Here is a 66,403-nt window from a genome sequence, read left to right on the forward strand (position 1 = left end):
TGTTTATGGGGGCGCCTGGGTGGCTCAGTTGGTTAAGTGTCTGCCTTCTGCTCAGGTCACGATCCCAGGGTCCTGGGATCAAGTCCCACATCGGGCTCCTGCTCAGCAGGGAGCCTGCTTCTCCCTTTTCCTCTGCTTGCTTCTCCCTCTGCTTGTGCTCTCTCTGACAAATAAATAAAATCTTTAAAAAAAAATTTTAACGGATGAATGGGGTAGCTGATGAATAGAAGAGTAAACAGAAGAGTAAACAGTAAACAGCTAATATAACAATTAGCTTTGAAAGTATAAAGAAATTTTGAGGAGTATGCAGAAAGCTGAGGCGCGTTTCTGGCTAGTTCTAGGGGTGCAGTAGATATATGGTTCTAGGGGCGGCAATATAGCAAAAGGCTGGGTATGGTCCGAGAAATAGGAGCTGGGCACGGGAAAATTCCCCAGTTTGGTTACAAGCCTGCTCCCAGTATCTTTCTGCTTCCAATCTCAACAATGAGGACCAGGATCTGTGACACCCACCCCTCCGCTTGAGAGGAACAATAGAGTAGAAGAGGTTTGCCTCCAGGTGGAAGAAGTGCAAGAAGGAAAGAGACAAAGAACAGTTCTTACAGATTTATTATAATCTATCTGCTGCTTCTTTGGCTTTTGCTCCAGCACATATATACACATGCTCGAATACTCAAGAGAGCCCTGATGACTGGCCCAAACAAACACAAAGATTACAGGCAATTGGTAGAAACTCAGGAGCCCCACCAGTCTACTCCTCTCCTATCCTGCCATCTGATGCAGCCATACTCAGGTGCCTAGGAAGAAGAAATAAAATATGAAGAGGACCCTTAAAAAGAGCTTCAAAAAAAGGGGTGCCTGGGTGGCTCAGTCAGTGAAGCGGCCGACTCTTGATTTCCGCTCAGGTCATGATCTCAGCGTTCTGGGATCGAGCCCCATCTTGGGTTCCATGCTCAGTGGGGAGTCTGCTTGAGATTCCCTCTCCCCCTGGCCCTCCTACTGCTCACGTGCATGCCCCCTCTCAAATAAATTAAAAAAAAAGAGAGAGAGAGCTTCTAGGTTCAGAGATCCCAGAGACCCCATGGCTAAAGAGCTGGCAAAGACCCCGGCCCCAGCTTTTCAGAGCAACTGGAAGACGCCCCAGCTTCCACCCCAGCTTCCTCCCCAGCTCTGTCGTACAGAAGTTAATTACTTGTTGCTTCAGTGCTGTCAGAATCATCCTAGGGAAAGAAAAAAAAGACAAAAGCACCTGTAGAATCTGCAAAGCGTGGACATTTGTGTTCACAAATTCTTCTCACTCCTTCCTGCTCTCCAAGTTTTCTTTTGTGATTTTCTAAGTCACACAACTTCCTGGCAGGCTAACACGGAAGGATTAATACTTTGGGAAATAAAATCAACCCCTGGTGCTCAATAAACAACACTGTGTCAAGCATCATTTGGTTTCAGAATTTCAATTCATGCCACTGCTCCTGACAGCTGTAAAGACAGTCAAGGGGGCCAGGTCGGCTCTAGGATAGAGAAGTAAAGGGGAGATGGGAGGGAGGAGGGTCTTGCTGGAGTTTTCTACAGCCTGGAGAAGAACATTCGACCTCCTGTGTCAAATTCAAATTTAGCTGACAGGCGCTGAGAACTACTGCGTGCTAGGGACCATGAGAAGAGCTTTCTAGTATCTTATATTTTAGGGCTAAAAGGAAACTGAAGGGTTGAAGGGTAGGCTTTACTTACATCCAGGTCATCCATGCCAGGAGGAGGTCTCTTGCTGCTGACCTTCTTCAAAAGCTAGTGGAAAGAGGAAAGTAATTACAAGAGAAAAGAAGGGCAAGGGGAGAGCAACCTGTATATTGATGGGCCATAGGATGATGGTCCCAGCCAGACAATTGCCTCATCTTTACAGCCCCTAACACATCACTGGAATGAATTGGAGAAAAGTAAATCGATCCCCTTTTCATTTATTTTTATTTTTATTTCTTTTAAGATTTTATTTTTAAGTAACACCTGATGTGAGGCTCAAATTCACAGCCCTGAGATCAAGAGTTGACACACGTTCCACCGACTGAGCCAGCCAGGCGCCCCGATCCCCTTTTTAAAAGGAAATAGACATACACAGAGCATCCTCCTTACTAATCCAGGTTAGGGTCTGTCAGTGTTTTTGCAACTTGAATAAATAGTAGCTGAAATTCTAAAACCAAATAATGTATGGCAGGGTGCAACTTAATTGGAACTAGTAATTTGTTTTACAATGTGAATTTTTATACTGCCTAGTTTGGTTTTGTTTTTTTTTTTAAGATTTTATTTATTTATTTGACAGAGAGATAGAGCCAGAGAGCACAGGTGGAGAGGATGGCAGAGGGAGAGGGAGAAGCAGGCTCCCCACTTGAGCAGGGAGCCCGATGCGGGGCTCGATCCCAGGACCCTGGGATCATGACCTGAGCCGAAGGCAGACACCGAAGGCAGACGCTTAACCATCTGAGCCACCCAGGTGCCCCAGTATATTGCCTAGTTTGAGTTTCCTGTGAAGTTGTGTGGCTCAGGAAATACACACACACACACACACACACACACATAAAATAGAAGAAAGAACAAGAGTTACAGAAGAGTTGTGAAAGGGTTTGCCAAACTTTCTCAAAATTCTGTAACTAGTGAGTGAAGGCATGTATACGGTTCCACTAGTATACATTTCTCTCATCCTACTAAATAAACATTGCACAGAACATTTAAAGAATATGAGCACCAATGAGGGGAGCTCATATGTGTCTGTCTAGCCCTGATGACAGTCCTCCAGAGAAATGTGTGCAGGGAGACACAGAGAATGAGCAGGAGGGGCAGAAAATGGCATTACCTCTGCGTAATGTTCCACCTGAGCCAGCTCCACCTCTTCATCCCCTTCCCAGTCCCTCCAGTTATCAAAGTCCACAGACAACCACACTGGCTGCAAGAGGAAAGCACAGAGCGTCACAGGGCAGGAAGCGCAGAAGTGCATGGAAGAGCATGGCCGCGTGCACAGGGGCATGCGCGGGGAAAAGAAGGTCAATGGGGGTGCAGTCTTCCCAAAAGCACCTCTTTGACTAATTCCTCTCTAGATTGCCAATATCATCATCCACAAAGATTTGCCAGGAACCTACTAAGTGCCAAGCACAATGCCAGGCATTTTGGTAGATAGAAAAGCATAGAAATTCCGCCCTCCGGAAGCGGACTGACTAGAGAGGTAATACATCTGGAAAGATAACCGTGTCATAAAGTATCGTGGGAGTCACCAAGCAAGATAGACAAGCTGCATTCCCTGGAGTCGGGAGAAAACCCTTGGAATCCTGTTCCAAGTTCTTACACTTAGATAGGAAGTTATTCACTCATTAATTTAACGGCTATTTATTGAACACAGACTCTGAGCTTGGCATTGGGATTATGAAAATGTTTGATATATAGTCCCAGCTATCACGAAGCAAGTGGGGAAGGGAAATCTATTTATTTAAAATCATTAAAATACAGTGTGAATGGTATGGTGATGGCTTACACGGGGGATATTATGGAAACCCAGACAGAAGCTATAGGAACTCAGGCTTTTTAGAGTAGCAGAGACTTAAAGGATGAGCAAAGGTTAGATGGGCACAAGTAGCAATGATGGAGGCTTTCCAGGAAGAAGGCACAGCTTGAGCAAAGGTAAATCCGTGAGAAATAGCCTGGTGTGTGCCAAAGAGCTGCAGGCCATTTGCTGTGGCTGGAATGTGAAGTTTAAGGCCGAAACTAATGGGATATAATGCTACAGAAGGGAAGAGTAGCCAGGTCATGAGTTTATATGTCATGCTATGGGGCTTGGATTTCAACCCAAAGGGCGGGAAGTGACAAGCTCATATGCCTAAAAGAGTTAGGGAACTAATGAAAAGGATTAAAGTGTGCTGGTACACATGCTCCATTTAAAGCTCCATCTCTAGGCATTTGGGAATTTCTTTCTTTTTTTTTAAGTAACCTCTGCACATGGGGCTTGAACTCACAGCCCTGAGATCAAGAGTCGTATGTTCTACCAACTGAGCCAGCCAGGCACCCCCGGCATTTGGGAATTTAGACCAGTGTGATCAGAGTCTCCATTTTCTAAGAAAAGCTGATAATCTGTAGTTTTATATGAAATCTCCATATTTTTATAGGTCAGCAACTAATGAAAACTAAATGTCAATAACCAATCAAAATAATTTGTAAGTACTGTAAAGACCACAAAAACAAATTCAAGAGCCAGATCAGCCAGGAGCTAGCCAATTTTCAACTTTTAGCAAGGAAGAAGCCACTGGAGGGTCTTTGGTGGAAGAGTAACAGGGTCAGATGGGTGTTTTAGACAGACCATGCTGGGAGCAATGCAAAGGATGGACTGAGGGTCAGTCTAAAAATATGCAATAAACATCACCCAGTGATGGATGAGACCTGAATTAGGAAAAGATGAAGTAACAGATTCAAGAATATTTAGGAAGTCAAATAGGACTTTGTGAATGATTGAATGTTGGTGGGAAAGGAGCCAAGGGTGATTCCCTGACTTATGTCCCCAAGTGCAGAGATAGCACAGGAGAGAGAGCAGGCCATTCCCCCACACACCTACCTTGACATCCTCTTTAGTGAGTCGGGGCCAGGCTACCTTCTCCTTCCATTTCCTCACGAAGCAAGTAATGGAGCGACCAGAGCGCTTATCCTGGGAGTCCTACCGGATAGAGAGCCTCATTCTTAGCATGTGAGGTTTAGAATGAATTTCCAATTTTCCAGGCAGCCTTCCCATCCAGACCTTACTGTCCCACCCCACAGTTACCTTGGAGTTCACCTTAGCATAGAATTCTATCTCATTGTACAACTCCACTCCGTCGGCATTCTTGCAGCTGAGGAGACAACGGAGCTGAGGAAATGCGGGAGGCTGAGCATGGGGGCGTTAGGAGAAGGGAAAGGTTCCAGGAAACCAGGACCTTCAGAGAGGAGGGCCGTTACCTGAACACAATACGGTGGTCCTCGATGAGCACATGGACATCGGTGCTGTCCTCAACACAAAACTCCATGAACACGTACCTGGGCCTGTCGTACCACAGCATCCGGGCATGCTGCCTGCAGAGGAGTTGCGGTGGGGCTTCATAGGGGTGGGAGAGGGAAGACTGAGGGCATTTGGGAAAGGTGGAAGGAAGGGAACATTTGGGGACGTTTTATGCTACGGCCCTGTCAAAGTGGAGCTAAGTGAGACAGAAGGGGGTGAAAGAGGAGTGATGGCAGCGGGGGTGTGTGGTGAGGTGAGGGTGAACCTGGGGAGAATCCAGAGTGCGAGAGTTGAGAGGGAGGGGGTTATGGAGAACATTCCTCATCACCCCAAAGTTACAGAGACCTGGACTCTGGAATTTCCATGGGAACTCGCAGGAGCGCCCAGAAAATGTGGGACAAGGAATCTCCGAGGAAAAGGGCGGCCGGAAACACTCACCTTGCCATGGCGGCTCCCCGCTACCCGGTGGCATTTGGACTCCGAGCCAGCGACTGCTATCTTTAGATCCTGGGGACGCCCCCAGCAGCTGCCTCTCCTTATATGGTCGGGGAAGGCTTTAGAGGAAGGGGGAACGTGGCCCCCACAGCCAAGGGATCCGCACTTCGGAGAGACTCTAGAAGAGCGTAATCCCGACAGCCCTTCACATCTCAGTGTCTCCAGAAATGTACAGATTAGGAATAGACGACCCGGGGCGCCTGGATGGCTCAGTTGGTTAAGCGACTGCCTTCGGCTCAGGTCATGATCCTGGAGTCCCGGGATCGAGTCCCGCATCGGGCTCCCTGCTCGGCAGGGAGTCTGCTTCTCCCTCTGCCCCTCCCCCCTCTCATGTGCTCTCTCTCTCTCTCTCTGTCAAATAATAAATAAAATCTTTATTAAAAAAAAAAAAGGAATAGACGACCCACCCGCGGGGAACCAGGACAAGGGCCACACTAGATGCACAACGAATGACTTGTCCCTGTCTTCATTCATCCGTTTCTCCAACGCTTAGTGCGTTCTGTGCCTGATTCACAGTAGGCGCTCAATAAAAAATTATTGGCCCGAATTAAATCCCCTGGGAAGGCCCGCCCCGCGTGACTGTGAACCGTTTGTCGCATAAGCCCCGCCCACCCGCGCCTTCGGGTTTCCCGGACAGCGCGCCGTTGCCATGGCAGTGAGGGGGCGCGGCTGACGTGCGACGGCGTTTCCGGGAAGATGGCGGCTGTCGAAGCGGCTGCGGAGCCGGTAACGGTGGTGACAGCTGTTGGTCCAAAGGCGAAGGACGAAGAGGAGGAGGAAGAGGAGTCGCTGCCACCGTGCGAGGCGGTGCGCTGGGCCCCGGTGGGGGCAGTGGCGGAGGCCGGGCCTGGGACGGCCGCGTTCTCGGAAGAGGCGGCGGCCGAGGAGCCCGGCGCGGCCCCGGGCTCCCCTCCGGACTCGCCCGGCCGGACACTGCGGCGGCTGCGGGCCGAGCGGCGGCGGCTGGACTCGGCGCTGCTCGCGCTGTCCTCGCACTTCGCGCAAGTGCAGTTCCGCCTGCGCCAGGTGGTGCGCGGAGCGCCCGCGGAGCAGCAGCGCCTCCTGCGCGAGCTCGAGGACTTCGCGTTCCGCGGCTGCCCGCACGTCCTGGGTTACTGGGGGCCCGAGGACCCCGCCAGCGACGATGGCGATGGGCTGCCAGGGGACCGGCCACGATTGCGGGGCGAGAACCAGGTGAGCAGCTGGGGCCGGGTCCCGAAGGACATGGGAATAGGGGGTTGGGTGGGTGGCGATGCTGACCGGGACGGAGGTAGCAGTGGTAAGAAGCCGGCCGGTATGGGTGAGTACTACGCGCGTCCGAGACGAGGAGGTGAGACAGGTGTGCCAGTCCTGCTGAAGGGCAGGAGGACAGAGAGGCCTGGGAACCTGATGGTGAGGGGTGTCTATCTGAAGTGTGGAAAGAGATGCAGGTGTGGTGACGTGCGGGACACAAGAGTGGTGAGCGGAGTATTCAGAGGGGAACAGCAACCAACCAAAGCAATGCTGCTCCCGCTCACCTTGCCGTTGCCTCATAATGTACCTAAGACCCGAGGACATTTGCTGATAAGTCCCCCGACCTGGGGTTGAGAACATTGGCTAATGAAGTGTAAGTGACTTGGAATCCATGGAAACTTAGATGTACTGCCTGTACCTGCCTTCCTGGAATCTAGAAAACGTCTTTAATATTTAGACTTTCGTGTGGGTGGGAGCTTTGGTGAACGGCAGGATCACTTAGTAATTGAAAGAAATACAACTCCTGATTATATGCATTTCCTGAAGCTGATATTTTAAACCTCCTTGCCCATCCTGCCCAATAACTAGATATTATAAATGAAGCCCCTTTACTGTGACAAGATGCATTCAGTTAGCCTCCAGTGAATAATGAGAGTCTGTATGCCATGCCAAGAGAACATTTCCTTGCAGTCGTTGACTCTCTGGAAGTGCACAGTTGCAGATAGCTTGTTGGAGGTGTTGAAGAGACTTGCTGTCTTCTCCACCTTTTCATTCTTCAAGTTACAACCCACTTATGCCTTTCTTCCCACTTAAATTGGTTTTAACCAAGAAGACTTATCAGTAGCAAATTTGACTTGCTTATTTTAATCTGGAATGTTTCCAGCGCAATCCTGTGTTTACTGTACCACCCTTCTCTCCACATACAGTTTTCCCCCATTCTTTCTCCTTGCGCTGGCTAGACAGCTTCTTCTGGTCAGAGCTCATTATTCGGAATGTGTTGTTCTGTACTTGTTTTAGTTCAGTAGCCTACAGCAAATGTGTATTGAGAGCTTACCCTTTACCAGACATGGTGCTAGGCATTGGGGGTACAAAATCAAAGCCTTTGCCCTAAAGGAGTTCATTGACTGAGGGACAGAATCCTCAACAAAGAATTGCAGTGCAGCATGAGCTAGAGAAGTGTGTACACAATACAGATGGAGAAACGGTCAGCTTTGCCTAGGGAGATCTAGGAAGCCTGAAGGATAGTTAGGCCCTCCCACAGTAGGTTTCTTTTTTTTTTTATTTATTTTTTTTTTTTAAAGATTTTATTTATTTATTCGTGACAGACAGAGAGAGAGAGAGAGAGGCAGAGGGAGAAGCAGGCTCCCCGCAGAGCAGGGAGCCCGATGCGGGACTCGATCCCGGGACCCTGGGATCATGACCTGAGCCGAAGGCAGACGCTTAACCATCTGAGCCACCCAGGTGCCCCCCACAGTAGGTTTCTAAGAAACCACAACACTCAGGTTTGGAGAGGAAGTATCCTGAGAAAAGGCTTGCTTTCATGTTGAGTAAAGCTAAAGCAAGAAGATTGCTTTTTAAATAGCTTGAACAAAAAGTTAATGTGTTGTTTTTCATTTATTCTCTCTCGTATCTTCTGGAGGGCTTGGTAAGTACCATTTGAAAGTTAAAGTTAATATTCTATAGATTGCTGGTTTAAAATGCAGCCTTACACCTGCACAGGATGTGCTAGTTTTGCTTTGTTTTGTTTCTGGCACTCAAGAAAGTTAAGGAAGAGCTAGTATTTGAGAATACATTGGCAAGACTTTACCACCCTGAAGGGTTTTTAATCATTTAAATGCAGAAACTACCTGATGGCCAACAGTGGAGAAAGGAGTCACTGGTGGGGGAAACTTACCAGAGGTTGTTTTTTGTTTTTTAAGATTTTATTTATTTATTTGACAGAGAGAGACACAGTGAGAGAGGGAACACAAGTAGGCAGAGTGGGGGAGGGAGAAGCAGGCTTCACACCGAGCAGGGAGCCTGATGTGGGGCTCAATCCCAGGACCCTGGGACCATGACCTGAGCCGAAGGCAGATGCTTAACAACTGAGCCACCCAGGCGCCCTCTTTTTTTTTTTTAAACATGGTTACCTTCCCACTCCTATTATTTGGCTTTTGGGTTGGTTTGTTTTTGTTTTTTTTTTTTCACTGCCCCAGGCATCTGCTTTAATTCTTTTGATTTTGCAGAAGTCTGTAATACATTGGCGGGGTTTTGAACCTTAAGAAAACTGGTTATGAGTTATAAATCCTTTCTCTACACCCTTATCTCTAGATTCTCTTGCAAAATATGGCTGCAGAAAGTATTCAGGAGTTGATCTGTGGTAATTGGCTGTGGAGGATGGCATGTTTAGTTCCTGGGAGGCTGTCTTGGCTAAGATAAGTTGTCTCAATCCTAACTAGACCTTTGTGTGGGGGGAAGCTATCTTAACAAAAGGTTCCATTGTATTCATATCCTATTTCTAATAAGGGACAAATACCTTCTTAAAGAAAACACATTTAATAAATTGCCCTGGATGAAATCTTTATTCTCATTTTTGAACCTAGCCTATGAATTCTGTATTTCATTGGGATTATTTGGAAACATTTTATGTTTCACTAGTCATCATTAGCTTGAGAGGCTTCGTAATGTGCCCTGATTTTTCCTTTTCCTGTGAAATAGACCTAAGTATTTTCTTGTCTTAGAGTGAACAGGAAAAACGGGAACGTCTGGAAGCCCAAAGGGAGAAGCAGAAGGAACTTATACTACAGCTCAAAACCCAGCTAGATGACCTGGAAACGTTTGCTTATCAAGAGGGTAATTACGACTCCCTGCCGCAGTCCGTGGTCTTGGAAAGACAGCGGGTGAGCAGAGACTAGAGGCTCCTCCACCTCTACCTAAGGTTACCTTGTTCCTGCTGGTGATCACAGGACGTTCTTTCTTCGCATGTTCACCCTTGGCCTTACTGAGAATCCCTTTGCTGGCCCATATCAAAGAGAAACGGACACGTCTTTATTCACACATGGAAACACAAGTTCCAAAGCCTTATAATATGATAATTGAGCTCTTTCTTTTGGGTGGTTATTAGTAATAATAATATATAATAGTAATAATAATTTTTCATTTGATCATTAAAACAGTTCTATTTAGACACATCCTACAATGTAAATCAGCTTTTTTCCCCACCACCACTTGATAAATATTCCAGGGATCCAGACTGGTTTTAACGCCGTATTTATTTAAGCAACACCTGGGTAGACAGGTAACCTGCCAGCAAAATACAGCTGCAGTCTCCCCTACTAACATGTTTGTTTCCCACTATGATGTGGGTGTTTCTCTGACTGAGCTGGAGTTACATTATCTGGATTTCACACTGTTCCAGATATTGTCACTAGGGTATTTTGACTGTAACACACTTTGATGTTTAGTAGAGATTTTTGTTTAGTTGCCTAGAATGGGGCAAGAAGGGAGGAAGAGGACTAGACACTAAGGGAAGTCAGTATTTGTTCTCTTGGAGGCCTTGGGGGAGGCTAACTATGAGGCTTTTTGGATCATCAGCCACTTTGGGTTATTCATACTGTTGTTCTCCTGAAAGTTGCCTGGCCTGGTAGAAAGTTTGCAGTTTAAAAAAAAAGAAGAAAAAGAAAAAATTTGCCATTGAGAGGAGCCATTTCTGTCCGAGAGGAACCAAGGGCCCTTGTTACTATAGGAGAAAGTAGCTCTGTACTCTCACCTTGATCAGCAGTTGCATCGTTTTCTCTCACAAATTTGGGAGTTCTGTCTTTGATTTTCATTTAAAGGTACATACTAGCAAATATTCTCCTTCTTCCTAACCCTCTCCCTGAAAATTCCAAAGGCTGTGCTCATTGCTTGTGGTCTTGATAGGTGATCATAGATGAATTAATAAAGAAACTGGACATGAATCTGAATGAGGACATCAGTTCACTGTCCACTGAGGAGCTCCGGCAGCGTGTGGATACAGCTGTGGCTCAGATTGTCAACCCAGCCCGAGTGAAAGAACAGTTGGTTGAACAGTTGAAAACTCAGATCCGAGACCTCGAGATGTTCATCAACTTCATCCAAGGTCAGGGGAAGGGATGGGAAGAGAAGCATGAACAGATGTCATAATAATTATATGTAGGGGCACCTAGGTGGCTCAGTCAGTTAAGAGTCTGCCTTCGGCTCAGGTCATGATCTCAGTCCTGGGATCGAGCCCCGCATCGGGCTCCCTGCTCAGCAGGGAGTCTGCTTCTCCCTCTGCCTCTCCCTCTCCCTTTGTGCATGTGCACGTGCATGCTCTCTCTCTCTCAAATAAATAAAATCTTTAAAAAATAATAATTATATATAATCCAAGTACTGGTACCTAAAGGTACCTAAAGGTACCAGTTCTCAATATGCTGTGTAGGAAGTTTGACCACTCAGTAAAGGAGCCAGCATGGTAGAATGGAAAGAACAGGGATTTTATTTTATTTTTTTAAAGATTTTATTTTTAGGGGCACCTGGGTGGCTCAGTTGGTTAAGCGCCTGCCTTGGGCTCAGGTCATGATCCCAGGGTCCTGGGATCGAGCCCCGCATTGGGCTCCCTGTTCAGTGGGAAGCCTGCTTCTCCCTCTCCCACTCCCCCTGCTTGTGTTCCTGCTCTCACTATCTCTCTGTCAAATAAATAAATAAAATCTTAAAAAAAAAAAGATTTTATTTTTAAGTAATCTCTATACCCAATGTAGGGTTCGAACTCACAACTCCAAGATCAAGAGTCACACACTCCACGGACTGAGCCAGCCAGGCGCCCCAAAAACATGGATTTTTTTTTTTAAGACTTTATTTTAATTTATTTGACAGAGAGAGAACATGAGCAGGGGGAGTGGCAGGCAGAGAGAGAGGGAAAAGCAGGCCCCCTGTGGAGCAGGGGCTCAATCCCAGGATCCCAGGATCATGACCCAAGCCGAAGGCAGACACTTCACTGACTGACCCACCTAGGCACCCCAAAAACATGGATTTCAGAGACAGATAGTTCAGATCCCAGTTCTGCCACTTCCTGGCCTTGGGTCTTTGGGCAGGTTCCTAACTTCTTTAGCCCCACTGTCCTCACCCAAGAAAGGATGATTCATGCTTCCCTCATTGAGCAAATATGTATTGAGCCAGTCACTATTCCACGCAAATAAGATGATATTTGTAAAAGTCTTATCAAAAAAATAAATAAATAAATAAATAAATAAAAGTCTTATCATGTGGGAGGCAATAGGAAGTATTCTTTTTCCTCCGCTTTGTAACTGCTGACCACAGATGAAGTGGGAAGCCCGTTGCAGGCAGACAGCGCGCACTGTGAGTGCAAGGCCAGTGGGAAGACAGGAAGTGGCTCCACGAGAATGGGCAGCAGCCGACTGCCTCCAGGAAACAGCAAGAGTAAGTACGGCTTCCCGAATAGGCCGGTCTAAACAGATAAGAGGTAGATTAGTGGTTGCCTAGGGCGTACGGGGTTGGGGAGAATGGGAATGGGAGATGCTAACAGTACAAGGTTTCTTGTTGGGACGATGGGTGCACAACTCTGTAAATATACTAAAAGTCACTGACTGATACACTTAAATGGGTGATTTACATGGCATGTGATTTATATCTCAATATAGCTATTATTAACCCAAAACAGTTAAGTCCAGCAACCTCCTAGGTGGCTCTTGGCTTCATGTGGGACCCATGCTGTAGCTCAGCAGCAAGACTAGATCTCAGCTAGTGACTAGTTGAATATACCTCTGTGCCATTATGGCCCTCACTGATGAGCCGTTGCATTTTCTAAACAGCAAAGGCAGACGACGTGAAGAAGGTCCAGGAGACGGGGCTGCACCTCGTGCGGCGCGCGCTGGCAGTGCTCCAGATCTTTGCCGCCAGCCAGTTTGGTTGCGCCACGGGCCAGATCCCACAAACCCTGTGGCAGAGGGGCCAGGCTGACAGGGACTACTCCCCCTTACTGAAGAGGCTGGAGATCTCAGTCGAGAGAGTGAAGCAGCTAGCCTTGAGGCACCAGCCGCACAACCACATCATCACCTCTGCCAGCCTCCAGGACCTGTCTCTGGGAGGCAAGGACGAGCTGACCATGGCTGTGCGGAAGGAGCTGACCGTGGCCGTCAGGGACCTGCTGGCCCATGGACTCTACGCCTCCTCACCAGGGATGAGCCTGGTCATGGCCCCCATTGCTTGTTTGCTGCCAGCCTTCTCCTCGGCCCCTGAGGCCATGCACCCGTGGGAGCTCTTTGTAAAGTACTACCATGCTAAGAATGGCCGTGCTTACGTGGAATCCCCCGCCCGGAAGCTCTCCCAGTCCTTTGCCCTGCCAGTTATGGGAGGCACCGTTGTGACCCCCAAGCAGAGCCTTCTGACAGCCATCCATGTGGTGCTGACGGAGCACGACCCCTTTAAACGCAGTGCAGACTCGGAGTTGAAGGCCTTGGTGTGCATGGCCCTGAACGAGCAGCGTCTTGTGTCCTGGGTGAACCTAATCTGCAAGTCGGGGTCACTCATCGAACCCCACTACCAGCCCTGGAGCTACATGGCACACACAGGCTTTGAGAGCGCCCTCAACCTGCTCAGTCGCCTCAGCAGCCTCAAGTTCAGCCTCCCCGTGGACCTGGCCGTGCGCCAGCTCAAGAACATCAAAGATGCCTTTTGATAAGAGTGCCCGGCCCTTCACCAGCACCTCCCTCAGTAGAGTAGGGGTAGATGGTTAGTCTTCTAGGATAGAAACAAAGAGGAGGAGGAGGGGTTAAAGACAGTCTCCCTAGCCAAATGACTGCAAAGTCTGTTTTCCCCGCCAACGTAGCATCTCAGAGATGCTGGAGACCCTCTCGTTCCAAGGTTCTGCCCTGGCGTGTAACACATGGGTACAAATATTTGAGCCGATGTAAAAGAAATCAGCTCTGGCACACAGTTAATGGACCACCTCATCGTGCCACATCTGCTTTCTCCAAAACCCAGATTGCTCTAACCATTCTCCTTATGGTGGTGAGTGACATGAGTGAGTCGTTGGTCCCGGAAGACATTCAGTCAGCTGGGATGCGTATTCCTTCACTTGGAGCAGGTTCAAGAGTCGTTGGGCCAGAATTTGAATTCTTTTACGAATGCTGACACCCCTTTCTTCCTGACCCCAGGTCAGGGGAGGCTGTGTGTGTTCCACAGGTGCTTCTAAAACTAGGAATGGGGATATCGGAAAACAGCATTTCTGAGGGAGTTCACCACAAGTTGGTTTCAATGTGAGCCCTTTTTTGTGGGTAAGAACTGAGATCTGTTCCTGACAAGGTGGCCCACTTCTCACGGCACAGATGGCGGTCTTTTGGATTTAGAGCTGGTTAATTACGAGGAATGGCAACCACTGTCGGTACCACGTCCTCTGGCAAATAACCTTTCCTGGGCACACCTCCCAGCAAGGTGCTGACCCAGTCTTTTTGAAAGTACATACTCCAGAGGTATACTCCTCGGGAGAACCCTTGCCACCCACGTCAAGTGTGAATGGGAATACGCCTTAGTGATCAGCAGCAACTCCTCCCAGGGTTGGGATTCCACTTGTCCTGGAGGCTGGATGATGGAGGGGGTCTGATCACGCAGTGGGGGTTGGGACTACAGTAGATGACCGCTGACAGGGACTGAGCATTTCCTTGTAAAACTGACTCTAGAGTGATCCTGTTTGGCCTTCAGTATTTTAGCCTTTTTAGTTCATATTTATCATTCAGCTTGCATACTGCTCCAGGACTGCCCAAAGATGGGCAAAGTGTATCCTATCACTTTCTGGAAAACCAGATGGGATCTGCATACCGCTGATCGGCATTGTTTCCTGTATTAAATTACCAGCTGCACTCGTGTCTGCGCTATTGCGTAGTCCGCGTTAACTTAATTTTTTTCAGTGACATGTTATTTAAGATGTATTATTGATAATTCATTAGAATTAGTCCTCTTTCTGTGTGAAACAGGGTAAGTGTAAAATGTGGAAAATGATATATCTGTGGTTGCTAATAAAAATCATAGTATTTTATGTAGCTTCTCTACAAAGACCTTAGAGACTCTTGGCTTTGGTTTATAAGTCTGTCTGTGCATTATTAGCCCATCTGATCCAGATCAGTATTTCCTTGAGCAATGTCTGGCTCTTGGCCTTTCTGCCTCTTCTTGGCCCCCCACCCTGGATCAGCTCAGCTTTGGTGGTGGTTTCTTTCCCCCAGACATTACCCTGCCATCTCACCCGGGCCTACGGCCCCATTCCCACAGCACACCTCCCCATACATGCCACTTTGGGAGCTGGCACTTTTATTTTTAAAGATTGATTCATTTATTTAATAGAGAGCACGCAGGGGTGAGGGGCAGTGGGAGAGGGAAAAAGAGTCTCCAGCAGACTCCACGCTGAGCACAGAGTCTGACTGGGTGCGTAGTCTCACAACCCCGAGATCACGACCCAAGCTGAAACCAAGAGTCGGACACCCAACCAACTGAACCACCCAGGTGCCCCTGGAGCTGGCACTTTTAAATCCATTTGTCTAGACATCATTTAGGGTGGATGATAACTGCCATAACTATATGGCACAGCCCTGGATCACCCCAGTATTATCCTTTTCTAATCTTCACAAAGACTAATTTGTATCAAGGTTTTGTGCTTAGCATCAATGGGAAGCATTTTTAAGTCAACCTAATTTTTTTAAAGATTATTTGAGAGAGAGCGCGTGCTAGTGGGGGGGAGGGGCAGAGGGAGAAGGAGAGAAGCAGACTCCCCGACGTGCGGGGAGCCCAACATGGGGCTCGATCTCAAGACCCTGAGATCATGACCCGAGCTGAAACCAAGAGTCGGACGCTTAACCGACTGAGCCACCCAGGCACCCCATAAGTCATTCTAATGTAATTCTCACTATTTGTAAGGCAGGACAATATTCTCCCAATTTTATAGCTGAGTAAACTGAAGTTAAACATCTTGTCCACGTTTATGTAATGGAAGAGCTGAGATTTGAACTCAAGTTGCCTGAATCCAAATCCTATGGTCTTTATATTCTATCATGTTATCTCATTGTATCATGCTGCTTCCAGATCTTTTGTTCCTCTCTCTTCTTTATCCACCACCTCGTTCCACCATCACTTTGGGAAAGAGAAGGTATTTCCCACATACCCACCAGAAATTCATGCTGCCAACGGACTAGGCCACAAGGACATGGGCAGACAGCCGCTGCTCTACCAAGTTCTTCATGAAACGTAAAGGCAATGTGTAGAGACAGAGACAAGCCCGCCAGCATCCCATAGTTAGATACCTGGTAGTCACTGATATGATCTGCATTATTACTTAAGACAGTAAAGCTTGGGGGGAGGCACACAGGACAAGGGAGGAGAGAAGGAAACAGTCAGCCTAGGTCTAAGCATATGCAAGAACAGAATGAAAAAGAGCCATAGATATGTATCCATAAAAGTGCAGCCTCCTTTGTTGTAAAAGTATGATCTGCAAAGCGTTCTTAAAGATTTCTAAGATGGGGGCACCTGGCTGGCTCAGTTGGTAGACCAAGCGATTCTTGGTCTCAGGGTTATAAATTCAAGCCCCACATTGGGTGTAGAGATTATTTAAAATCTTAAAAAAAAAAAAAAGTTTCCTAAGGTGTTCTGCATTCATTCATTCTTGAATGCCTGCCAATTGCCTGGGCCAGGCTAGATACTAAGGAAAGAGATCAATAAAACATACCCCCTGTCCTCAAGGAAGACACAGTCTAACTAAGGAGATACCAAACCAACTGGAGATTTGCGTAGCTTGTTAAAAATTGCTGGGTCCCATCTCAGAGATTTTTATTCAGTAGTTCTGGGGTGAGGCCTGAAAATTTGCAATCCTAACAAGTTCCCAGGTTATGCTGATGCAGCTGGTCTGGAGACCACACTTTGAGAACCACTGATCCAAACCAAATATGTTCTTTTTTTTTTTTTTTTTTAAGATTTTATTTATTTATTTGAGAGAGAGTGCGTGCACAAGCTTAGGGGGGTGGGGAGCAGAGGGAGAGGAAGAAAGAATCCCAAACAGTCTCCACGCTGACGCAGGGCTTGATCTCACAACCCCAAGATTATGACCTGAGCTGAAATCAAGAGTCGGACGCCCAACCGACTGAGCCACCCAGGCGCCTGCAAACCAAATACATTCTATAATAAAGATAAATATGGATTGGATTGCTGAGGGAGCACAGCAGGAAGAGATTGGTTCTGCCCAGTAGAACTCTGGATAGGATTTGGACAGGTTTTTGCCTGGCTGCAGTGGAGGAGAATAAAGACACATGGAACCACCTGAGTAAAGACCCCAGGGCTCAGAAGAGGTTGGATATTTGAGTAGTTGGGGGATGGGGAGGGCAGTATATGAGGGTGTGAAGGAATTTAGGCTGTAGGAAAGGAGAGGTGAGTTCAAACTTTGGTATAGAGAGCCAACGAAGGATTTCAAGCACATAAATGGTGAATTTAAGAGTTGTGTTGAGGGAAGCTTCCCAAAATAAGCTCTATAGATCATATGGCTCCACTCCAGACTGGAATTGTTATCTCCTAGGTTGGAAATCCATCTTTCATAAACATAGCAAGCAATTCTGACCCACACAAAAGTTTGAGGAGGAGAAGAAAAAGATCTGAGGCTGGATAGATTAGGGGGCAAGTGGAAAAGGACAGAAAAGATTTAAAACACAAGGAAAAATTCACAGGATTTAGTACTAATTTGATTTGGAGAGTGTTTGTGAGAAGAGTCTACGGCAATTACGAGATTTGAGGATCTGGTTTATATTTTCCAAGAGAGATACAGCAAAAGAGGCAGCAGCAGATGAGGCTGGGAGCAGAGCACAGAGGTGGAAATGGGCAGGTTGGCATGGTGTAGTGGGAAGAGCACTGGGTTGGGAATGAGAACTTACTCTTCTTCACCATCTTTGTGACTTTGCTGCTCTGGAACTGTCCTCTCAGAGGCCAGAGTAGATATCTCTGAGGTCCCTTCCAACTCTAAAATGTCATATTCCAAATTAAAACAAAAGATTTTTAAGAAGATTTTATTTATTTGACAGAGAGAGACACAGCGAGAGAGGGAACACAAGCAGGGGGAGTGGGAGAAGGAGAAACAGGCTTCCCGCTGAGCAGGGAGCCCGATGCGGGGCTGGATCCCAGGTCCCTGGGATCATGACCTGAGCCGAAGGCAGAAGCTTAACGATTGAGCCACCCAGGTGCCCCAAAACAAAAGATCTTAATTGAAAAGAAATATAAGTACATAATTACTGTGATAAACCATTGGAATGGGGTCGTGAGGGCTGCAGGGAAAATTGGTCCCTGGAGAGCCTTAAGAGAATTGATGAAACCCTGATTGTTCCCACATCTTGCCCAAGGCCAATCCTGTAGATTCTTCAATGTTCAGATAAGCAAAAACTGTAAGATGGTTTCCTTTCTCTTGAACTCAGAAGACAGCTAAAGAGGAGGCGCCTGGGTGGCTCAGTCGTTAAGCGTCTGCCTTCGGCTCAGGTCATGATCCCAGGGTCCTGGGATCAAGCCCCACATCAGGCTTTCTGCTCAGCCGGAAGCCTGCTTCTTCCTCTCCCACTCCCCCTGCTTGTGTTCTCTCTCTCGCTGTGTCTCTCTCTGTCAAATAAATAAAATCTTTTAAAAAGAAGACAGCTAAAGAACCATCTAAAAACACTCTTCCAGGTATGCCTGGCTGGTTCAGTAGGTAGAGCATGTGACTCTTGATCTCAAGGTCCTCTGTTCAAGTCCCACCTTGGGCATGGAGCCTACTTAATAATAATAAAATAAGAACACTCTTCCAGTAAGTGATGGGAAATAACTCAGTTTGAGAACCAACTAGACCTAGGTTCAAACCTAGATTTGAATCTCATCTATGCTACTGATCAAGGTCAACCTGGGATAGGTAACATCCTCTTTGAATCTCAATTTCCTCGTGTCTAAATGGGAAGAAGATACCCAAGATGCAGAGTTGTGAGAATTAAATAGGCTGTCGACTTACCTAAAAAGCCTAGCACAAAGTAGGTGCTCAGTGATTATCACCATCGTCACTGCTTATTCTAGCCGGTAATGGGTGTGACATCACTAGACTCTAAATATTGGGGGTAAGCACCCTTGACCGATTGATCTTCATCTCTCCCTCCTTACGCCTAACAGTGCACACTAAGAGAAGTCCTATTTTGCTGACTCTTGCAAGGCATAAACGTCAATTTCGAACTGTGTCCCCTCCTAGCGCCCGAGAAAGGAACTACAACCAAGGATGGGGCAGAGCCGCGGAGTCAAAAATCTGCGCGCTTTGCAGCCTTCCTCGCCCTTCCAACCTATGCGGGAGAAGGGGACTCCTTTGCTCTTGCCCACAGCTGAAGCTACTAATAAAGTTTGATTTGAATAAATGAGCGCCCAGGGCCTGCTCTCCCCGCCAGAGCTTCTTCCGCCCACAACGGATTTCGAGAGGCGGGGCAAGCTTGAGGGGCGGGGCCGGAAGTGAGATCAACACTCCCCGGGGTGAAAGGTTAGCGGAAGTGTCCTTTCTTCCTTTCTGCCGTAGGCTCCAGTGGCTGGTGTCGGTGAGTAGCGACTTGGGTAGGGTGTTCCAATCCGCCGCCATCCGCGGCCCGGGGGTCTAGCTGCGGGGCAGCGCCGGGCGCTTTCCACTGCTCGGTCTCCGGCGGCTTCGTAGCGCTCCTGTCCTGCGAGCAGGGCCCGCGGACGGCCTGGGCCGAGACGGCAGGGAGCGCATCCTCGGTTTCCGGGCCGACGGCCTCGGCTTGCGCGTTTCTGATCGGCCCCTTCTCCGTCCTCTGCAGAGATGGGCAAGTTCATGAAACCCGGGAAGGTGGTGCTGGTCCTGGCCGGACGCTACTCCGGACGCAAAGCGGTCATCGTGAAGGTACCAGCCTCGCGAGCCTCTGCTGCGCCCTTGCATCTCGGGAACTGGGCGGTTTCGGAGGGCCTGCAGGCTCGGAGCTCAAGAGCTAGCTTGGGGGGCATTCGCCGAGCCTTGCGGGTGGGGTCATTGCGGGAGGGCTTTTGAGAGGACGGTGCAAAGTAAAAACAGATGTGAGTGGAATTGGGCGCCTAACACATAACGCGTCCTCTAGCGAGGAGGTTTGAAAAAATAATAGTGGCCAGCGTTTATCGCGCGCTCGCTTGGTGTCTGGCACCGCCGTGCAGGTGTTGTCACGTCCGGTTCTCGAAGTCACCGTAGGGGATTCCTTTCTAGTGCTAACGTGTATGGACGTTAAGTAATTGCACTGAGGTGAAAACGGTTAAGCGCTGCGGCCTGGAGTCTGTAAAAAGAGGAGCAATCGTTTCCCGTCCAAATGCTCACTTAGCACGTTCTAGCCCTTCACCTAGGTTTTGTAGCCTCTGGTGAGAGCTCCCTAAGCTCTGGCCACACACCTGCTTCTGGCCGTGGTGGGGCCGCGGGACACCCTTTGTTGCCCTGACCCCCCTCAATCTGAGACTGGTTTCTGGAGCTAGACCACCAGTTTTGGAGTCCTGCCTCTATTCCTCACTAGCAGTGCAGTCGTAGGGGAAGCTAAGAGGCGTAGAGTGCTGAGCACCAGTGCTTGAAACAAAGCAAGCACTCCATCGATGTTGCTATCGTTCCTTTTAGATCTCTTCCCTCCCAGGAACCTTTCCAGATTCTTGTGGGAATGATTACAACCCTCCCCTATTACTCTTTGTGCGATCTAGCATAGCACTCAAGAGGGTCTGCCTTGCCTGGTTTTTCCCATAGTGGGTCTCAGACCTGGCAGTGGGGGTGTTCCTTTTATGCATGCCCTACATCTGTCTAGCACAGGGCCTAAGTAGGCCCTCAGTCAATGACATGTGATTCTTGCTCGTTCAGAACATTGATGATGGCACCTCAGACCGTCCCTACAGCCATGCTCTGGTGGCTGGAATTGACCGCTATCCCCGCAAAGTGACAGCTGCCATGGGCAAGAAGAAGATCGCCAAGAGGTCAAAGATCAAGTCTTTTGTGAAAGTTTATAATTACAATCACCTCATGCCCACAAGGTGAGCATTTTAAGAATGGCAATGAGGATTCCTGGGTGGCTCAGTCGGTTAAGTGTCTGCCTTCAGCTCAGGTCATGATCTCAGGGTCCTGGGATCAAGTCCCACATCTGGTTCCTTGCTCAGCAGGGAGTCTCCTTTTACCTCTCACTCTCCCTCTTTGTGCTCACGTGCATGCGTGCGCGCTCTCTCGCTCTCTCGAATTTTTTTTTTTAAAAGGAATGGGAATGAAAGGGATTTTCTTTTCACCCCTTTCTGCCCTGCTGAATAAGGCAACCTTGCAGCTATTCTAGTGTGTCACTTACAAAGTGGTGGTGGTTTCCTGTGTTGCCTCTTGGGTCCAACATGGAGCTGTGTTCTACCATTTTCTGTGGTGACTTCCCTGAGTTGGCCAAGCAGGATGGAAAATCTCTTCCAAGCTTGCTCTTTATCTGTCTCCTCACCTGAAAATTCTCCAAGTGTTGGGTAAAGATCGTTTCATTTGTTTGCATTCAGAGTAAACACGGGCACGGGATCTGGCCTGCTCTCTGCCACTCTTCCACTTTCCAGGATAGTTGCTGAAGGCTTTCCAAAATGGTAGATAAAGGCAGCAAGCCTACCCCCCACCAACGAATTCCCCTGGGCTGCCGTGCCCTTTAGTTCCTGGCCTTCCACAGTGTTGTGCGCCATGCACGCTATCTTGGTGCATAGGTTGTACAGAAATACAGTGGTTGAGAGTCCTGAGCGATGACTGGCAAAACCCAGCAGCGTGTGCCTTACAGTTTGCCGCTGGGCGCTGCATGTTGACTCCCAAAGGTGTCTTAAAAGAGCAGAGCTGTTTCTCGGGTGCCGGGAAGCAGTGAGACCTCAGCAGCCGCCCAGCTTCTGCACTGTCCACAATGCGGCTGCCCCCGCCCAGGCACCACGTGAACAACACTCAACAAAAAGGCTCCAAACAGAAAGCTGGCCAACCGCCATGATGATAGTGAAGGAGATGTAATAAAGTAACAGTCCTTAGCTAGAAAAGTAGTCACTGTGGAAAGTCGAGAATGAAATGTGAAGTATTTCCGTGGTTTGGGTCCACGTAAAGGAGTCCTTTTAAATGGGGAATGTCCAAAGAGTATTACGGGGACTTTGGCACAGCTTCTGTGGATTGCTCCTATGGAGACAGACCCTGACACCCCAGTGTCACACCCAGGAGTCCTTGGGCTGTGTGAAGGGCCCTGACAGCGTGTGGGCTGATCTTACGTCCCCACCGTTGTTCCCAGGTACTCTGTGGATATCCCCTTGGACAAGACTGTTGTGAACAAGGATGTCTTCAGAGACCCTGCTCTTAAACGAAAGGCCCGACGAGAGGCCAAGGTCAAGTTCGAGGAGAGGTAAGTAGACTTTGGTGGTGGCCCTATTCTCCATGAAGGGAATTTGGTTTCACTGTTCTTCTCAATGGTGTCCTTTTTTGCCTTTAGGTACAAGACCGGCAAGAACAAGTGGTTCTTCCAGAAGCTGCGGTTTTAGATTTGTTTGGTTTCAGTCATTAAAAATACCCCAAAAAAAAAAAAAAAAAATCCCTGTCTTCCTGTGGCATGTATTATTAGACTGGGAAGGAAGAACATTCATATGATGAGACATTGGGTGATGGGCGAGAGGCTGTGGGAGAATATATGAAATAATGCGTTTGTGAGACTTAGACTACTTCCATCCTCAGCCGAGCATCCTTTCATCATTTGGACGCCCTGGTTGGGCAAGGTGTGATCTGAACTGTTTCCCAAAAAAAGGAGTACTCCTGACATTCACAGGTGCAGAGTAGAACCTGGGCCACTCTGCCCCCCATTGGGAACACCCACAGGCCCCGCTCCGTGGGCACTGGCTACTTTGGATCGAGAGCCACCAATCTAAGGATCTCAGACCAACCTCAAAGTGCCATAGTGCCACTGAGATTTAGTAGGTCAGAATTTCCGGGAAGTTACCCGCTGATATGGGTACTGCCCTGATGAGGCCCGCCCTGGAGAGCTGCTCCCGATGACGGGTGGGGGCTGAGGAAGGCCTGAGCCCCAGAAGAGCCATTCCTAGTGAGATCGGAAGAGGTCCTCAAGTGGCCTGGCTAGCAGAGACCTGCAAGAAAAGGTGTGATTCACGGGGCATTTGGGTGGCTCAGTCGTTAAGCATCTGCCTTCGGCTCAGGTCATGATCCCGGGGTCCTGGGATCGAGCCCCACATCGGGCTCCCTGCTCAGGCGGGAAGCCTGCCTCTACCTCTCCCACTCTTGCTTGTGTTTCCTCTCTCGCTGTGTCTGTCTCTCAAATCTTTTTATTTTTATTATTTTTTAAGATTTTTAGTTATTTATTTGACAGAGGCACAGCGAGAGAGGGAACACAAGCAGGGGGAGAGGGAGAAGCAGTCTCCCTGCTGAGCAGGGAGCCCGATGCGGGGCTCGATCCCAGGGCCCCGGGACCATGACCTGAGCCGAAGGCAGACACTTAATGACTGAGCCACCCAGGTGCCCCCTCAGATCTTTTTTAAAAAAATAAAAGATGTGATTCAAGGGTCTTGGGTACAGTTGTGTCACCAACTGTTGCAGGAAAGGTATTTGGCCCATCTGGCGTTTTACCTTTTCACTGGATACCTGTGACCCTGCTCTACTGGTGAAATAGGCACTCTGTGCGGCTGAGCTGGTTCTAAGTCCCTAGATGGAAGTAGGAGTCAAACAGGTGTATTCCCCAAGCACTGCGCTTGGCATACATCCACCTGGGATGTCGGGGAAGGGCTAGGTCTGTGAATTACTCGAAGAATCCTGGACTGGATATTAGGAAAACAAATCTATTGTGCACCGTGTCCTATGTGTTTTTGTTTGATTCCTCACCCTTAAGTATTGGGCATCTCTTGAGACAGACTCCTAAGCAGCTTGCCTACTCAGTCACAAATGGAAGTAAATTTAAACCCTCTGCCTAGAAACTGACAAGTTCTCTCCACTCTACCTCAAGGCCCAAATTCAAATACTGTTCCAGCCAGGTTTGAATACATGCTTGACTTCTATCAGTATGACTTTGAGCAAGGTTCTATACTTCCCTGCTTCAGACGTTTAGAATTTCATCTGTAAAATGGCAAAACCAACTTTGTGGGGTTGTTTGGAAGACTGAGTTAACACATGTGAAGCAGATCCAGTATTGGGCACAGAAGAGCTCTCCACAAATGGCTGGCTATGAGCATGGCTTTGTGAACTTGAGAGGCCTTATCCTGGTTGCATTTCTCATTCAATCTTAGTCTGCCTGTGCCCGTCTTTCTAGGCTCCAGGGAAATTTTTTTTTTTTTTTTAAGATTTTATTTATTTGACAGTGAGAGAGGGAACACAAGCAGGGGGAGTGGGAGAAGCAGGCTTCCCGTGGAGCAGGGAGCCTAATGCGGGACTTGATCCCAGGACCCTGGGATCATGACCTGAGCCGAAGGCAGACGCTTAACAACTCAGCCACCCAGTGCCCCTCCAGGGAAATATCTTTAACAGCAGACAAAATTCTACCAACGGGCTTGTACTGCGATTAATAGGCTGGGAATCAGTGGTTGATTGGGGCCCATATTCTGTTTGCTGTTACTTGTGGGTGGCTTCCCCTCAGGCCTCCAGTCAGCGAAGTCAACTTCCAAGGCCAGAAGGGCTCCTCCCAGGGGCGGGGAAACCAGCTGGGGCGTGTAAACAACCGCCAGGGTTTTGCTGAAATGAAAGTGGAAGTGTATCTTAGACCCAGCTTGGAGAGGACAAAGACACCTCGGAAGGTAGAAGCAAGAGTTTAGTTATAGGGGACACTGTCTCTTTGTGCCCAGCTCTGAAGCCTCAGCTCTTGTCAACCGGACCCCAGGCCCATGTCAGTGATGTATGGTGATGCCGTAAGTGAGGAGAGTGTTGGGGGATGGGGAGAAGCAGAGGAGCATTCCTCTTGGCTGGGCATCTGCAGTTATCTCAGGGTCTGGTGGCCAAGCCTCTCTGCCCGTCTCTTAGACCAGCTAAACTTCTGGGGAGAAGCAAACGGCTGGGATTAGCTCTCCCCTAACCCATTGCCTCAGAGACAGTTTTGTAACCTTCACCTCAAGAGCTCATGAATTCCTTGTGTGAATGCGTTTTTCTGAGAGAATTCAGTTCTCACTAGATACTTAAAGGGTTCTGTGACCCAAAAAGTGTAAGACTCGTTCACACCTTTATCTCCTGAGATCTTGCCCAACAAACTTTCCCTCCTTATGTTTCACCCTAGAGTTGAAATGGATAGTTCCTCGCCTTACAGTTCATTTGAACTGAACGCTGGGCCCTCTTCCGGGTCACAGGAAGACCTGTTCCTCCTCCAAGAGCTTACCTAACCCCTGCGTGCTGTAGTCTTCCCCTTCCTGACCCGTGAATGCCCCGACTCCTGCTAGACTAAGACTGGCCCCCTGTCTAGCCTGTTGGCCCTTGATCCCTAGACATGCCAGCACTGTGCCTGCAGTAGGCACTCAATAAACAGCTGTGGAATGAATGAATCTCCTCCCCTCTCCAGCTTCTTCAGTCTTTCCCTCCCTGCTACTCCCCCATCTCATAAATACACAAATGTCTTGCTTGGGAATTTTTCATTCGTCCCACAAATGTAAGAAAGATACAGGCTCAGGGCGCCCGGCTGGCTCAGTTGTTGGAACCGAGTGACTCCTGATCTTGGGGCTGTGAGTTCAAGCCCCACACTGGATGTAGAGATTACTTAAAAAAAAAAAATTAGGGACTCCTGGGTGGCTCATTTGGTTAAGCATCTGCCTTCGGCTCAGGTCATGATCCCAGGGTCCTGAGACTGAGTCCCGCATCGGGCTCCCTGCTCCGCGGGAAGCCTGCTTCTCCCTCTATCTGCTTGCTGCTCCCCCTGCTTTCTCTCTCTGTCTCTGACAAATAAATAAATAAAATCTTTAAAAAAAAATTAAAATTAAAGCAGATAAGCCATAAATCCACACAATAAAAACTTAGCACACTGCTTGGCACCTACTAAGCATACAGTATGTGTTATTAATGTTACTGCCAAACTTTCAGAACCCCAGTTTCCCAAGATTATCTTGATTCACCCCCATCTTCTACCTCTGCCAAAACTACTCCCTTAAACGGCCTTTACATATTGAAAGGTGGGTTCAGGAAACTCTTTTCTTTTAATCACCCTAAATTCATTATTGAGAGATAACCTCTATTAGTAACATTTTGGGGGATGCCTGGGTGGCTCAGTCTGTTGAGGGTCCTGGGATTGAGTCCCTCGTAGGGCTCCTTGCTCAGCGGGGAGCCTGCTTCTCCCTCTGCCTGCCACTCTCCCTGCTTGTTCATGCTCTCTCTCTCTGACAAAATCTTTTTTAAAAAATAATATTTTGGTGTCTATCTTCCCAGAGTTAGCCTTTTTATGTTTGTCTAAGATTTTATATTTTTTTTAAAGTAATCTCTACACCCAGTATGGGGCTCCAACTCATGACCCCAGATCAAGATTCACACGCTCTTCCAAGACTGAACCAGTCAGGCACCCCCATGCGTTTTGATGTGTTAATAAAGATCCTTATGAAATAAAACTTTTTAAATCAACAGAATAGAGATCCTATTTTCTATACAGTTTTGTATCTTGCTTTTTTGGCTGATTGTGAGCATTTTTCCATATCGTTAAATGTTCTTCTATGTCTTTGAATTGCTACATGATATATTTATTTAGCTATTCCTCTATTTTTTAAATTATTTATTTATTTATTTATTTATTTATTTATTTATTTATTTATTTAACAGAGAGAGAGAGCACAAGCAGGGGGAACAGCAGGCAGAGGAAGAAGCAGGCTCCCCACTGAGCAGGGAGCCCGATGTGGGGCTCGAGCCCAGGACCCTGGGATCATGACCTGAGCTGAAGGCAGACGCTCAACTACTGAGCCACCCAGACGCCTCTAGCTATTCCTCTATTGTTGGATATGTAGATTTCTTTTTGTCTGTTTTGTTGTTTTGTTTTTATTTTATTGTTTTGCTTTTGTTTGCTTTTTTTAAGGATTTTATTTATTTATTTATTTATTTGTCAGAGAGATTGAGAGAGAGGGAACACAAGCAGGGGGAGTGGGAGAGGCAGAAGCAGGCTTCCCGTGGAGCAGGGAGCCTGATGCGGGGCTCGATCCCAGGACCCTGGGATCATGACCTGAGCCGAAGGCAGACGCTTAACTGACTGAGCCACCCAAGCCTCCCTGTTTTGTTTTGTTTTTAATGTAAACTCTACACCCAATGTGGAGCTCGAACTCAGACCCTGAGATCAAGAGTCACATGCTCTACCGTCCAAGCCACCCAGGCACCCCTCTCTTTCTCTGTTTTAAATAAAGCCACAATAATAATCTTTGTACATGAACTTCTGGCCATTTCCTTATAAGTAGGACTGTTTTTTTGTCACTCAGTCTCAGTGGTCATTCTCATTCCTCATCTTTGTTGGCCTGTTAGCAGCGTTTGGCACAGACGCTGGCTTCCCCTCCTTGAAACCCTTCTTCACACTCCTGTTCTCCCTCTAGGTTCACTGACCCCCTCCTCTGCATCCTCCTTGGCTGGTGCTTCTCTGTTCCCCTGACCTCTTAGTGGTGGGTGCCCCCAGAAATCAGCCCTTGGACCTCTCTATGTCTGCACCTCCCTCCCTGTTGCTCTCATGTAGTTGTGAGACTTTCTTGTGATCTTACTTAGTTTTGTGACTCTACCTCCCCCACATGAATAATCCCCAAACGTATACTTCTGGCCTGGACATCTTGCCTGAATACTAGATCCCTAGAGGCAACTGCTACCCTCTGTCTCCACTGACATGTCAAATAGGCACTTCGTATCTAATGTGTTCAAAATAAACCCTTCATTTTCTGCCCTAAATCTCTTCCACCCACAGTCTTCCCCATCTCAGAAAATGGCTCTCATTCCCTCCAGTTGCTCAGGCCAAAAAGCTTAGAGTCATCCCAGACTCCTCTCTTTCTTCCACACTCCATTTCTGATCCATCGGCAACCTCAACCAATCTAGACTCCACTGCCCCTCACCACCTCCATTACTCCTGCCTGGTCCAAGCCACCAACATGGCTCTCCTGGACGCTGTAATGGCCTCCTCGGAGGTCTCCCTGCTTGTGCCCTTTCCCCACATCAGTCTAGTCACACAACAGCCAAGTCATCCTGTCTGTGGCTTCCCACCCCTCATTGTGTAAAAGGCCCTGCATTGTCCCAACCCGTTTCCTCCTTTGTGACTTCCTCTCCAGCCCCCGTCCCCGCAATTCCTCTGCTCAGCTTCACTGGCTTTCTTGCTATTCCTCAGATCCGCCTGACAAACTCCCATCTCAGGGCCTTTGCGCTTGCTGTCCTCTGCATAGAACTTTCCCCCACATGCACACATGGCTTTGCTCCTGCATCTCCTTCAAGTAAATGATCCAGCATCATCTCAGCAAGGCCCGCTCTGATCACCCCATTTAAAATGTACTCCAACATTCTCTATCCTCCCCCTGCTTGGTTTTTGTCCACAACACTAACCCCACTAGCATACTGTAGATTTTATTTATTCTGTTTATTGTCTGGCTCGTCCTCTAGAATATAAACTCCACAAGGAGGTTTTGTGTGTTTTGTTCACCACTATGTTTCCAGAGCCTAGAGCAGTGCCTGGCACTTGGTAGAAGCTCAGTAGCTAATTGTTGAATGAGTGAATGAGAAAGCAGATGAGCGCGTGGACTTCTTATAGCCTCCTTCCCTTGAAGCTCTGCTTCATCGCTCCTCCTCCTCTGTGTCTCTGACAGTCCCCAGTCCAGGCCCTGGCACCGCCTTATCTTTGGCCAGGCCTTCTTTTTTTTTTTTCTCTGCCATTCCTTTTGTCTCCCCTGACCCCTGACTAGGTATCCTCAAAGATTACATTTTTTTTTTTAAGATTTTTTTTTTTTAAATTTATTTATTTGACAGAGAGATAGCACAAGTAGGCAGAGCGGCAGGCAGAGGGAAAGGGAGAAGCAGGCTCTCTGCCGAGCAGGGAGCCCAATGCGGGGCTCGATCCCAGGACCCTGGGATCATGACCCGAGCCGAAGGCAGCTGCTTAACCGACTGAGCCACCCAGGTGCCCCAAAGATTACATTTTTTAAGGCTCTGTCCATCAAAGTGTTCTTCCTTCTTTTTGGCTTCTTCCATCACCACATGCTGTTCCAACCCAGAGTCCTTTCCACCAAGTCCTGTCCCTGACCCCATGTGTCTTCAACAGCCTTGGGTTTGACTTACTTTGGCCCACTAATTAACCCTGAGAAACTTCAGGTTCCTCAGCTATAAAATGAGGATTCATAGGGGTGCCTGAGTGGCTTAGCTGGTTAAGCATCCGACTCTTGATTTTGGCCCAGGTCATGATCTCAGGATTGTGGGATCAAGTCCCACAGGGGTCTCCATGCTCAGCACAGAGTCTGCTTGAGATTCTCTCCCTCTCCCCCTGTCCCTCCCCCGGCTCACACACTCTCCCTGTCTCTCAAATAAATTTTTTTTTTTTTTAAGATTTTATTTATTTATTTGAGAGAGAGAGAATGAGAGACAGAGAGCAGGAGAGGGAGGAGGGTCAGAGGGAGAAGCAGACTCCCCGCCGAGCAGGGAGCCCGATGTGGGACTCGATCCCGGGACTCCAGGATCATGACCTGAGCCGAAGGCAGTCGCTTAACCAACTGAGCCACCCAGGCGCCCTCAAATAAATAAATCTTTTTAAAAAATAAAATGAGGATTGATACAATAGAAAGCATTCAACATAGCATGCATTATGTGCCAGGCACCGTTGTTTCCAACAAAATTATATGTAGGTGGAAATTGCTATTATGCCCATTTTACAGATGAGGAAACCAAGGCACAGAGTTCAGTAACTTGCTCATTGTCTTGCAGGACTAAGAGGAGTTGGATGTAAGCTCCAGAGGTTTGGTCCCAGAGTTTGTGCTTTTAACTGTTAGGCTGAACTGCCTCCAATACTCCTATGATGAACATAGATAGCATGAGATTTTATCTTCTGGGGTGGCGAGGTTGTAAAGTTGGCAAATAAAGCAGAAGCATGTAGGTAGTCAGAATTAACCTTAAATCATTAACTCACCCCTAGAGTATCTAGAATTTACAGTCTGTCAATGAGCTCCACGGGGAAAGGATTGCAATTTTTGTTTTTTTTTCAGCAGAGTGGCAGATGCACACTGGCTTGCATTTAGGAGACCATGTTTTCATGTATGTGTAGTCAAATTCATGTAAGTGACTACGATCAGCCTGTGTTGTCCTTCAGAGGGTCCTATAAGAGAGAAGTTTCAGCTGGGAGCTCGAGACGGGGCAGTTTTATGATACTTAAATGGAGATGGGGTCCAACTGTGCCCACCACCTAGCAGGCCCCCAATAACCACTGGCTCATTTCCTTGCCTGTTGGGTCCCTGGCTTTCTACCAAACTCTTGACACCCAGGTCTACAATCTTGGCATCATCTCTCCAGTTTGTCCCCTCTGTCTCCTTAATATAAACATCCACAGAGTCCTGGCGCTTTCCTCATGAAATGTGCTTACCCGTGCATGCCCACTGCCAGAGGCCCAGCTCAGCTCCTGCCATGTCAGTGGGAATTAGAACCTCAGAGTCTCACTCCTTCATCAGTGGGATGAACCCTGCTGCTTGGGTTCATCCTGCCATGGCTTGCAATGCTGCTTCTTAAACACTGTGCCCAGCACCTCACCCCCCCCATCAGAAATCTTCACTAGTTCCCCATCTCCTACTGATACCGGGTCTGAACTCCCCTGCTTGAATGGTTCTTTTTAAAACTCTATATTTGGGGCGCCTGGGTGGCTTAGTCGTTAAGCGTCTGCCTTCGGCTCAGGTCATGATCTCAGGGTCCTGGGATCGAGCCCCGCATCGGGCTCCCTGCTCTGCAGGAAGCCTGCTTCTCCCTCTCCCACTCCCCCTGCTTGTGTTCCCTCTCTCACTGTCTCTCTCTCTGTCAAATAAATAAAATCTTTAAAAAAAAAGAAAACTCTGTATTTGTTGGGGTGCCTGGGTGGCTCGGTTGAGCGACCGAGTCTTGATTTTGGCTCAGGTCATGATCTCAGGGTCATGAGATCGAGCCCCACGTTGGGCTCCACACTCAGCACAGAGCCTGCTTGAGATTCTTTCCCCCTCCCTCTCCTTCCCACTCTGCCCCTCCCCCTTCTCATGCTTGCTCTCACTCTCTCTCTCACATAAATAAAATACAATCTTTTTTTAAAAATGGGAAGGTATAGGATACTGGTACCACATTCCCACGTGAGAAAATCTTGGTTGGAGCTGAGAAGAGGCTTCCACTTTAGTGGGAACATGCTCTCTCCAGTCTGTGAGTCCCTAGCGTTCCCTATCATCTACAGTGACTCCTGGACTCATTGATGTCATCTAACCAGGCCTTAAAGCACCTTATTTATAGAAATATAAAGAACTGGGTACCTTTCTCACTACTCATAAACCAGCATTATTTGGTCAAGCCCTGGCTTTCCTCTGCTTAAAAACAAAGTGAACTCACACTGAATGTCTTCGGTGCCCTCTGTAATATGCTCCCATTCTGTCATTCATTCACTGCAGTCATTCATTCATTCAACACACATTGACTGAATGCCCGTTTTGTGCCAGGGACTCTGCTGAACACTGGGGATACAGAGATGACTAGGACAGAGTCCCGCCTTCCCAAGTGAGCTCACGCTTCTTTGAGCTGACTTTATTTATCAGGTCTCCCAACCACAGAGTGAACCCTGCCAGCTAACGTCTACTCCATCCCACAAACAAAGGTGCATTTATTCATATCCCTGGTGTCATTCCCTTGCCCATGTTGTCACTCTCTGTCTCTGGACTTGCTCCAAATCATACCCAGCCTGAAAGGCTGCTTAGTACAGTGGAAAGAGTGGCAGTCAAGGGACAAGCTGGGAGATGTGGGGTAAACTGCTCCCCCACTCTGGGCTTGACTTCTTTTTTTGGCGGGGGGGCATGATTTCTTCACTGGAAAGCACAGATTAGCAGTCTGGAGCCAGCCTGCATAGTGCCGAATGACTTCGGGCAAGTCACTTAACCTCTCTGAGCTTTGGTTTCCTCATCTGTAAAATAAGATTAAGAGGGAGTTTATCTCATAGGGTTGTTTCAAGAATGGAGTGATACAATCCATATCAAAAGCTTGACACAGTGCCTGACACACAGTAAGTGCTCAATAAATGTTAGCTAAGGGCGCCTGGGTGGCTCAGTTGGTTACGCGACTGCCTTCGGCTCAGGTCATGATCCTGGAGTCCCGGGATCAAGTCCCGCATCGGGCTCCTTGCTCGGCGGGGAGTCTGCTTCTCCCTCTGCCCTTCCCCCCTCTCATGCTCTCTCTCTAATAAATAAATAAATAAATAAATAAATCTTAAAAAAATAAAATAAATGTTAGCTAATAGTATGACATTTTGCCACTCTAAGCCCCCACTCCTTCTGAAGGCCTCCCTAGTGATGTTAAGTCCTATGGGACGACGGTCCCTCCTCCATACTCCCGATGTCCTCCACAGTCCGTCGTGTGAGGGTACATGCTGCCTTGGGTACCGTTTCCTCCAGACCCGAGGGCTGGCCTCTTGTCCCTGTGTCTCCCTGTGTCCGGGCCCAGCACCCTGCAGCAGGAGCTCAGTGTTTGTTAAAAGCAAGCTCTCCTGTAAAGAGCAGCTGTGGCTGCTGCCAGGGCCCCTCCTGCGCCCCCAGAGAGTGGCCAGGCGCCCCAGGGATGAGGTCAGCCAAGTCCTGAGGAGAGCAGGCCAGGACCCGCCCGGGGCAGGGGAAAGGGGCTGGACTGTCCTGGAGCTGAGCATCAGCTCTGCTGTGGGAGAGTCCGCAACAGGGTCCCCTTCCCCTGGGCTCCCTCTCCGGGAGGGCAGGTGGATGTGTGCTCATTTCCCCCCTGCTCTAATAGACCCTCGATGCCCTCCGGGAGGAGCAGGCCGGACTGAAGAGCAGGCTGCAGGAGCTGCAGCGGCGGCGGAGGGAGCTCAGGGCCCTACCCTACGACCAGGTAAGCTGGCAGAGGGGTGTGGCCGGGCAGGAAGAACTAGAAGTCAGTTTCCCTCCTGGCGCTGCCGCTTCCTCGCTCTGTGACCTCGAGTATGTGACTTGAACTCTCTGGACCTGTTTTCTCATCTGTAAAGTGGAGCTACCAAACTTGCAGCACTGTGTGAGGACAAGCTAAGATCTTGGGTCTAAAGTGCCGGTATAGGCTTGACCTACATTCATCTGCTCCTTTTTTTTTCTTTTTTTTTTTAAAGATTTTATTTATTTATTTATTTGAGAGTGAGAGAGCACAAGAGGGGGGAGCGGGAGAGGGAGGAGCAGACTCCCCGCTGAGCAGGGAGCCCGATGCGGGACTCGATGCGGGACTCGATCCTGGGACTCGATCCCGGGACTCCAGAATCATGACCTGAGCCGAAGGCAGTCGCTTAACCGACTGAGCCACCCAGGCGCCCCATCCGCTCCTTTCAATAAATGTATTTGTCCCCGGCATCGAACACTTTCCTCCTGGGGGCCGGGGTGGGGCCTCTCCCACCCTTGAAGGCTGCATCAGCCTCCCTTCCCCCACCTCCAGGTCCCATTCCAGGCACCTGCGGTCCCTCTGGTGTTCCGAGGACACACTCAGCAGGGCCAGGAAGCGCCCAAGTGGTTGGTCTCCAAAGTGCGGATCGGCTACCCTCTGTCTGGAGGCTCTGCTCTGGTCACCTTCAATGACCCCAAGGGTGAGTCCTCTGAGAGAGGCCCCGGGAGGGAGGCTGGGAGGCTTCCCGGCACTGACCATGCTCCCCCCACCCCGGGGCGCCCCCCTCCAGTGGCCCAGAGGGTGTTGCAACAAAAGGAGCATGAGATCCACATAGAGGAATGCCGGCTGCGGGTGCAAGTGCGGGCTCTGGAGCTGCCCGTGGTGACCACCATACAGGTGACAGCGCGGCAGGGTCCTGGGACACGCCGGGGCTGCGGTGCGCTTGGGCCCCAGGCAGCGGGGCCGGGCCTCCCCTTCTTGTCTGCCCCTAGGTGTCCACTCAGGTGAGCAGGCGCAGCGTGCTGGTCAGTGGGTTTCCTGCCGGGCTCAGGCTGGGTGAGGAGGAGCTGCTGGACAAGCTGGAGATCTTCTTTGGCAAGACCAGGAACGGGGGTGGTGACGTGGAGTCTCGGGAGCTGCTGCGAGGGGGCGTCGTGCTGGGTTTCACTGAGGGCGCAGGTGAGGGCCCCGCCCACAAGACTGGGGCCGATTGAGGACTCAGGCCCCAGGAGAGCAGGGCGCGCGACGCTAGCAGTCCATCCCTCTCTCCCCCTCCAGTGGCCCAGTACTTGTGCCGGGTTGGCCAGTTCACAGTGCCACTGGGCGAGTGTAAGTGCCCTGTGAGAGTCTCCCCCTACCTCAGTGGGGAGATCCAGAAGGCCGAGGTAAGTGGGAAGGTTACTCGGGGGCTGGGCCGGGCGCCTGCCTGCCTGCCTGCCGGAAACTTGCCCAAGGATCAGAGTCCCCGAACCCCTCTGCCCTCCCCCTTGCCAGCCTCTCTGGCCTCCTCGCCCCTTCCCTACCCCCAGGGGTACCACCTGCCCCCAGTCCCTGACTCCCAGGAGCCTTTGCCCATCCCCTGGCTCCTTTTCCAGATCGCGTTCCGGCCGGTGCCCCAGTCAGTGCTGGTGCTCAACATTCCTGATGTCCTGGATGGCTCGCAGCTGCAGGACATCCTGGAGACCCACTTCCAGAAGCCCTCCCGCGGAGGTGGGGAGGTGGAGGCCCTGAGAGTCGTGCCCCCCGGACAGCGGGGCCTGGCGGTCTTCACCGCCACCTCGGGCTAAGAGCCTGCCCTCCTCGGCGCCCGCACCCATCTGCCAAGCCTCTCGAACCAGGCTGCCCAAGAACAATAAAAGTGGCGTGATCTTCTCATTTCATTTCGTAAAAGGAAACTTGATTTGAGCATGACAGGAGGAACCCTAACCTTCCACTCTCAGCACTGGCCTTCCGGGAGCCCACCTTCCCCTCCAACTCTCAAGAGGCAACATCCAAGACCCAGGGTTTGGCTTTTTATTGACACAAACACAAAGGCAGCTTCGGTAAAACAGGGTGGGGTACACGAAAGCAGAAATCGCACTTCACACGTTTCGTCCTCGTTTAGACAATGAAGAGGCTGAGCGCCTCCCCCCACCTCCCACCGGCAGTGGCTGGGCAATAACCCTACCTAACTCCGCATTGGAGAGCAGGGGGAGTTACACCCCTATGCCAGGAAGTCCCCACTTTGGTTCCAGCGGCCCAGGTCCTAAACCACCCCCTCCCCATTCTCCTGTTCCATCTCCCCACCCGTGTAAACAAAGTTTGTGGCTGAATTTGGAAAAGCTGCCCCCCCCTGCTCTGAGAAGGCTGTGGGCCTCCCTTGACGACGCGGGAAATGTGCTTTGATTTTCACTTTGGTCCCAGAACAAGAAACAGTTGGCATTGCCTCTGAGAGCCCTGGCTGGTAAATACCACACTTATCTGCGAGGCTGAGAAAGCTTCCCGCCTTCTTCTCCTCCACCTCCCATAGAGAAATGACAGCCCCAGAGAGGACGTGCCACAGACCCCAGGAGGCTCGGGGCTGCCCCCCTCCCACCCGCGGGCACACACACAGATTTTTGGCAGTGTTGCGGGACTGGGAGGCAGGAAAACCCCAGCTCCAGCAGAACGAGGAAGGCACTGGGGAGTACAGGGGTGGAGAAGGAGGTGTGAGACAGGGACTTCCCCCCCCACGCACACACGCACAGGTTTTCCGTTGCTAAGGCACTGAGAACAACTCCAGAGAACTCAGTGAAGGGTGGGGAGCCACCGGTGGGGGGGTGCTCTGTGTCCCTCCCACAGTTGTGACCTAGGGGAGCAGGTCTGATTCCCACCCTTGTTGTAAGAGGCAACCTTGGTTACGAGGGGCAGAAAACCTGGAGGTGGAAGAAGCCCAACTGTGCTTAAGGAGATGGGAAAAAGAGGACAAGGCCATGCAATGAGGCGACAGAGTTCAGAGGTGGGCACTGGTCGGCCTGGGTTGAAGGGACACGAGGGCGAGACAGGGACATGCTGGATTCACGAAGATTGGCCCCATATCCTGAGCTGACGTTTCAATTCTTTGGGGGTGGGGTGGGGGTGGGGCAGGGGCAGGAGGGGGAGATGAGGCCGAGGGGGAAGCACACAGAACTGGACGGAAAGGGATCGGCTAACCTTGGCACAAAAGCAGCAGGGCAGGCCCAGGGAAAGGGTGGGGGCAGGAAGCAGCCGGCCTCCCTCTGGCCCTCCCTGTCCCCTTGTCAGAGCCCAGACATCCAAGTGGTCACTTCCCAACCTCTTCCGAGGGCAGGAAGGGGGGGAGGGGGCAGCCCTGCCTAAGGAGACAGACCAGGGCAGGGGAGAGGTCATCAGGACGGAGACCTTCGGGGGAGAGAGGGCAGAGCGTGATGATAGAGGGTGAAATGTGAGAGAGTCTGGTGACCAGCACAATGCGGGGCCCCCCAGCAACTCTCTTCCCGGGCCCTGAGGGTCCGCCAGCCCCCGCCCTAGTTCTCCTTCTCTGGTCCAGGCACCAGGAGGACTTTGCCCACATTCTTCTTCTCCTGCATCTGCCTCATGGCATCCGCCACCTGGAGAGGAAGATGAGACTCGGCTCCCAGGGCCGTCCGGTCCCCTCCAGAGAGCCAGCAGAGAGGAGCCAGCCCTCCTCTTCCCAGGAACCCCAGCCCTGCGAGCCCCGGCCTGCAGGGGTCCCGGCCCAGCCCTCCCCGCAGCCGTCCCACTCACCTTCTCAAAGGGCCACACGGAGTCGATGTGGGGTTTGATGCGGCCCTGGCTGTACAGGGCCAGGAGGTGGGCCACCACGCCCCTGATGAGCTCCACCTCACCCTCCAGGTAGCCCAGGTGGAAGCCACACACGGCGCGGTTGGCTGGCAGCAGCTGCAGAGCGCTCACGCTGAACTGGTTCCACCATGTGCGCGCCAGGGCCACCAGGTTCCGCTTGGGGCCCGTCAGCAGGTTGGCCATTCCTGCGGCACGGGGAGATGCGGCCTGTGAATCCAGGTGCCGGGCGCGTCCCTGTCCCAGTCCACGCTCATCTGCCCCCTGTGGGCCTCTCACAATCACCCACAGCGGCGCAGGGAGCGACAGGATGATCCCCCGGCTGCTGGCTGCCAGGCCCAAGCGGACTCTGGCCGACTCAGAATTGCCCTCATCTTTATTTACTTGTCCATTTGTGTGTGTGTGTGTGAAACAGTTTTTCAGATGAAAATGCAGCTTGCCCAAGAAGCCCAGGAGGATAGGACAAAGGAAGGCAGACTGATGGGACTTCGCCTCGGGAATAAGCCCCAAACAGGAGCACAGAAAGGACACAGAATTCACTGTGTGTGACTCGCAGGAAAAGCAGGGAATGAGAATGCCATCAGCCACACCCCGGAGGCAGCCATCTGAACGCGTTCCCCGGCCCGGCCTAACCCTATAACCCTGATGCTCGCTCGGGCAGCGGAGTCCCTGGGCCTCTGCATCCTGCCCGTCAGACCCACAGCCCTCTCCACCCCCAGCCCGCGAACTCACCATAGGTGACCACTTTGCCCATGGGTTTGAGCACGTTGTAGCCCTTGGCCGTATCTGACCCACCCAGAGGGTCCATGACGATGTCCACTCCTGTCACAGAGTAAGGCAGGGGGCAGCCAGGAACAGCATGAGGAGCCACAGACCTGGAGTGCCCCTCCCTGTCCTGGGCCATCCTGCCCCCGCCCACAGCCCGACCCCACCTTTGGGGGAGATCTTCTTGATCTCCTCCACGTAGTCAGTCGTGTGATAGTCGATGGGGTGTGTGACCCCGTGCTCCTTCAGCACCTCGTGCTTGCTGGCCGAGGCCGTCCCGAACACCGTCACGTTCTCTACCGTGCGGCACAGCTGCAGGGCGGCCATACCCACGCCCCCTGCAGCAAGACACTCCCGTGAGGCGGGGACGCCGAGCCACCCCGCCACCGCCACCGCTCTCCAGTCCTGCCCCTCAAGGACTCTGCTCGTCACCTTCCTCGGGCCTGGGTGCATTCTGAGGCTTTCTCTCCTCACAACCAGGTCCAGTATCCATGACTGGGAAGTGGGGGGGGAGGGCAGCTGGCAAAGGAGGGGGTGCCGGGTGAGGGGACGTCGCCATGGATAGCACACCAGGCTGGACCTGGTGCCTGAATGTTACCACGGCAACAACCCTGCAGAGGCCTCTGGGAGCCAGAGGCCGAGGCAGCCTGGTGTTGTCATGACGACCGTCCAGACAGGCTGCAGGGAAGGGGCCCGAAGGAAATCTGGGCGGGGTAAGGAGGGGGGATAGAGGGAGGGGGCCTGTCACCTGCGGCCATGTGTACCAAGACGCTCTGGCCGGGCCGCAGATTGCCGAAGTCGAAGAGGACCATGTAGGCTGTGATGTAATTGACCAGCAAGGCAGCGGCTTCCTCAAAGGTCATGGCCTCAGGCATCTGGAAGGTCTGGGCTGAGGGCACAGTCACCTCCTCCTGCCACATGCCTGACCGGATCAACACCATCACCCGGTCCCCTACCTTGAGGAATGAGAGAAGAGCATCATTCAGCGCCTCGCTCATCCACCCACTGGCAATTTATGACCTTCTACTATGTACGAGGCCCTCTTCCTAGCAATGAAGTAGCAAGAGAAGCGGCCACAGTCCTCATGCTCATCGTAATAATAATACCATGGAAAACAATAACAGCTTACCCTTACAGAGTGCTTACCAGAGGCCAGGCCCTATTATAAGTGCTATAATAAGTTTATTACATATAAACGCTCGATTAATCCTTCCCGGCTCTTTGAGGTAGATATTGTCCTTATCTCAACTTTACGGATCTCATGCTTCACTATTGTGTAAGATCGCTGAATGCAAGAAGCTTATAGTTAGGGCAGCATGAAGTATTGTTAAAGACATCAAACTGTTTTAGTTGAAAAAATGGGCTCTGCTGTTCACTGACAGTGTGACCTTGGGCAAATAAAAACCATTTAACTTTTTTGAGCCCCAGTTCCCTGTCTGTAAAGTAGAGCAATTATGAGGATTAAGTGGCAAAAAAATCATTTGGTAATTTTTAGCTCAACGTCTGGCACAGAATAAACAGTTCGTAGTATTAGGTAATAACAATGATAAAATGCCTGTAAAGATCTCTGAACCGCTAGGGCTTGTGCAATCACCTCACCAGAAGCTTCTGAGCCAGCACTGGGGGCCCAGAAAACACCTTCACCCAGAGCCAGGGGGTTGGAGTGACGGACAAGGACAGCCACACAGCCGCAATCCAACAGGAAGAGCCATCCCACCCCCCACCCCCCCACCCGCCCCAGCCACCTGCACAAGAGCCTCATTGCAGGAGGGAAAGGGAGCTAGGAAAACAGAATCTTTCCCTCCAGCTTAGCATCTGGGGTCAAGAGGAGGGCAGAGGAAAGGGGGCAATCTCTGGAGAAAGCAAGGCCTCTCCTCACTCTCTGAAGGCCATGGAGAGAGAAGTGTGGGTGCTATTCCAGGACAATCCGGGGCTGTTGTGGTCCCTGCCAGGAATTATGGGAATTCTGTATAGAGACTTGGGATCCACGGAAAGAAGGCATGGGACTCCCACACACACCCCTTTTCATGTTCTCAAGCCCCCACACTCCACTGACAAAGAGGACTGAAGGCAGGCTGGGATCTTTCCTTGCAAGCACTGGTCTGAGATGAGGTCTGGGGAATGGAAGCATTCCACTCTAGGACTCAGGACTAGGAGACTCAGAGATAGCCCAGGACTGCTGGCAAGTGCAGTGTTCAGCCAGGGTTGTGACCAATCTGGCCCAGAACAAGGCTCACCTACCCAGGCTAAAGGCGACCCCTCAGCCCATCCCAGGGCAGGGCCATGAACCCCTCCCCAGTCCAGACATCAGGAGGGAAGGAGGGCTCTCCCCACAGAATCCAGCCTCTTACATCAGGTTCTTGCCCGGGACAGGATATCCTGTATTTACTAAGCGGAAAGTGTGGGGAGGGAGGTTAGGTGGGTGGCCTCCAACATGAACTACAATTCTCCCCCCACCCTACCACACACACACAAAATTCCTCTTAGCACCTTCTCAAAAGTGGGATTACTCAGAAGTCAGTGGAAAGGGTGGGGCCAGAGCTGGATGGACGCAGAAGCCCTTTAAGGAGGAGATGTTGGCATGCTCAATAAATTCAAGAATTCCAGCTCTGGGATCTGGGACTAGCAGGTCCTGCAAGAGAAAGGCCGAGTCTGAGGAGGCCTCTCTTGCAGGGGGCTGATTCTAAAAAGAAATCCTCAAACAAATGATGTGCAAAGGCTTCACCCCAGGTCTCTCAAAAAGTTTCTCATTTGGAACTCTTCGCTGTCCGCGTTTGTTGCCAAGATTAATGATAAACGAAAGGAGAAACAGACCGGCAGAGCTGGGCCAACCTGCTCCCAGTGCCACACCCCCCCACCCCGATCCAAATGGGGTTTCTGAGGCGAGGGTCCTCCCAGAGGAAAGCAGAGGCGTTTCCCCCACCCCCACCCCCGCCCCCCAACGGTCCCATGGGCAGCCTGGGGTCGTGGCCCGCCGGCTGAGTCACTGGAGGAGGAGACAGTGCAGTCACGGGATACAGAGAGCTTAAGACAAAAGATCCAGAGACCCAATCTCGCCCCCACCAACCCCAAGATCAGAGTGGCAGTGTAAGGCCGATGGGAGAGCGGGTGGCAGGCTCCCTCTCCTCCATGATGGGCGTGCCTCGTCTCTTCGGCCCTGCTCTGGGAGGGGCCTCCTCACACCCCCACAGACCACGGGGCTGCATGTGACTGGGGCTCTGGCAGGGTCATGCGTCCCCGCCCAACACGGACTACAGAGCTCCTCAAGCTCCCTCGGGGAAAAAGGCACTAATCGGTACCCAGGGTCACAGACCACAATTACCCAGGGATTGTTTGGTGGCAGAGGTACAAGTGTGGTTTTAATCGGGGGGGGGGGTTGGCAGGGGGCGGAGGGGGGGGTAGTTGGTAAGGTCGTTGTGCGCATGCGCTTGGGTGCCTTATTGTGTCCCCCCCCCCCCCCGGTCCCAAACCACCACCCACGCCGCCGCTGCTGGGCGGCGGCCACAATTAGAAATGGTTGGGGAGGGGGCGATAACTCTATCTCCACTACCTACCCTCCAATATTAACCCAATTCCCCAGGGCCCTCGTAACACAGGCTCCTTTCCAACGCCTTCCATGCCCGTCTGCCCGGGTCAGTGCCCTGCCACACCCCCGCCCCCCGCCCACTCGAGCCCCACTACTCGGTGGCCCGGGCAGCCTCTCCCTGTCCTGCCCTGTCCCGCTCACCTTGCGGTCGTTGACTCCCTCGCCCACCGCGATCACGACGCCGGCGCCCTCCATGCCCGGAGTGAGGGGCAGCGGCGGCAGCCGGTCGTACAGCCCCTGCCGGGCCATAAGGTCGGCGAAGTTGAGCCCGCAAGCCCGGACGCGCAGCGTCAGCTGGCCGGGACCGGGGGCCGGGGACACAGCCGGCCGGCTCTGCAGCTTCACCTTGTCGTAGCCGCCGAAGCCGGTGAGCACCAGGCACCGCAGCTGCGGCGGCGGCGACGCGGCGGCGGCCCCCTCGGAAGTCGCGGATGGCTGGGCGTCGCCAGCGGCCTCGGCTTTCGGGGGCTGAGAAGAGGCGTCTTCTCCGGCCCCCGCTTCGGCCGCCGCCACCACGGTGGCCGCCTCGGCTACCTCTCTCTCCGCGGACATGTCTGGGACTCCCGACCTGCGCGCAGCTGGACCGAAGGTGCACAGCTGGGGAGGGCGGGGCGCGCGTCGGGAGGAGCCGCGGCTGCGGACTGCGCGCGGGAGGGGCGGGGCCTCGCGGGTCGACTTAAAGGGCCAGGGCCACCGCGCGGGTGTTGGCAGGAGCGCGAAAGGTGGGAGACCAGGAACGTCTGGAGAGACACCCGCGCGAGGGCATTCTTAAGGTCATGCCGACTGCGACTTAATTTGCTTATTTATTCATAATAAGCCTTATGCAAGTTAATATGTAAAAAGACAATCTGAAGGACGATCCCAAAACCTGAGCTTACATCAGATTTGTGGAGCCAGGACCTGAGAACTGGAACCCAACTAAGTTGCTCCTCAGGCTCTAACTCTACCCATATGTGACTCATTCGTGTGGTCTTGCAGTGGCAACTTGGAGCAGGGAGACCGAGTCTTTAAAACTTTCCATCTGACTGTTAAAGTTCTGTGCCTCAACTTTCCCTTCTGTAAAATGGTGATATTGCTTGCTCTAAAAGATAAAATTAAATCGAATATAACCGATTTAAAGAAGAGCTTTTAAAAGGTAAAAGATGCCATGCAAACGCAAAACAGTGGTGTGATTTATCGTTAGACTCCGGATCAAGCCTTAAATGTCTCCATCAAGCCTGTCATTGTGAGCAATTCAATTTTCCTCTTCCTCCCCATCTCTGTCTCCCCGAAGTATCCACCAGAGGACGCAGCTCCCCCAAAACTTTCCACCCTGGGCTTGGCTGGAGAAACTCAGTCCACACTTCCCTGCTAGTCCAGACCCGCCGTTAAGCCACCCCAGCCCCAGACTAGGCCGTCCGTTGCCATGGGGACGGAAAGCCATGATGTCACCATTGACCGGGTGGGTGTGTTGGGAGTCCATACCCTCATATCCCCAAGACTCCCTGCCGGGACGTTGAGAGAGGAGGGGTAAGACCGAACCAAAAAGACTCCCTCCTCCTTCCATCTCGCGCCCCCTCCTGTTCAGGGAGTGGATGGCTGCCCCCGCGCGTGTCCGCACTAGCACACCGGCGTGCACGCGTGGGCACACGGAAGGCCTGAGCCTCGCGCGTTTGCCGCTTTCACCCTACCCCTCAGAACTTCGCCGAAACTCTGCCCCGCGCCCCTCTCCAAGGAAGTCAAAACAGTCAAATAAGCCCGGCTCGGCCCGCCCCAAACCTACAAGGGTTCCTCAGGCCACCCCCATGCGCTGGAATCCTGGTCCGGGCCCTCGGATTCCCTGGGCCCCGCCCAGCTCCTCTGGGCCCCGCCCCTCCGGCTGCGCGGGCGGGAGGCGGGGCCGGGGGCGGGGCCGTCGGGCTGGGGGCGGGGCTGAGGGGGGGGCCGCGGCCCCGGGCGGGGGCTCGGCGCGGGCCCGCGAGATGCCGGTGTCGGCGGCCGGAGCGGCTGCAGCTGCAGCGGCGGGGGAGGCGGCAGCGGGGCCCCGGAGGGGGGCTGCGCAGGGGGCCGGCGCGTAGCCGGGACTATGGAGGGGCAGAGCGGCCGCTGCAAGATCGTGGTGGTGGGGGACGCGGAGTGCGGCAAGACGGCGCTGCTGCAGGTGTTCGCCAAGGACGCCTACCCCGGGGTGAGGGACCCGCGTCTTGGGAGGAGGGCGCTGAGGCCGCGGGGATGGGTGATTAGGGCCCTAGGGACGGACCGAAATGGGTGCCGGGGTAACCAGGGTCGAGAGAGAAGGGCTCGGAAAACCAGGGACCGAGGGAGACGTTGGGGGCTCTGGGGGACTGCAGAGGATTGGGGTGGGAGGAATTGGGGAGCAGGGTGAGATGAATGGGATTTGGGATAGCCAGAGGATCCAGGAGGGGACGCTAGGGGAATGTCGGGGGTCCTGGGCATTGGAGAAGGGAAGAACTAGGGGCTGAAGGGACCGGGAGGGGGTCTGGGAACCTAGCAGATATTCCGCTGAGGCAGCCGCTCCTGGGATCTCCCCTTTGCCCAACACCGGACCAACTTGTGTCCAGGGGCTGGGCTGGACCGTGTGTGGGAGTGAGGAAGGCATTTGTCTGGGATGAAGACTGGAGGATCTCATCTTGACCCATCCCTCTCTGCAGAGTTATGTCCCCACCGTGTTTGAGAACTACACCGCGAGCTTTGAGATCGACAAGCGCCGCATTGAGCTCAACATGTGGGACACTTCAGGTAGCCAAGTCCCTGGGGTCACCCTGACTTCCTAGGCCCCCACCTTGCCCCTCCCTTGGCTAGACTCTTAGGCTCCAGGTAAGCCCAGCCCATCCATCCAATTTTAGGAGGAAGGAAAATCAATTCTCTGCTTAAAGCCGGGGAAACTGAGGCAGAGCTTGCAGAGACACAGAAATCTTGTCCTGAGAGAGAAAGCCCAGTATCCAGTCCTCTCAGCTGGATTCTGCCTACCTGGGAAAGTTGGGAAGAATGGATTTATTTTGGAACATGTTTCTTAGGAGATAGGGCTGGGTTTAGAAAAGACATTTAGAATTTCTTTGAGGGGTGGGGAACTGCTTCTGTAGACTGAAGTGTAGAAATCTGAGATGTCCCAATGGGTGGGAGAGCTCTGCCCCTGCCCCTCCTCCTCCTCCAAAAGAGGGAGGAGGGTTTTTATTTTACTCAGCTCCCCTGGAGGGCTTTAGAAGATGTCTGTCAAAGCCCAGAAAGCATATGCAAAATTTTGAGAATGTCCAGAGATTTCATGAGCTTCTCAAAGACTCAGAAAAGATTAAGAATGATTACTTTTAGAGAAACCCCTAGGGAAGTGGAGAGCTGTTTTCTGCCATCTAACCTTCCCTCTCCCTGCTCCCCTCCTTAGAGAAACCCAGACTCCTTGAGGGATATTAATAATTGCTCTTTTCCATTCTCTGTTCCTAGCGTCCCTTGGCCAGGATTGGTAAGGTCTCCCATTCCCTTCCAGGCCTCCCACCCACTCAGGACCCTCATCTGTCCCCTCCCTCCCTGTCTTCTCTCAGGTTCCTCTTATTATGATAACGTCCGGCCTCTGGCCTATCCTGATTCAGATGCTGTGCTCATCTGCTTCGACATTAGCCGACCAGAAACACTGGACAGTGTCCTCAAAAAGGTGGGAGCCTGGGGAAGCAGCCTGGCTAGACTGAGGGGGACAGAAACCATGGTCCTGACACAACATGGGTCAGGAGGAGGGAGTGATGTCTGGGGCATGGTCATCAGCTGGAGAGTGTGTGAAGCTCTCGTCCTTCCCCATCCCTCTCACCCCCCCACCCCCTGCTTCCTGAAAGTCTGTCCTCAGAGCTGGATTCAGCATCTGGGGGAGATAGAGGAGGGCAGGGAGAAGTACTCAAGGGATTCCTTATCCATCTTCCGCATCTCCTTGGGTGTGGGAGCCCCAGATGGAGGGGATGGGAATGCTGCTCCAGGAGCTCGGGAGAGCCCTGTGGTCTCCTCTCCAGGCCTCTATTTCCATGAGAAAAAGCCCACGTTGAATGGACAGAAGTCAGCTAAAGCAGCCCTAGTTCCCAGATGGGGGAGGGAGGGCAGATCCGTCTGTTCTCAGGAACTAATTTGGGAAAGGGGGTGGGAATGGGAAGGTTTCAGGCCGGTAGACCCTTTATGGCGACTGAGGTAGAAGCAGGGCCCCTGACCCCACAGCCCCACTCCAGCCCTTTCCTCCCTCCCCATCTCCTACACCCCATCCTGCTTCCAGGCCAAGCCCACCATTCCTACCTTCTTGCTCGCATGGGAGAGTCCAGAGGGGTGCATGGTTTCTGCATGATGTGAGGAAGGGTGTTCTCCTGGCATGGAGCAAGGGTTCACCGTGTGCCTCCTCCTACCCCTCCATAACTGTTTTCTTCCCCCAAATAGTGGCAAGGGGAGACTCAGGAGTTTTGCCCCAATGCCAAGGTTGTGCTGGTTGGCTGTAAACTGGACATGCGCACCGACCTGGCCACACTGAGGGAGCTGTCCAAGCAGAGGCTTATCCCTGTTACACATGAGCAGGTGGGACTCTTGACCTCTGACCTGGTCCCAGCCTAGACCTCTCACCTCTGCCCCTCTCTATCTCTGATTTGAAAACCACCCTACTTGTCCCTTGCCCTGACCTCTGACCTCTGACCCCATCCCTTGGCCACACCCCCACCCCGACGCCCTCAGACTCCCTGCCCCTCGCTGAGCTGCAGGCTAAGCCCCATAACTTCCTCCATACACTCCATCCTTCCAGGGCACTGTGCTGGCCAAGCAGGTAGGGGCTGTGTCCTACGTGGAGTGCTCCTCCCGGTCCTCTGAGCGCAGCGTCAGGGATGTCTTCCATGTGGCCACAGTGGCCTCCCTTGGCCGTGGCCATAGGCAGCTGCGTCGTACTGACTCACGCCGTGGACTGCAGAGATCTGCTCAGCTGGCAGGCCGGCCGGACCGGGGGACTGGGACCGAGAGCGAGATACACAAGGATCGAGCCAAGAGCTGCAACCTCATGTGAGGGGCCGGCGTGGGGCAGAGTGTAAGGAGGGGCAGTGAGGGCACAGCTGTTCCCTGCTGCACCTGACTTCCGGACCGCCTGACTCTGGTAGGGACCTCAGGGCAGGCTGAGGGAGCGCTTCTCCTGGGCAGGAGAGCTGAAGGCAGAAGGGTGCCACCATTCCCCACGTCCTCATCCCCCTCCTCCCCACAGCAAGTGGAGGAAGCCAGCAGGACAGGCATCTGGGCTGGGAGCTGGGCTGGGGAGGGGGTTGGGGAAGCAAGCATGGAGCAGTGACTTTGGTTGAGTCTTAGTCTATGAAGGGTGCCTTCCCTCCCCACCCCCGGTATCCATATCCTGGCCCTGGCTTCCTTCCCTAAGGAAAGTGTCCATTCTGTGGCCTTCCCTTTTCCTCTCCTTTCCCTTCCACAGCTGTTCTCACTCATCCTAACCTCCAGGCAACACGCACTAAATTAAAAAGCAAGTTGAGAAGTCCCTCCCCCATCTACCCACAGTCCTAGCTCCCTCAATCCCTTCCCCCAGCTGTCCCCAAATAAAGCCCATGTCCATGGAAAACGGCTGTGGCTTTAGTTTTGTTGCTTTCTAAAAACCCAATCTACCAATTTCTAGCAGCAGGAGGGGGGAAGTTAGACTTCAGGAAGAACTTTCTTGTCTGTGCCCACAGAGGAAAAAAAGCCATGGGTCGGATTAGCAGTGTCCTTTTAGGAGCCAGAGGTGGGGGAGTGAGGGATCAGGGGAGTATTCATCTCAGTTAATGAGCCAGACAATCCTAAGGCCATTTGGGGGTTTTAAAGTGGACTGATGTGCAATTCATTCCTCAGCCCAGCTGGGGCCCCCTGCTCGAGTGGGAGGGGTCCTGCTGAAGTGGTCCAGGCCCCTTGTACACCACCTCCACCCCCAGCTTGGAATCTGTTGGTGCTCTAGGAGTTGTGAGGGTAGGGAAAGTTTCAAAAACCTCCATGTCACAGAAGCTGATTCTTATGTGCAGTGAAGTTACCCAAGGGGCAGTAGTTTGATCCTGGGGTTTCCTTGGAGGTGGGGGCAGAGGCTCTCACCTCCTTTCCGTCTTGAGCTCCTGGATGATTTTGGAGGGGACATCAGCTGTGAGTTAAGGTCACTGCCCACCCTCCCCCACCCCCAACGCCAACCCCAGAGAGGAGGAAAGCTGGTGGAGGGGCTGGCGGAGATCCTGTTGTCACGAAAGACAGTGCTGGTCTGTTTTCTTGGGAGTCTGGTTTCACATTGTCCTGCATTCCCTCCCTGGCTCTGTTCCCACTGGCCTCTTTTCGGTGACATTCTCCCCCAGGAACCATCCCTGGCGGTCCCCTCCCCCAGCCCCAGCCAGTTCTTCCAGACACACACTCTGGGATAGAACACAAACCTCACCCTCCCATCTGCTGGGTTCCCCCCGAATTCGCAGCCCATCCCTCCCTCGTTCATTCAGCGGATATGCACTGAGCACCAACTGTGTGCTAGGCACCGGCTTGGGATTGTGAAAGGACCAGTCTCTGTGCTCTGGAGGCCAGCCCAACGGGGAAGAGAGGTACCCCAGGTGTGACAGTGCCTTGCCTGTGGGAGCTCCTTACAGCCTCAGGCACCCAATCCTCTGAGCCAGGTCCTGAGGGCTGCAGGAGAGTTTGTTTGGCAGGCGTGGAAGGGGTAGGAAAGGCGCTCTGAGCAGAGGGTATAGCATGTGCAAACACGTGGCGATGAGAAAGAGTGTGGCACGGTTGGGGCTGCCCTGACAAGGGGGGCAGAAGACAAGGCCTGGAAGGTACATCAAGGCCACCGCAGGGCCCACAAAGGAACCAGGTCTTCATTCTGAGGATGTGAGAAGGCACCAGGGATTTCAAGCAGAGAGGAAGTGACCAGATTTGGTTTTTTGGATAGATGGGTATCTGGATGAGGTGTTGGGGACTAGGGGGATTTGGCTCTGAGACGTGTCCTTTAAAACAGCTTCTCCTTCCCTATGCCAGGGCCCAGTCTTGAGAGGAAAGGAAATCCCATCTACTGCTGGCTCATCAGACAGCCCTTTCCCTCCCTCTCCTACAGGACCCTGTCCCGGTCCATCTCAGCTAATCTCAAGGATTCTGGAACAGCTTCAAGGGTCTTGGGCACCCAAGCTGAGGTTAGGAGCTGACTCCAAGACCCTCCTCCAGGGTCCCGAGTCCTGGATGGAAGCTGCTGGAGAGGGCTGGGGCCCAGCTAGGGGGCTCTGAGGACTGACCCCTCCCCCAAAGGGACCTGCCACACCATCAACCTGGGATTTGGGGCCATGGCTTTTTTTCCCCCACTTTGGACTTTGATACAAAACCTACTCAAGCCTATATAGCCACTGAAGTGCAGAGTGTCTGGGCCCCTCTCTTCTCCCAACTGCTCTCTCCTGCCTCGCTCAGGGAATGCAGATGCATTTCAATATCCGCCTAAAGCAAACAAAATTAGGAAAGTAAATCAGCGGGGGAAACTCCCAAAGTTTAATACATTTCCAATACCACCGGGAACAGGTTGTGGTCTCCTGTGCAGGTCTGGGTTGCCAGACTTTTGACTTCCTGGGGAGGGGCCTGTGCTGCTGGGCTGAGGAGCTCAATGGGTGGGAGGAGGGAATGGGGCTGTTTCTAGATCCTCAAAGGCCCCTGCAGGCTGGAGGGAGAGGACTCTACCCCCTACCCCCACCCCAGATGCCAGAGTCAGACCCAGTCAGACCCAGCTTCCTCCTCCGCAGCTGTTTCCCCCACAAATTAGACACCCGTTTGGGAAACAATGTAGCCTCGTTAATCATTTAATGAAATAAACAACTAATCACGCTGTGATGCTGCCAGTGTTTCTTAACCCCGCAATCGGCCTGCCCTGGAGGGAGGAGGGAGAAGGAAGGGGTGCGGGTAGGGGCGGGACATGGTCTCACCCCTGAAATGCTTCAGCTGACCGGGGGTCATCCCCTTGGGACTCCAGCCTTCCCTCAAGGGACAGTCATGAAAAAGAGCTGGAGATTTGGAAGCAGAGGGCCTCGGTTTCAGCTCTGCCCCTTCCTCCCTGGGGAGCCTTTGGTGAGGTTCCGCACCTGTCTGAACCTCAGGCTTCACACCTGGAAAAGAGCTGATCACGTCTACTTGACTGTGTTGTTGAGGAAGAGTCGGAGAGGAGAAAGGCCACAGAAGAGCTGTTTGACCCGTCATAGGTGGCTGAGCTGGGGTCAGCCTTTATTCCCGGCCACTTTCACATCCAGGCCTGACCGCGTCTGAGCCTGCCCAAGGGAATCAGGGGAGGCCTCTTGGAGGGGCCTACTTGTGCTCAGGAAAGACAGGAAGGGGGAGGTCTCTGTGTGTTGCTCCCTCATCTATCCTGAGGGCTAGAGAGAGCGTTAATGAGTCCTCCAAAGGCGGGCCGAAGTCCTTTGGTCCCCGATTTTCTGAACTCCCCCATAAACTTTTCTGCATTGTCTGGGTGAGAACCCCACGTTGCCATGGTGACCTCACCCCAGATAGGCTCAGACTGGTCCTGCAGGCTGAGGGAGGTGGGGGGAAGGGGTCATGTCCCTGAGGTTCCCAGTGGTCACCAGGACCCTAGCAGGCAATCCTGATACAGCGGTCTCTGCCTCCACACTGGCTTCCCCAAGAAAGGGGTTTGGCTCTTCTGTGGTGTCCCCCCCTCCTTTTGCTCTCTGCCAACAGAAGAGTTCCTTCTACACAGTGCAGCCCTCTCCCACCTTCCTCCTTCCTCCTTCCAGCCGAGTCTGTCTCCTTCTCTAGTAAATCCCCGACGCCCTCTCCTCGTGGGTGGGAGTGAGGGTCAGAGAGAGGGGAGGCTCCCCAGCAGCTGCCCACCCCAAAAGCAGAAGGAACAAGGGGCCTGTGCGGGAGCGCCCCTCCCCCCACGAAAATGCCTTTGCTGTTGATTCCTAAATAACAGATGTCTGTCTGCATATTAATGAGATTGGACGAATAATTGGTGAGTTTTTCATTCAGTGTCAGAATGAACCCGGAGGCCTTATGTTCATGCACACAGACACCCACTCACACCCCCCACCCCCCGCCCGACTCTCCCCTCCCCCAGAGCACAATGAGACAGAAGCAGATGCTGGTGAGTTAGACCCACAAAGGGGAGGGGCAGACAGGGAGCTGGGGTGGCAGGAGGAGGGAGACCTCGAGGGTCTGGGGCTCGGCTTGTCAGTTTCTCCCTCTTGATCATGGTCTCCCCGGATCCCCCGGGGGCCTAAGCTTGCATTTGTGAGACTTCACCACCAGGCAAAAGGGGCCCAGAAGAAGGTGGGAGCCAGAAGGTAGGGTTGTGGGGAAAGGCAGGTGCAGCCTGGGGGGGCAACAAAGCAAGGGCCCTCCTTCAGCGAGGTTGTGCCACCCAGGAGCCCAGAATCAGTGGGCCCCATACCCCGCTTTAGCCCCTATGCCAGGGTGTGGGGTGGAGGAGCAGGGACTCTTGAGTTAGCTATCATTTGCCTGCTGGGTGTTCTCCAGCGTGTTTCCCAACCTCTCTGAACCTCTCCTACTCTCTCAGTTCCAAGAATACCTACCTGGCAAGACTGAAAAGATGAAATGAGATAAACTGTCAAATGTCTGTCCTAGTTCCTGGTTTATAATAGGCCCAACACATAGCAGTTCTCCCCCCACTGATCCCCAAAACACACCAAGACAGTTTCAAAATCACTGCCTCTCGGGCGCCTGGGTGGCTCAGTTGGTTAAGCGACCGCCTTTGGCTCAAGTCATGATCCTGGAGTCCCGGGATCGAGTCCCACATCGGGCTCCCTGCTCAGTGGGGGGTCTGCTTCACCCTCTGACCATCTCCCCTCCCATGCTCTCTCCCTCTCTCACAAAGGAGCTTGTCTTTAAAAAAAAAACAAAAAACAAAATCACTGTCTCTCCTGCCAACCCCACCCGTGTCAGGGCAGGGGTTAATTAGAAGTTTAGTAATTACCCCAGCTGCCTGGAAATCGGGAGGGAAAGAGACAAGACGGAGAGGGGCAGGAATAGAGAGACGGAATGGACAAGGGAGAGGGAACTGATGGAAGCCCAGGCCTGGAAGAGAAGGAAAGAGACCAGGGCGATCCTGAACCACCAGGTGGGGATGGCGAAGGTACTGCAGGCAAGTGGAGTGAGTCCCTTAATGAGAGGCTAGATTTCCAAACCCCAGTTCTGCCGTGAGCTCGGCCTCGGAACTCTCCTCCCCTCCTACCACCTCAGTCTCCCCATCTGTAAAATGAGGGACTTGCTTAGTCTCTAAAGTCCCTGCTCTGCGTGTGAGAGCGTGAGAGTCCCAGAGGCCCCAGGCAGCAGGGGAGGGGAGGCGGCTGCCCCCACACCTACCCCCTCTCTAGGGCCCAGCAGTCACTCTTGCTCGCCTCCTCTCTCCCTCGGTAAATGGATCTGCCGCACCGCACACAACTGTCCATTGTGTCCTAATGAGGGACGAGCAGGGAAAGCCAATCACTTATGATGCAAATGAGCGGCGGCTGCAGCCTCCGGGCTCTCCCCGAGGGCCTCTCTTCTGCCCAGACCCCGGCGCTGCCCCCGTTGGGCCTTTCTCCCTAGCCCCCAGTTCCCATCTGGTCCTGGAGAACGGGGGTGGTGGGCAGACCGACCGGCCTTCCCGTGGTCGCTCACTGCCGCTCCCCGCAAAGAGCCTCAGCCCTCACGGCGGCCCAGCTTCTCTCCGCACCCCAGAGGGCAACCAGGGCAGCTCAGTTTTTGTTTTTAACTGGGGTGAAATGCATATAGCATACAATTAACCATTTCGAGGTGTACAATTCCATGGCATTGAGCGCAGTCAGTCACCAAGTTGCGCGGCCGCCACCTCTCTGGGCTCGGGTGTCGTACCCCTCTGCCCCTCTCTGCACCCCCGCCTCCAGGGGCACGGGGAAGCCGCTGAGGCCTCAGCAGAGTCCAGAAGTAATGGAGGCTGGTGTTGGGCTAAAGGCTGAGCAAAGCCCAGAGCAGGCCTGGGATTGAAGGGGGACAAGCCCTGTGCTTTAGGATGGAGCCAGAGAAGAAGACAGGAAAGATCATCACTGCTTTCCCCTAGCACTGCCCTGGAACCCTATCTTTAGGAAATGGCCTCTTGAATTAAAAAAAAAAAAAAACATTCTTTTTCTTCTTAATTTCTCTGGCATTTGGTTAGAAACCAGAGGAGGCTCTGGCACAAATCTTCGTTCCCATGACTTTCAGAGCCCCTGTGGGCTTGGGGATGATCCCACCAGCAGGCTTCTTACTTTGGCAGCTGCGGAGAGTCCTGAGACAGCCCCCAGGAGCCCTCAGCCCCCAGGAGAGGTCTCCCCTCCACAGGCCCCAGGGACAGGCTTCACCAAGGAAAGATTTTATACCTTTGTGGCCCAGTTTATCCCACAGACCTACAGCTTAACAGCTGGGAAGACTCCCAGAAGTTGCAGTTTGAGTTCCTCTTGCTAATATGCGCTACCATTTGCTTTTATGTCGTTTTCAGGAGAAGACAGCAAACATCTGCTTACCTGTGTGTCTGTGTTACCTTCAGATTCACCCTCCCCCCCTTCCCTAATCTAGGACATGTGGTCATGTTTTAAAACAAAACAGAACAAGATTCTTCTGGAATTAACCAGTGCCAACTGCCGCAGCATTGCAGAGAAACTTTACAGGGCCACAAACTTTCTTTTATCTTCTCCGGCCCCTGTCCCCACTCAACCGGGGTCCACACTCCCCCTCTCCCAAACAAACACAGCCCAGACAACATAATGAGGGTATTTTCATCTGTGTTCTAATGAATGGGGGTCCCGGGCTAGTTAGTTCCAGCTCTGCCACCAATTCACTGGGTGACTTTTGACAAGGACCTCAGTTTTATTACCTGTAAGTGGGGATAACAATTTTTACCCTGGCCATCTCCCAGGGAACAAGTGAGGAGGGAGAAATAATAGTTGCGCCGGTGCTTTGAACTTGCAAAGAGATTATCATGAACATCATAATTATCTCTCCAGTGATGGTGGCAGCCGTTTATCGGTCTTGAGTATCCAGCCTGGAGGGGACCTTGCTGGAAGACACAGGGATAGGGGAAATGGATGTCCTCCATCTGTGTGGGTGTTGGCTTGATTAATCACAAAGGAGTAGGCTTCATGGCAGGCAAGAGGGAATCGAGGAGGAAATCTGTAGGTGTGGGCTGAGAAGAGGAAGTAATTCTTGGACACTTAGATCTCTTACGCTGTTTTTGGAGTAAATCAGGGCCCTAGAAAAGTGGGTGGGAAGGACTGAAGGGAATTGGCACTCCCAGGGGCAGAATGTGGCTGGTTTTCCAGGGACTGGTGTTCCTGGGGTGGGGTGGGGGGGCAGTTGGATAAGCCCTTCACTCAATGCGTCCATTCATTCATCCTTGAACTCATCCATTCAACAAATCCTCATTGGGTACCCAACAAAGTATCTGTCAGGTACTGAGGCTGGGTTCCAAACAAAGATAAAATGATACTAATCCTGCCCCTAAAGATGTTCTGGTCAAATGGAGAAAAGAGAGTATACACACAAATAACTTATCGATGGAAGAAAGTGTCATTAAATAAAGCAAACTTCTGGGGTGTTCTGTCGGCGGGAGAGAGTCTGGCCTGGAAGACGGGTGGAGGTTCTCTGCAGGAGGTGTCGTGGGCAGGGCCTGTGGGGCTGGCAGAGCAGGATGCGCTGAGGACAAGTTACAGTGTAAGCAAAACCTGCGGGTCCCCATGTTTGGTGGCCAGGGTGCCTGAGAGGGCGCAGCAGGTGAGGCACTGGAGAGACAGAGTTTCAGCCTGGGATGGCCAGTTGGGGAAGACCGGGGTGGGGGCGCTGGTCAGAGAAATGTATCTGCAGAAGACTTTCCCAACTTTCTGGATCAGGTGCTCCTTCCCCCAGTTCCTCCAGGTGCAGGGGTTCTCACTTGGGCCTTCTGGAATCTCCTGGCTTCCTTTTCACCAGCCAAATCCTACCCAAGCTCCAAGGGTCAGCTTGAGATGCTTGACCCAGAGGTGCCGCCCCACAGCCCCCAGAGGGCTTCTGGACCAGAAGGCACAACTCTGTAAGGGTTTCCCGTGGCTTTCTTGCCTCCCGCATTGAATAGTAAGCAATCTGAAGGCCAGAAATGGATCTTCTCTCCCTCCCTTTCACAACCGTGGCGCATCCAGAGGCTACCAGGGCCTGGGCATGTAGTCTCCCGTCAATCACTAACCTGATTGTTTCTTACCGCCTCCTAGGATTGGTTCCCAGCACAGTTTAGCCCCGCACAAATCTTTCCCCGAGCAAGGCTTTGCCACCTCCTTTTGTTGTGTGACCTCGGGCAAGTTGCTCGACCTCTCAAAGTGTCCTATTCCTCATTTGTAGTTGGGAATAGTGCATGGCACTTAGTAGGAATGTGGCAAATGATAGTCATTAACGATTACTCTTGCTGTTGCCCCTGAGAGCTGGCAAGATCAGATGGTCCACGGAACCCAGGGCTGGCCTTCCATTTTTCTTTGCTTCTAATTTAGTCATCTTCTCCTCCCATCTGCCTCCTTCTGTTTTGTCCTCCTTGGGTCTTTCCTGTCCCCACTCATGGGTCTTGCCTGCCTTTCTCCCTCCAGGCCAGCTGTCTCTTCTCCCCTCAGAGAGCCCGCTGGTGGCGGCTCTCTTGCTAGGTGAGGGTTGTCTATTCGCCTTGCTCTCCATCAGTCAATAAAGATAAATTACAAAGTCATTTATTTTATTTGTTCTTGTTACCTCGCGGGCTGTCTGAAATTGCCTTTCTTTAGAAAGCCCCATTTGCATATCTCTATGCTGGAGTCAAAGGCTGCAGCTGTGGTTTCCCTGCAATTTAAATATTAATAAAATCTCTAGCTGTTTTTTTAAGCAGTCTGGCCCTTCTGCTCCTAGGCTGCTAATATAATTTAATCTTTATCCTTTGCTTTGTATTTATTTAAAGGGCCATTTTAGTCAACTGAAACCAGCTGCTGCAATCTTGTAGATAAGAACCACTAACCAGCCCACAAACTTTAGTTTTCCTTAAGAGGTCCCAGAGCCACCTCTCCTGGAGACAAAATAGACCTCAGGTAACAGTTTATACCAATCAGCAGCCCCTTACGCTAAGCCAGTGTTTCTCAAACATGAGCTTCCTTCGGCCCCCACCCCTGGTTTCGGATGCAGTATGTGGGGAGTGAGCCCCGGAATCTGCTTAGCTAAGTTCCTAGTGGTGGTGTTATTCCCCCCTCAGTCCCCATCAGGGGATCGTGGTTTGAGAATCCCTGCACTAAGCTACTTGTGAAACTACCTTATCATTCTGGCTCCCTGAAACTAGGTCTGCAAAGTTCGTCTGTGCCAGTCCCCATAAGGTGGGGGGAGACTCTCCAGTTCTCCATTGCTCCAGACCCTCCCACCATTGCTTCGATTTTCCTGATCATTCGGACTCATCTCAGGACCCCCCCGCCCCAACCCGGCCACCCCCGCGCCGCATGTCCCCAAGCCCGGCTTTCTACAGGAGCTGGCTGTCTCCAGTTCTCCTTTTCTATTTGCCCAGATTCATTTCTTTAATTTTCTCCTTGTTATGGGCAGATTTACAGGCTGTTTGAGCATCACTGAAGTACGGTAAAGGGGCCTCCGGCTGAGCCAGTCTACAGCCTTTGATAAACAAGCTCCCCGGGTCCCTGGCTAGCAAGCCCTATTCTCTTGGGTTTCTGTGGGGAGATCTGCCCGTCCCCCTCGCGCTGCCCTTCTTCTGGTGCTGCCTGCCTCTGGGGCCCTCTTATCTGCTCCTCGCAGCCTTCACAGGATACATTCTGGGCAGCTCGGCTTCTTCGGCTCCAACCACCCCAACACTGATTCCTTTCTTTTTCTTCTGCATGTTTCTGAGCCGATACTTTGTTGATGATTCTGGTTGCGTTTTTTAGGAGGGAGATAATCCACAGAGCTCTTCTCTAGGCCCCCCTCCCTGCACCTGCATGATAATCGCTCTTCTTCTCCTGCCTTTCCAGCTCCTTTGCAGAAGTTCATTTGCCAGATAAGGACACACAGAAACTGGTTCCCCAAATGCTGCCATGCCCAGAGGGCTACACTGCGGGATGGAAAAGTGGGGGGACGTCTTAAAGCCGGAGGTCAAAGGAGCAAATAGATTTACTTCATCATCAGATAAGCCTCTAAAACCCAGCCAAGCATCATGAGGCCAGGGACAGAAGCTGACTTCCGGAAAGGGTTATGCAGAGCTCGAAAAATAGGGTGGATATTTGTTGGAAGACCTCGAGAGATAATTACAGGAAACTTTTTTCTGTGTCTGTCATCCCCGCTTTCACCCAAGATTCCTGGGAAGGCTGAGGCCTGGCTCACCCCCAGGGGCCAGCAAGCCATGACTTGTCACTGTGCCCGAAGCACTTACTTCAAGCCCACCTGCCATTACTGTTCCCACCAAGACCCATTACTCCTTGCTGGGTAGACAGTGGCCTGGCATGAGCCTGGCAGAGATGATGCTGTAGGCGAGGCTGAACTGGATTTTTTTTTTTTTTTTTTAAGATTTTATTTATTTATTTGACAGCGAGAGAGACAGCGAGAGAGGGAACACAAGCAGGGGGAGTGGGAGAGGGGAGAGGCAGGCCTCCCGCTGAGCAGGGAGCCCGATGCGGGCTCGAGGATCGAGCCCCAGGACCCCAGGATCATGACCTGAGCCGAAGGCAGACGCTTAACGACTGAGCCACGCAGGTGCCCCAGGATTTTTTTTTTTTAAGAGTTTACTTTCAAGTAATCTCCATACCAAGCCTGGGGCTTGAACTCACAACCCAGAGATCAACAGTCGCATGCTCTGACTGAGCCCGCCAGGCGCCCCAGGCGCCCCGGACTGGAAGGCTTTGATCTCTGAAAGATAAGCAACCATAATCGGGAGGCTGGATGGAGGTGGAAACCGGCAGCTGTGGGCCAATCCTGTCAGTCTCTGCTGAGGGCAAAGGAGGGCTGCTTTTCTCGAGGAGAGCTGCTGCTGGGAGGCAGGAACATTCTACTGCCTCCCACTGTGGCCCACAAAAGAGTCTAGAGTGCTAGTTCCCCTCACAACCCACTCCTCTCCCCAAGTTCCCTTGAGGCTTGAGCCAGTGCCTCTGACCCGGATCCGTGACGGATGCGGGTGGGAAGCTCCATGATGGGGCAGAAAGGGCATGGGTTTAGATTTCCAGGTTGTCACTTACTAGCTGTGCAAACTCTGAGCAAAATCTCTTTCCCATTCTCCTTTATTCAAATGAGGTGCCGAATACCCACTGCCTAGGGCTGTGACGACGACCCCGAGACAAACGTGATGCCAGTTCCGTTTTCTCCACTCTTCCCTCACCCACCCACCTTCCTTACAAACGTGGCAACGCTGAATTGTGTGGGCATCTACTTCTCTTTGCCTCTAAGAGGACTCTAATCTCTGAACATGTGAAGACCAAAAAATGATGATACAGATTCTTATCTGTGGATTAAGTATGTTAAATGGGAGTGGTTGTCAGAAATCTCAAGATACCCTCCCCAGATTCTGTCCCCTGGTTATTCAATTAAACACTAATCTGGGTCCTGCTGCGAAGGGGCTCTGCAGCTGTAGTTCAGGTTATGGACGTTAAGAGAGGGAGATCACCCTGGATTACCTGGTGGGCACAGTCTAATCACCTGAGCCCTTAAAAACAGAAATTTCTCTGGCAGGAGCTAGATCTGGCAGTCAGAGAGATGAGGAAGGGGAAGTCAGAGAGACTCCGAACATGAGAAAAGCTTTTGACCAGGGTTGCTTGCTGGCTTTGAAGATGCAGCTAGGGGTTGGTTCATGAGCCTAGGAATGTGGGAGAGGCTAAGGATGACCTCTGGCCAACAGCCAGTAAGGAAACGGGGATTCTCAGTCCCACAACTGTGAGGAACAATCTGGCCAACCACATGAAATGAGCTTGGAAGCGGATTCATCCCCCGAGCCTGTGGAAAGGAACCCAGCCCTGCTGCCTTGATTTTGGTCTTGTGAAACCCGACACAAAGAAACTACCAGTTGAGCCAACTTGGCCTTCTGACCTACAGAACTGTGAGATAATAAATGGATGTTGTTTTAAGCCATTAGGTTTGTGACAATTTGCTATGGCAGCAATAGCAAATACAGGAGGTACTGAAGTCTCCTCGGTTAATGCTCGGGGTTGGTACTATTGTTACTCCCATTTTACAGATGAGGAGATTGAAGTGCAGTGAAAGGGTCTGAGCAGGTCTGCAGCTGCAAGCCTCAGGAAGTCATGCTCGGTGGAAGTGTTTGCTACCAAGTTTATTTGCAGGTGAACAGCACAACATTCACAAAACATTTTGTACAATCAGGTCTGTACTGCCCTCACACTGGGGGACTAAGGAAGACCTAGTCCTTCCAACAGCTATAAACAGTCCTGGATAATGAGTTGATGACAAACACTCTCTCTCCCTTCGGCAAACAAAATTATTTACGAAGCTATACAGTTCAGCAAGGGGAGGCACAGAGAAAAAAATTACCTCAAGGAGAGCAACAGCTCCTTTCCTGGTGGGATCCGTCATTTTCAGACATGAACTATCCATATCAGAGACCTTATGTCTCAAGAGGAATGGGTGGCATATCACAGCTACAACAACAAACACTGTGTTTATTTCTAACGGGGAATTAGAAGACTCTCTTCGGACACCAGTTCTTGAAGAGATTCTATTTCAGAGCACATCAGGGCTACGAAATTCCTTAGAAATCCAGTGGCTATAGCACAGACTTCTGGAGATCAGGGCCAGTGTGACTCCCCTCTCCTCTACCCCTCAGCGTTCATATTCACGTCTATTACCTGCCTCTGAATCCCTCCGGCCCCCACGCCTGCTCCACTCCAACATTTGAGAGCCGGCCGAGGACTATTCTGATTTTAAGTCACGTCACAGATTCCCCAAGTCCTCGCTTTCCACTGAAGGGTCTGACTCGGGTTTTAGAGGAGCAAACTCAGGGAGACCAGCTACTCTCCGGAGGCCAGCATCCTGTGCCTCCAGCTCTAAGCCAACATCCCCGGTATGAGGAATAGAGCTAATAAATAATGAATCAGCATCTTGCTAAATTGGTGGGGTTTAAATGGTTTTAAATTCTTTCCAAGTGAAAAATTAGGACAATTGTGTGCTCATGGTAGATTTCAAAGGGCGACTTGAAGCAGAAAATCTTTAAGGGACCCTTGCATAGCCACAATTTCTTCTCAGGCTAATGTACATAAAATATTCAGTAACCGGGACTGTGGAAGGACTGAAGAAGAGCTCCTGGAGCCTGGAAAAAGGCTGCTTCTTAGGATCATTCTCGGGGTCCCATGGAGACAGGCTCCAGACGCTACACGCATGGCTGGCTGGAGTGAGCAGCAGCGCGGGGAATCTGTGGGATCAGGTAGGTGTCCAGCTCCTGGCACTGGTAGAGGGCTACACTGTCCAATACCCACTCTCGGGTCACCACAGGTGCCTCACACATCCGCCCAATCGCTGGGGACAGAGAACACAAGCAGAAATTAGTGTCACTTCACGTTTTCCCAGACCAGACTCCTGTCAATCTACTCCGGGGACCTGGTTGTAGGAGTTCACAGGGTCACTCGGGTGAGTGCAAAACTGCTGATCTTAAATAATGCTTCAGGACACAGGACCTCATTCAGAAGCCTGAGGAGTGATTGCTGGTGAAAGCCTACAGCCTCTAGCAACTTTACTAACAGGAGCTCCAATCTGTTAAAGGAAAAGTCACCAGGGGCGCCTGGGTGGCTCAGTCAGTTGAGCGACCAACTCTTGGTTTCAGCTCAGATCGTGATCTCAGGATCCTGGGATCGAGCCCTGCTCCTCGAGCCCTGCGCTCAGTGTGGAGTCTGCTGGAGATTATCTCTCTCTCCCTCTGCCCCTCCCCTGCTCTCTCTCTCAAATAAAAATAAATAAAATCTTAAAAAAAAAAAAAGTCACCAGAGAGCACAAAACAGCACTGCAATTTAATGATATTGCAACCTCTTAGGTGAGAAAGCAAAACAGTATGATAAGCGTGATCACATTTGTGTAAAATATATGCGTGTACATATATATGCACACATGCCTGGAAGAATTTTACCATCACCGTCTCTAAGTGGTGGGATTACTAGAATTATTTCATTGTGTTTGTGCTCATTTATAATATATATGTATTTTTAAAGATTTTATTTATTTCTTTGACAGAGAGAGACACAGCGAGAGAGGGAACACAAGCAGGGCAAGTGGGAGAGGGAGAAGTAGGCTTCCCACTGAGCAGGGAGCCCAATGTGGGGCTCTATCCCGGGACCCTGGGATCATGATCTGAGCCAAAGGCAGAAACCTAATGACTGAGCCACCCAGGTGTCCCTATGCTCATTTATATTTTATGTGATGAACATTAATTAATATTTAACCCCCACCAATGGAAATAACTCACGCATTACTTTTATAAATGCAAAATGAGCAAACCACTGTTTTAAAAGGACATTTTAGCCATTCATTCATTCCTTCATTTATTCATTCAAATATTCACTGAGCACCTAGAAGGTCATGAGAACTGTGTTAATCAAACACTGGGTGATCTGTGGTGAACCAAACTCATCACATAGGACCCCATATGTCACAGGCACATACCCATGGCTTTCTGAAGCCCCATACAGCCCCACCATCTACTCCAGTTGATTGAAACAGGACATTTAGGTCTAAAATCACCACAGTCATCTACAGACTTCATCTGGGCCCTGCCACCCATACTTCTCTGGACAAAGGCTTACAGCAAGACTTACCATGGAAGCCACTGTCCTCTGCCCAGGCATCCGGCTGCACGACCACCACTGGGTGAGTACCCTGCATCCCCAGGAAGGAAACAGCATGGAGGGTATCAGAGCTGGACTTTTGCAACAGTCACCTCACCATTTCTTGATGGTGTGCTAAAGCAGACTACTTTAGGTGCCACCACAGAAAGGATGGCGAAGGGCACAAGGCAAAAAGGAAGCACTGGAGGGAGAACCTTCCCTTAATAAATTAAATACTTAGAGAACTCAAGTCCTTACTGACCCTCCACACGTGGGAGTTTTCTGGCACTGGCACATGATCAGAGAAGGCTCGGGCTAAGAGAGGCTTTTGAGGCCCCCTGGCAGGGTTCGCAGGGACTGATGGGTACCAGCCTTGCTCAGTCATAGGACAGATTTTGTGTTGTCCCCCTCTGACAGGGCATCAAACACTTACCTTGCTGAGAGTGAATAACGAAGGCTCCTTCACCACAGAAGCCCCACAGAGGTGCACCATCCACTCCAGTTGATCTAAATAGCACAGAGAGACCTAAGATCACCACAGTACTCTACACACTTAACCTGGGCCCTCTACCCCACGCTCCTCTGGATGAAGGCTTACAGCAAGACTTAAGACTTCAAAGTGGGAGAGTCTCTATCCCTGCTCCAAAAGGACAGAGAGGCCTTGAACTAGAATCTATACCAGGTATGGATTCTAAGTTTGCCACCGATATGCTACCTACCCTGGTTATCGGTCCCCAGAAGGCCCCTTGGTAGATAAGGTTTGACAGTCTCTCAAATAAGACACTTTGGAAGAAAAGAATCCAAGATCCAACTTCCCTAATTTGCTAAATTGCTGGCTAAGATACTGTGAAAAAATACCCACTTGCTTTCCCTCCCTCCCTGCCGAATTCCGTGTGGTAATTGATAATCACGGCCACCGAGGACAACATACTTGGTGGTAATTACTGTAAGTGTCAAGAGACAGGAAGATAATTCATTCAGTCAAAAAAAAATACACATCATCCTGAACGGAGACTCAGTACATCAGTGGGGAAGGGCTCCGTGCTCAGCTGGAATCGACACACTCGGGGGAACAGAAATCAAAAGGGACTGTAGAGATTTTCCACCTGCACCTGGAAAATCAGCAGAATGGACCAATGAATGGCTTCTGGGCCTCTTTGGGGGCTCTTTTTTCATCAGTCCATTTCTGGGGATTGTGGAGGTGGCTCCTGTTTGTCTTAAAGAACTGAGATCAACTGACTCATCTCCAAAACGATACCTGTTAGAGACCTGGTTTTCATTATACCAAAGAACAAAAACACTGAGAAATCCCCAAGTGGCACTTGGAAATTTCATAAAAATTCAATCAATAACCAACAAAGAAGACAGAAGTAAAATTACTTTGCCGGGCTCTCTTGCTGCCACTCATCTGTCCCTGACCAGATGCCAAGGCCATCTTTTGAGGAGTAAGAGAACCTAATCCCTGGGGAGGAAGTGGGCGCAGAAGCAAAGGTGGGTGGACCTTGTTTCGAAAAGAACAAACCAAATCTATACACATGCCAGGGCCTCAGTGCCACACAACTCCGGAGTTGAGCCCCACAGCACTCCTAAACATAACATCACATTCAATGTCAGAGTTAATTAGAAAATGTTCATCAAGAGTCCTTCCCTGCTTGCTCTGGGCCTGTGTGGGGCCCCAGGCCCATAGGGCTTATGTAGCTGCCATGCTTGTTTCTCAGTATCAAATGAAGATGATTTAGGAAGAGCAGAATTCTTTCTTAACATTTACAAACCTGAAAGGTATCTTCTCCCCACCTTATTCTTTCCCTCCTTTCTTAAACCAAAGGGCAGTAAGGGCAGCTCTACCCCATCTGAGCACAGAACACTGCATCCTAGAAGCTAAATTTTCAGGGCCTTCTAGCTCTTGAGAAAGGGCACAGGGCTGGTTTTTTGACACAGGGTAACGTTCAGGTGCAGTTTTGTCTGACAGATGGTAGAGAAACAGAATGAGCTCTAGAGCACCCCACCAATCTGAGGAGCCCTGTTAAGACGGTGTCTCCTGTAACACTCCACCATGTAAGAGAAAGGCTGGTGCTGGACTCTGCACTTCTCCCAGTCTCTTACCTGTGGGCATGTTGGTAAAGGGCCCATAGCAACAGACTTCTAGGCCTCTGAAGATCTGGGAGAAGAGTGGGACAAAGGGACAGAGGGATGGAGAGAAAGAAACACTAATTATAAAAGAGTATGCATTTTATAAAAAACAATATAAACAGACTCTCCAAAATGAAGGACTTTCTTTTTTCTTTACCACCTGATAATTTCTTTTCTTTCTTTTTTTATTTATTTGATAGAGAGAGACACAGCAAGAGAGGGAACACAAGCAGGGGGAGCGGGAGAGGGAGAAGCAGGCTTCCCGCCGAACAGGGAGCCCAATGCGGGGCTCGATCCCAGGACCCTGGGATCATGAACCTGAGCTGAAGGCAGATGCTTAATGACTGAGCCACCCAGGCGCCTCTACCACCTGATAATTTCTGCTACTTCCTGGAGACAATGAGTCCAATGTCAGAACACTGATGGATTTTAGAAGACTTCTAAAAAAAGTGAGTATGTAGTTGACCCACTCTACAGTCATTCTTTGTTATTCAGAGGCTGAGCATCTCCCTTTGCCACCAATCAGGCACAGGCTCCTTCCCAGTGACTTCACTTCTTGTTGAGACAAAAAAACCCGGGCCTTCTTTATATTTAATAAGAGGTTTGGATGGCAAGAAATTCAAGCTATAGGCTGCAGTTTGTTTATCCAGACTTGGTACATCAATCCTAACCATCACCCTAACTGGCAGAGAAGTCTATGTTGATTTTACATGCTCCTTTTCTCCTCTTTCTTCTGGCCTCCGGACATCTGTTCCTTCCTCCACACTGCTCTAAGACTGGCCCTTGTTCCTTCAGGCAACCTAAACTGTTTTTTGTTTTTGTTTTTAATCTAGAAGTTAATCTAATCTAGAAGTGAAGCCTGGGTCTGCCTCTTCTCATTGAGCTGACCTGACTGCCTGGTTTCCAGGAGACACAGATTATCCTGCACCTCCAAGGTGCCCCTTCCGCTTACATACACTGCTCGCTAGCACCGTCCACAAGAACTTTCTGGGGGGGGCCTAGCTGGCTCAGTCGGTGGAGTATGCGGCTCTTGATCTCAGGGTTGTGGGTTTGAGCCCCATGTTGGGTGCAGAGATTACTTAAATAAGTAAAAACAAAAGAACTTTCTGTGATGATGGAAATGTTCTATATTGGTGTTAATAAGGTGGCCACAAGTCACATGCAGCTACCAAGCTCTTGAAATGTGGTTACGGTGAGTGAGGAACGAAACTTCATATTTCATTTAATTTAGTCATCTAGAATTTAAACAGCCTTGTGTGGCTCATGTTACAGGCAGATTCTTACACTGGTGCAGGTTCTTAGGCAAGCGCTAGGGTATCATTTTTATTTTTTTAAAGATTTATTTATTTATTTGAGGGAGAGAGAGAGCACACACACACACATGCACAAGCACCAGTGGGGAGAGGGGCAGAGGGAGAGGGAGAGAGAACCTTTCAAGCAGACTCCCGCTGAGTGCAGAGCCCAATGTGGGGCTTGATCCACAATCCATGAGATCACGACCTGAGCCGAAACCAAGAGTCGGACATTTAAATGACTGCGCCACCCAGGTGCCCCAATAGGGTATCATTTAAAAGAAATGTAAAGTTGTATAGTTGGCTGGATGTATATCATTTGGGTAACCATCATTCTCTTGATGCTCTTTCTCCCATTCCACAAAAAAAGAAAATTGCCTAGGCCTGGAACTCACCTCCTTTCAAATAAGAGAAACTGGGGTACAGAAAAACCAGGAGCTAAAAACTCATAATGGCCTTTAGGAAATGAGCCTCCCCACTCTCATCTCAACTACAACCACAGGAATAAGAAAGAGCAGCAGGTTGGGGGGCCTGGGTGGCTCAGCTGGTTAAGTGTCTGCCTCCGGCTCAGGTTGTGGTCTCGGGGTCCTAGGAGCTCGCTTCTCCCTCTCCTCCCCTTTTGTGCTCCCTCTTGCCATCTCTCAATCTTGCTCTCAAATAAATAAAGTCTTTAAACAAAACAAAAAACAAAAACAAGAGCAGCAGGACAAGTCTGTTTCTGTTGTGGCAGCATCCATATATGCCATTCTTAGTATCTGTATGAATAAACTGCATCCCAACCTGTTGACAGGATCTAGATACTCATAATGCTAAAAGCTCTCCCCAGGCAGCTCGCTGGAGCCAAATGTTGCTGTGAAAAGTATAAAGGATTAGGAATTTTTATATCCAAGCTGACACTCACTGATGAGGATGTATAGTTATGAGATAAGAAATCTGAAGTTTCATCTCTACAAATACATTTCTCTTCCACAGGAAAATACTATGGTGACATTTAGTATCTTCAGAATGTCATTACTTTGACCAGGCACTTTGCATCATTGCCATCCCAAAATTGGGAAAAACCCCCAAACACTGGAATTTCCTTTGAAGGAGGAAGAATCTGGTGCTAATTCTGCCTTGCATACAGTGGAATAAAAACAAATGCCTGGCTCACAAAGAACTCCCCTGGGGTGAAGGCAGAAGCAGAAAAAGGGCCAGCAGCTTTTCTTGGCATCTGGAAGTTACTTGACAGGCTCAAAGGGTCGGGGTGGGCTGACCCCAAGGGTTCAGAGCTCTCCCAAAGCAGTTTTCTCTAGAAAATCACTTCTACTGGTTCTTGCTCAAGTTCTATAAAGGGACAGACGGTGCTCCGTATGGGACTGTTCTGAAATGCTCAGTGGTGCACATTTAAAAAAAGAAGAAACGCTGACTAGGCACACAAGCGCTCAGTCAGTGACCTGAGAAAGCAGCCAGTTCAGGCCTGACAGGAAGGTGTGAAATCTTGCCTGGACTTCTCCCTGAGAGGGCGACATTGCTTTGGCTCCATCATCTGCTACAGTATGACCTGGGGAAAATCACAGAGTCTTCCTGGGCCTCTAGTCCTTCATTTGTAAATGTTAGAATAATCTACTTTTTTCCTCTGTGAAATCTTCTATACTTTTCCAAGAAACTATGGTATTATTATTATATTATTTTAAAATATTTTATTTTATTTATTAGAGAGACAGACAGTGAGAGAGGGAACACAAGCAGGGGGAGTGGGAGAGGGAGAAGCAGGCTTCCCGCTGAGCAGGGAGCCCGATATGGGGCTCGATCCCAGGACCCTGGGATCATGAGTTGAGCCGAAGTCAGACGCTCAATGACTGAGCCACCCAGGTGCCTGATGGTATTATTTTTTTTAAGATTTTTTAATTAAAGTTTTAATTTATTTGAGTAATCTCTACACCCAACATGGGGCTCTAACTCACAACCCCAAGATAAAGAGTCGCATGCTCTTCTGAGTGAGCCAACCAGATGCCCCTAATATTGTTTTTAAAAATTTTTTTTCTCAAGTAATCTCTACACCTGATGTGGGGCTCAAACCTACAACCCTGCGATCAAGAGTTGCATGCTCCACTGACTGAGCCAGCCATATGCCCTCAGAAACTCTGATATTGTTAAGAGCTCAGATTCTGGAGCTTGACTACACGTGTTCAACTAGTCATGGGTTCCCAACTAGCTGTGTGAGCTTGGGCAATTTACTCAACCTCTCTGAGCTTTCATTTGCTCATCTATAAAATAGGTATAACTAGGGGCACCTGGGTGGCTCAGTTGGTTAAGTGTCTGACTTCAGCTCAGGTCGTGATCTCAGAATCCTGGAATCAAGCCCTATGTCGGGCTTCCCGCTCAGCAGGGAG

General features: G+C 51.1%; 7 protein-coding genes across 36 annotated transcripts in view; 4 read left to right on the top strand and 3 right to left on the bottom strand.

Annotated features, from left to right (window-relative positions):
• Window positions 1-588: 588 nt before the first annotated feature.
• Window positions 589-5,907, bottom strand: PTGES3L (prostaglandin E synthase 3 like). 6 transcript variants are annotated; one of them, XM_064583359.1, is made up of 8 exons: window positions 5,435-5,907; window positions 4,957-5,117; window positions 4,784-4,850; window positions 4,580-4,678; window positions 2,837-2,926; window positions 1,723-1,776; window positions 1,190-1,217; window positions 589-794 (listed from the first exon to the last, which is right to left on the bottom strand). In XM_064583359.1, exons 1-8 carry the CDS (start codon window positions 5,765-5,767, stop codon window positions 787-789), a joined length of 840 nt encoding a protein of 279 aa, XP_064439429.1. In that variant the 5' UTR covers window positions 5,768-5,907; the 3' UTR covers window positions 589-786. The 6 variants fall into 6 exon arrangements, with proteins under 6 accessions (XP_064439429.1, XP_054366776.1, XP_045744809.1 ...); XM_054510801.2 differs by having other exon boundaries at window positions 1,177-1,217; XM_045888853.3 differs by having other exon boundaries at window positions 4,957-5,070; window positions 5,435-5,590.
• A 133-nt stretch (window positions 5,908-6,040) lies between these two features.
• On the top strand, window positions 6,041-14,780 carry RUNDC1 (RUN domain containing 1). Of its 2 annotated transcripts, XM_045888847.3 has the most exons (5): window positions 6,041-6,685; window positions 9,445-9,603; window positions 10,625-10,823; window positions 12,023-12,142; window positions 12,535-14,780. In XM_045888847.3, exons 1-5 carry the CDS (start codon window positions 6,188-6,190, stop codon window positions 13,398-13,400), a joined length of 1,842 nt encoding a protein of 613 aa, XP_045744803.1. In that variant the 5' UTR covers window positions 6,041-6,187; the 3' UTR covers window positions 13,401-14,780. The 2 variants fall into 2 exon arrangements, with proteins under 2 accessions (XP_045744803.1, XP_064439426.1); XM_064583356.1 differs by lacking the exon at window positions 12,023-12,142.
• A 4,368-nt stretch (window positions 14,781-19,148) lies between these two features.
• RPL27 (ribosomal protein L27) lies at window positions 19,149-22,281 on the top strand. Its single transcript, XM_045888846.3, has 5 exons — window positions 19,149-19,284; window positions 19,525-19,607; window positions 20,571-20,740; window positions 21,985-22,095; window positions 22,183-22,281. The coding sequence occupies exons 2-5, from the start codon at window positions 19,527-19,529 to the stop codon at window positions 22,229-22,231; spliced, it is 411 nt and encodes a 136-aa protein (XP_045744802.1). The 5' UTR covers window positions 19,149-19,284; window positions 19,525-19,526; the 3' UTR covers window positions 22,232-22,281.
• A 1,450-nt stretch (window positions 22,282-23,731) lies between these two features.
• On the top strand, window positions 23,732-34,602 carry IFI35 (interferon induced protein 35). Of its 7 annotated transcripts, XM_045888843.3 has the most exons (7): window positions 23,732-24,481; window positions 32,614-32,712; window positions 33,280-33,427; window positions 33,518-33,624; window positions 33,720-33,906; window positions 34,006-34,112; window positions 34,323-34,602. In XM_045888843.3, exons 1-7 carry the CDS (start codon window positions 24,425-24,427, stop codon window positions 34,512-34,514), a joined length of 897 nt encoding a protein of 298 aa, XP_045744799.1. In that variant the 5' UTR covers window positions 23,732-24,424; the 3' UTR covers window positions 34,515-34,602. The 7 variants fall into 7 exon arrangements, with proteins under 7 accessions (XP_045744799.1, XP_045744798.1, XP_064438935.1 ...); XM_045888842.3 differs by having other exon boundaries at window positions 23,732-24,592; window positions 34,006-34,602; XM_064582865.1 differs by having other exon boundaries at window positions 33,280-33,624.
• Window positions 34,603-34,726: 124 nt separating this feature from the next.
• Window positions 34,727-41,428, bottom strand: VAT1 (vesicle amine transport 1). Of its 3 annotated transcripts, XM_064582860.1 has the most exons (7): window positions 41,018-41,428; window positions 38,039-38,246; window positions 37,723-37,809; window positions 37,458-37,628; window positions 37,258-37,347; window positions 36,472-36,713; window positions 34,727-36,314 (listed from the first exon to the last, which is right to left on the bottom strand). In XM_064582860.1, exons 1-7 carry the CDS (start codon window positions 41,426-41,428, stop codon window positions 36,231-36,233), a joined length of 1,293 nt encoding a protein of 430 aa, XP_064438930.1. In that variant the 3' UTR covers window positions 34,727-36,230. The 3 variants fall into 3 exon arrangements, with proteins under 3 accessions (XP_064438930.1, XP_045744796.1, XP_064438931.1); XM_045888840.1 differs by lacking the exon at window positions 37,723-37,809; XM_064582861.1 differs by lacking the exons at window positions 37,458-37,628; window positions 37,723-37,809.
• RND2 (Rho family GTPase 2) lies at window positions 41,327-48,715 on the top strand. 3 transcript variants are annotated; one of them, XM_045888845.3, is made up of 5 exons: window positions 41,327-41,465; window positions 43,528-43,615; window positions 44,413-44,522; window positions 45,281-45,415; window positions 45,636-48,714. In XM_045888845.3, exons 1-5 carry the CDS (start codon window positions 41,427-41,429, stop codon window positions 45,888-45,890), a joined length of 627 nt encoding a protein of 208 aa, XP_045744801.1. In that variant the 5' UTR covers window positions 41,327-41,426; the 3' UTR covers window positions 45,891-48,714. The 3 variants fall into 3 exon arrangements, with proteins under 3 accessions (XP_045744801.1, XP_064438936.1, XP_045744800.1); XM_045888844.3 differs by lacking the exon at window positions 41,327-41,465 and adding an exon at window positions 41,501-43,043; XM_064582866.1 differs by lacking the exons at window positions 41,327-41,465; window positions 45,281-45,415 and adding an exon at window positions 41,492-43,043 and having other exon boundaries at window positions 45,636-48,715.
• Window positions 48,716-58,090: 9,375 nt separating this feature from the next.
• Window positions 58,091-66,403, bottom strand: part of BRCA1 (BRCA1 DNA repair associated) — a 64,652-nt gene continuing 56,339 nt past the window's right edge. For 12 of the 14 annotated variants that reach the window (XM_064582509.1, XM_064582515.1, XM_064582513.1 and 9 more), the window contains 4 exons: window positions 62,710-62,764; window positions 61,040-61,113; window positions 60,598-60,658; window positions 58,091-59,308 (listed from right to left, as the gene is read on the bottom strand). In XM_064582509.1, coding sequence (XP_064438579.1) covers window positions 59,163-59,308; window positions 60,598-60,658; window positions 61,040-61,113; window positions 62,710-62,764 — 336 coding nt within the window. In that variant the 3' untranslated portion in view covers window positions 58,091-59,162. Of the gene's footprint in view, window positions 59,309-60,597; window positions 60,659-61,039; window positions 61,114-62,709; window positions 62,765-64,166; window positions 64,237-66,403 lie in introns of those variants that run through there. The other 2 variants (XM_064582506.1, XR_010408471.1) reach the window with 2 other exon arrangements.

This window comes from Mirounga angustirostris, unplaced genomic scaffold (assembly GCF_029215605.1).
Source record: "Mirounga angustirostris isolate CCGP_5_RB_7025 unplaced genomic scaffold, mMirAng1.0.hap1 SCAF_17, whole genome shotgun sequence".
In the NCBI taxonomy this organism is placed as follows: Eukaryota; Metazoa; Chordata; class Mammalia; order Carnivora; family Phocidae; genus Mirounga; species Mirounga angustirostris.

Excerpts from the sequence above, each read along its gene's own strand:
- IFI35 (XM_064582862.1), top strand. The coding sequence starts at position 24,425 with ATGAAAGTGGAAGTGTATCTTAGACCCAGCTTGGAGAGGACAAAGACA. Across the intron at positions 24,482-32,613 it reads GGACAAAGACACCTCGGAAG|ACCCTCGATGCCCTCCGGGA; the intron begins GTAGAAGCAAGA and ends CTGCTCTAATAG. Across the intron at positions 33,625-33,719 it reads CCGTGGTGACCACCATACAG|GTGTCCACTCAGGTGAGCAG; the intron begins GTGACAGCGCGG and ends GTCTGCCCCTAG.
- RPL27 (XM_045888846.3), top strand. The coding sequence starts at position 19,527 with ATGGGCAAGTTCATGAAACCCGGGAAGGTGGTGCTGGTCCTGGCCGGA. Across the intron at positions 19,608-20,570 it reads GCAAAGCGGTCATCGTGAAG|AACATTGATGATGGCACCTC; the intron begins GTACCAGCCTCG and ends TTGCTCGTTCAG. Across the intron at positions 20,741-21,984 it reads AATCACCTCATGCCCACAAG|GTACTCTGTGGATATCCCCT; the intron begins GTGAGCATTTTA and ends CGTTGTTCCCAG.
- RND2 (XM_045888844.3), top strand. The coding sequence starts at position 42,942 with ATGGAGGGGCAGAGCGGCCGCTGCAAGATCGTGGTGGTGGGGGACGCG. Across the intron at positions 43,044-43,527 it reads CCAAGGACGCCTACCCCGGG|AGTTATGTCCCCACCGTGTT; the intron begins GTGAGGGACCCG and ends CCCTCTCTGCAG. Across the intron at positions 43,616-44,412 it reads CAACATGTGGGACACTTCAG|GTTCCTCTTATTATGATAAC; the intron begins GTAGCCAAGTCC and ends GTCTTCTCTCAG.
- PTGES3L (XM_064583359.1), bottom strand. The coding sequence starts at position 5,767 with ATGCGGGACTCGATCCCGGGACTCCAGGATCATGACCTGAGCCGAAGG. Across the intron at positions 4,851-4,956 it reads GACCACCGTATTGTGTTCAG|CTGCAAGAATGCCGACGGAG; the intron begins GTAACGGCCCTC and ends TTGTCTCCTCAG. Across the intron at positions 2,927-4,579 it reads TCACTAAAGAGGATGTCAAG|CCAGTGTGGTTGTCTGTGGA; the intron begins GTAGGTGTGTGG and ends TTCCTCTTGCAG.
- RUNDC1 (XM_045888847.3), top strand. The coding sequence starts at position 6,188 with ATGGCGGCTGTCGAAGCGGCTGCGGAGCCGGTAACGGTGGTGACAGCT. Across the intron at positions 6,686-9,444 it reads GATTGCGGGGCGAGAACCAG|AGTGAACAGGAAAAACGGGA; the intron begins GTGAGCAGCTGG and ends TTCTTGTCTTAG. Across the intron at positions 10,824-12,022 it reads GTTCATCAACTTCATCCAAG|ATGAAGTGGGAAGCCCGTTG; the intron begins GTCAGGGGAAGG and ends TGCTGACCACAG.
- VAT1 (XM_064582860.1), bottom strand. The coding sequence starts at position 41,428 with ATGTCCGCGGAGAGAGAGGTAGCCGAGGCGGCCACCGTGGTGGCGGCG. Across the intron at positions 37,810-38,038 it reads CTTGGTACACATGGCCGCAG|CTGCCCTCCCCCCCCACTTC; the intron begins GTGACAGGCCCC and ends CTCCTTTGCCAG. Across the intron at positions 37,348-37,457 it reads CAAGAAGATCTCCCCCAAAG|GAGTGGACATCGTCATGGAC; the intron begins GTGGGGTCGGGC and ends ACTCTGTGACAG.